This window comes from Mytilus edulis, chromosome 1 (assembly GCF_963676685.1).
Source record: "Mytilus edulis chromosome 1, xbMytEdul2.2, whole genome shotgun sequence".
Classification (NCBI taxonomy): domain Eukaryota; kingdom Metazoa; phylum Mollusca; class Bivalvia; order Mytilida; family Mytilidae; genus Mytilus; species Mytilus edulis.
The window spans coordinates 34,000,852-34,061,799 of record NC_092344.1 but is presented as its reverse complement, the minus strand read 5'-3'; the positions used below and the strand labels follow the sequence as shown (position 1 = coordinate 34,061,799).

General features: G+C 32.0%; 3 protein-coding genes across 4 annotated transcripts; 1 reads left to right on the top strand and 2 right to left on the bottom strand.

Moving 5' to 3' along the window:
* Window positions 1-5,408: 5,408 nt before the first annotated feature.
* Window positions 5,409-14,544, bottom strand: LOC139481541 (probable DNA double-strand break repair Rad50 ATPase). The gene is made up of 5 exons (XM_071264951.1): window positions 13,791-14,544; window positions 12,692-12,829; window positions 10,762-10,890; window positions 8,411-8,572; window positions 5,409-6,430 (listed from the first exon to the last, which is right to left on the bottom strand). Exons 1-5 carry the CDS (start codon window positions 14,501-14,503, stop codon window positions 6,331-6,333), a joined length of 1,242 nt encoding a protein of 413 aa, XP_071121052.1. The 5' UTR covers window positions 14,504-14,544; the 3' UTR covers window positions 5,409-6,330.
* A 1,477-nt stretch (window positions 14,545-16,021) lies between these two features.
* On the bottom strand, window positions 16,022-21,833 carry LOC139481524 (titin homolog). Its single transcript, XM_071264916.1, has 4 exons — window positions 21,697-21,833; window positions 21,260-21,321; window positions 19,745-19,814; window positions 16,022-19,095 (listed from the first exon to the last, which is right to left on the bottom strand). Exons 1-4 carry the CDS (start codon window positions 21,720-21,722, stop codon window positions 16,230-16,232), a joined length of 3,024 nt encoding a protein of 1,007 aa, XP_071121017.1. The 5' UTR covers window positions 21,723-21,833; the 3' UTR covers window positions 16,022-16,229.
* Window positions 21,834-32,013: 10,180 nt separating this feature from the next.
* LOC139481531 (DNA-directed RNA polymerase I subunit RPA49-like) lies at window positions 32,014-58,878 on the top strand. 2 transcript variants are annotated; one of them, XM_071264930.1, is made up of 12 exons: window positions 32,014-32,172; window positions 37,305-37,408; window positions 41,208-41,284; window positions 42,585-42,670; window positions 45,487-45,557; window positions 46,064-46,211; window positions 47,843-47,929; window positions 52,806-52,902; window positions 54,126-54,265; window positions 55,211-55,301; window positions 57,589-57,711; window positions 58,391-58,878. In XM_071264930.1, exons 1-12 carry the CDS (start codon window positions 32,118-32,120, stop codon window positions 58,542-58,544), a joined length of 1,233 nt encoding a protein of 410 aa, XP_071121031.1. In that variant the 5' UTR covers window positions 32,014-32,117; the 3' UTR covers window positions 58,545-58,878. The 2 variants fall into 2 exon arrangements, with proteins under 2 accessions (XP_071121031.1, XP_071121041.1); XM_071264940.1 differs by lacking the exon at window positions 37,305-37,408 and having other exon boundaries at window positions 32,041-32,172.
* The last annotated feature ends 2,070 nt before the right edge of the window (window positions 58,879-60,948 follow it).

Here is a 60,948-nt window from a genome sequence, read left to right as displayed (position 1 = left end):
AGCTATCCGGCAGCTGACAATGATGTGGAAAAATCAATGTTGTCAAAGTTTTGGAGATTTGTAAACCTACTCGGAGATTTTCTTATCAACTTGAATAGTCTTTTTGCCAAACCCAAATATAGCGGAAGTGGTATCACAACCAGTTAAAGCATGAACTGCAGGGAAAATGGTAGCTAGTAAAGGTGAAAGAGATTGACTTAACTCATGGATTGGTATGTACCTTCTACAGTCCCTAAGAGAATTAGTTGACTCCGTCAAAAACCACATTTGTTCAGTCGACACAAAAACCTTGAAATAATGAACACAGTGCACAAGAACATCTGTATCGGAACACTTCGTCCCCTTATATTCAACTGCTGAAAGATTTTTTTTCAGAGTGTATAACATGAAGCAAGATTCTTGTGTCTGCTTCTTCGTTCGAACAGAAAAGGTCTGTGAGATCGATTACATGCTCATTAGAGATTTGTCGAACTATTTCTTGATTGGAAAATCTACCGGCAAGATTTAAACATTTATTTTCCTCCTGGAACATTTTAGACAAATTGCTGCTCAGATACTCACCAAGGAAAGTAATCAGAGCTTGCTTGTTTTCATTGCTTAATAGAAATATTTTCCAGTCTGAAACAGTTCGGCCTTCAGCGATATGATAAACTTTTTGCGTAGTTGTTGTTGCCGATCGTCTATAGCTATGACGCTCTGCTGGTTTTATGAAATGTTCAGTGTCATAGCGATCGAAGATCGAAGACATCAACAACCTTGTCTGTGATTCGGAAGCATGATTGTACCTGCATAATGTAAGATTTGGCCAAGTCTCCAAATGTGGACATCCTTTTAACATCAAATGACTGAACTAAGCTCATGCCATCTCTTATTGGTACGGTAGCACTGTGGTCGAATGGAGGAATGTTAGGGACTGAACCTACTAAATTTTCCAATTCATGGGCAAGATCAGACTTATTTGTCTTCCTCATAGTTCCATCGTCATGAAATAATGCAATGGGAATGGGACAAATTGGATAGGACAAAACAGTTTCCACAGATACGTCATCTCTACATTTAGTTAGAGATAGTGCACGTCTATACACAAGCTCGGGATTCAAATGACCTTCAAAGGTCTTCAGTCCTGATCTTTGGATGGGGTGGTAAAAGCTACCTGCCTTGTCTGTTGATAGAGATGATTTAACAAATATCTTCATTTTAGTTCTTCCAGTTTTAACTGATTTTAACAGTGAATCTTCAATGTCGTGACTTACATGGAGACCAGTTGAAATGTTAATAAGCTGACGTCAACGTCAAATGGATTTGTCATATTTTCTGTTATATAAACAATTAGATCGTGTACTTGTTTTTCATCCCTTTTCATTGCAGTTGGTTTTGCTTCATCGTGACATTGGTCATCAACCTAGACAAGACACGCACGTGCTCTCATTGCCGATGTTATCTGCCTAGCACATGCCTTGTAAGATTCTATCTTATCAATGACGCCTTCGTCCTTGTTAAACCAAAAATGCCTCTAATGTATCAACCTCACTCAAAAACAACATAAACACATCATCTTGTATTTGCCTTACAGCATTCATTAAGGTTGTAAAACTTCTATCAGTTGTCATATTGAGAGTCTCTTGTGTAATATTTTGACATGCTATACAAAGTTGCCTATATATGGACATGCGACCGCGCTTCATTGGAGGTGATTTGGACACTCATCCATGATGAGCAATTATGATAATATTTAAGAATATACTATTCTACAAAATGCAGTCTGCTGCTTACATATCACATGCCAATATCGTTAGTAATGCTTAAAATGGTCTTTCGGTAACACATATACGAATATTTATTAAGTAATATGTTAAACACGACTTGTGTTTTGGCAACTCACATGTTACCTGTGCATATTAGATACTCGATTTATACAAATTTTGAGCGTCTGGGATAAACACGATACAGATCCGGAATACTGTTTAATGATGCAGATTTTAGAGAAGTCGTCAAACATTTATTATCCACCATTGAGCTTCGATGTGTGTCGCAATCTTTTCAAGGTATATGAAATTTATGAAAACAAAACATATGAGGGTTTTAATAAGTCATTGATACTGACAATCTTAAAAAATATGATATTTTTTTTTACATTTTAGGGTTGGTCTGACAGATGCCTCTGAATTAACTAATTTTTCATAAAATCTTCTTTTTTTGGATTCGATGTCTTTTTAGAATCTAAACGAAGCTATCTTAGATAAAAATGAATAATATATTTACAACAATACCGATATATTCAATGTTAAGTGTCACCGTATAATCCAAAGTATTTCGACGTGTCTGTGTTCTCGTGAGATTTGCAAGAAATGTGACCATAGGGAACTTTGACGACCACCTAAATCGTATGCTCTAGAAGTTTTTCCTTCAAATGATACCAAAATTAGCTGTGTGTTAGATAGGTGCATTAAAAACCTTAACGAGAGGCTTTTTCTCAAATCGGCGCTCGCCTATAACTAAGGATGTCAAACTGTAATAGCTCCACTTAAAATATCAACTTCAAATCGTGATTCAATAAATAAAAACATGAAAGTGTTGGAATTCATCATCAAAAACTAGATCGTATTAAATTTTTTTAGCACGATGAATCCTTGACAAAGATCCTTCATGCAGATTGTTAATTTACTTTGTAGTTCACGTGGGCGTGGAAACATGCACGTTTGAATAAAGTTTTGTTTGCTGGAATCAGATTGTTGTTTTTAATCAGGTCAAAATTAAAATACTTCTACCGAGATTAGTTACAAAAATCTCAAGCTTAGATGAAAATAATTAATACTGTCCAGAATTTTACAAGATTTTTGTTCCATCTAAATAAGCATGATTCTATATTTATGTAAGCATAAACACATTAGTGAATATTCTAATATAACTTCCAGGTTAGGGAAGAGTTGCGATCCCGCTAACATGTTTAACCCCGCCACAATATTTATGTATGTGTCTGTCCCAATTCAGGAGCCTGTAATTCAGTGGTTGTCGTTTGTTTATGTATTACATATTTGTTTTTCGTTCATTTTTTTTTTATATAAATAAGGCCGTTAGTTTTCTCGTTTGAATTGTTTTACATAGTCATATTGGGACCTTTTATAGCTGACTATGCGGTATGGGCTTTGCTCATTGTTGAAGGCCGTACGGTGACCTATAGTTGTTAATGTCTGTGTTATTTTGGTCTCTTGTGGAAAGTTGTCTCATTGGCAATCATACCATAGCTTCTTTTTTATATTTGGCCTATAAGGGTTTTCATACACAAATTGTGACTTGGATGGAGAGTTGTCTTATTAGCAAAATGAATATATCTATGGTATTTACACAATATTCAGTCTAACATAGAAGCTATTTAGAGGGTTAAGTTTACAGAATGATTAAAAAGGTACAATTTAAAATTTTGAATTGCTCCATTGAAAATTATTGCCGATAATTTCTTTTAAAAAAACTGTCTTGGGATAATATATGTTATACTGAACTCTATGAAGATGGCAAAGAAATAAGTCGAAGCTATATACTTATAATGAAATGTTTTATGATATTTTAGCAGATCAAACATATACAAGTCAATTGGTATCAAAATATGAAAAAGATTATATAATCACAAAAAAATACTTATACAATATATCGTAACCATTTTTTTTCTTTGAAATATTAAAATGAAAACATAAAAAAGGAGACGTGGTATGATTGTTAACGAGACAACTATCAACCAAAGTTCAAATGAAGTAGATGTACGCATTTACATGATCTTTTATTTGTATCTTTTATATGAGTTCAACTGAATGATGTAACCGTTTCTTTATGTATACAATTGCTTACGAATACATTGTTTGGAGATAGATAAATAGATTTGTTCAATCAAACATTAAAAAACTATATAAAACAATAGCATACATACTTAAATCACAAAATGTACAGACAATTATTGATACCTACTAAAGATTGTCCATGAAAGCCATACGGCTTATTTCCAATGGGTGTGTTACATTCTTAAAATATCAAAATATAATTATAAGAAATCATGACTTTTTCAGGTTTTATACTTATTATATTCAAATTATAATTTACAAAAACATTGACTAGAATATTCAAGCATTTAATATTCCTTTTTTGACTGAAAATTTTAAACATCATATTTGAAAGATTTAAAATTAGTGTTGCTCTTTAAATTCTCATATTTGATTTATAACAATGTAAAACATTTATCCAAACTATCAAGTCTAAAATAAACAGTTTACAGAGCATGGGGTAGATAATATATAGGTTCGTTTCGTGTGTATTTTAGTCCAGACGCCATCTAATTAACTATCGATTTGACCTCAGATGACCATATAAGCGATGTAAACATAAATAAAGATATGAATAGATTAAACCAACACGTGCAATTAGATTTTTATAGGTCTGTTTGATTTTATCTTATAGATTAAAAATAGATGTTTCTCAATGTTTTTAACCGTATAAGAATGATTTTATGTGCATCGAATTAGTAATCAAATGATTTACCGTAGTGTCACTTTCATTGTTGACATTCTTTTTCTTTAAATAACTAGTACACGTACAATGCATGCGTTGTCAATTTCTAGCTAGGGGTTAAATTGAAATTCACATGAATACGGATTTAAAGAGGTCGACTCATTCACTTGCAAGTGAATAACTAATTATCAATGTCTCTTAGCGTAATTTGACAAAATTAAACCTTTTTGGCTGCAAAAAGCGAATTGTTATTTCACTATTTCACTTTCATTATTGATTGAACAGAAAAAAATCAAACTTTAGATTTTTTATATATCTCGTAGCTAGTGCCCCTTTAAATTACTTGGCAACACGTTCAAATCATTTATAGTAATATAATAACATGTAAAAGGCTGTTGTCCTCATAAAGGTTGTAAACAACAAAATTGTTTTCACTAGATATTGTTGAATAATTATGGCAATCTTGGATCTTAGTTATATTGCTTTGCGTAAAAAGGCTTTTGTTAAAAAATATTTTATATACATGTTTGACTCTTTTCCTACATTAAAAAAAATAATAATAAATTTACAGCAGTTTCGTTTTCTATACATGAAATAAATCTACAAAACTTTTTTTTTTTTTTTTTAACTATTTACACAACAGGACCAGCTAATCAAAATGACTTTGTACAGCACCAGCTTATATAGTTTTCTAGAGTTATCTGATAGACATCGACCATGTCTTTAAGGTATCTTCTGTCTTGCATGCACTTTTTGTATAATATAACTGACATTGATTTTCGAAGTTTCCGTTTAAACCATGCAAAATATATTTAGTATTGTCCGAATAGAGTGATAATTTGTTATCATTAAGATAAATTGTTTTCAATTACAGAGCTTTACTAAAGAGTGAGTTCACTTTCATTTTTCCCCAGATATTTCTTCTGAATTCCTTTGCGACAATAAAACTGTTGTGTCATCAGCATGGAATACAAATGTATACTAGCACAACACAAATACCAATAGATACATCATTTACCTAATATAAGAACAAATAAGTGGAACCGAAATACTATAGCTTCAACAACTAGAACTCTACAAGTTACAGATTTAAATTATATTCTACGCCATTGACATTTACTTAATGCTTTCTCTCTGTCAAATATGATTTAAACCATTCTATGTATTTAACATCAATTGTTGATCGGTTTATAAAATAGAAGAAAGAATGATCAATTGTATCAAAAGCTTTTTGTAGATCTAGCATTATCATACTAGTGTAGAGTCCACAGATGACTTTGTTTGAATATTATAATCAAGTAAATGAATTTAATATGTCTCCGTAGAATACGAGGACCTGCAACCAGACTAGAAGCTATATACCACATCTTTTGTAACTAAATATTTTTTTAAATGATAATTAACCTATTTCTTGATGATTTGAGATACGATAACTAAACTGCTAACAGGCCTATAATTTCCAACATCTAGTCTCCTGTTCTTTTTGTATAAAGGGCAGACGCTATTTATTTTCATGTCATTTAAGACAATGCAAATGACGACAGACAGATTAATTATGTAACATTATGTAACATTTGGTCATCCGGTACAATTCAACTGAGGGTTGACGGATTAACTTAATAAATACATTTGTTTTACATAAATACTTCATCTTTTAAAACCTCGCTCTTTTCTGTTCTAAGTGCAAGAACTAGTTCTTCTTTTTCCTTAAACAAAATTATCTAAATCTTTTCCTTTGTTTCGGTATGTCGCTGGTGTCATTACTAATACAAACTATACACTTAAAGATGTTAAATTGCTCTTAAGTAAATTCATATTCCGTTTTAAGTACTATTATACATAAACTGAAGATTTTGCGTTTCCTTTTTTCAATTCAATGACTGAATTAACTACTGCCTTCAGACTCTTTAGTTCGTCTTGTTTTCTTGATAGCCTGAAAAATCAAAAGTTCCTACATAGAGACAGATATTCGTTGAAAAACTGAAATCTCAAAATACTGTCGGACTTTAAAAACTTGAGACTTGGTCATTTGCTTTGGATTAAGTGTGACGTCCATTTTCACTGAACTTGTGCAAAATTTTATTTGAGGTGAGGACCACCTCCGGATGCGGGATTTAGTCGCTGTGTTGAAGAATCATTGGTGCCCTTCGGCTGTTATTTACTCTTTGGTCGGGTTGTTGCTTCTCTGACATATTTCCCATTTCCATTCTGAATTTGAAATAACTTTTATTTATGATTCCTTCCCAAGTCGACTTTACAATTTGACCAGTTCTGTTGAATTCAAATATGAAGAAGTGTCAAGTGACAAATGTCATATACAACCATATCAAAACATTAGATATAAACAACAAATATGAAAATAATATAAAAAGGAACTGTGGTCTATTTATCGATGAGAAAGCTGTCTACAAGAGTCCAAATATCGTGGTTGTAACTAGCTACATGTCACTGTACGGGATTCACCAAAGAGAAAAACATATAATTTATTTAAGCAAGCTTTAAAAGTCTAACAAAGCAGTTCAAAAGGTATGAACACCATTTATTTCCTACTATGAGCATTAGTTTAATTGGCATTTTTCCAGAATATTTTGCAGAATTTACCCTTCTTTCAAATTAGAAATACTTGGCATGGATAAAGATTTATTCTGTCCAGTATTACAAAAACAATGACTTATTGTGAAGGGAAAAAGGTACCTCATCCTTCGAAAAGAAATCAATGGCTTGATATTTTGATTGATATAAGTAAATACAAAATAAATATGGAAAACTGCAACATATATCAACAACAGAAAAACATAATGCTGACATGGAATAGGCACACGAATGTGGTGGAGTTAAACTTGTTCATAGATCTAAATCATCCCTGTATAGTATATGCAATATCGCTGTACTGTGAGTATAGCATTAAAACATAGCTAATATAAGTTAGAAAGGGCATGGTTTATCAGATCAACACGAAGCACCAACACACAAAAATGATCCGAAGCTTATCCAAGTTTATTATTTTAACAATTATTTTCTGTTTGTGTTAATTACATTGTAGTGTTGTGTCGTTGTTCTCCTCTTATATTTATGCGTTTCCCTCAGTTTTAGTTTGTTAACCCGATTTTGTTTTTTTGTCCATTGATTTATGAGTTTGAACAGCGGTATACTACTGTTGCCTTTATTTATTGACACTACAGTTCTTTCATTATAAAAAAAACCAACATAATTTGCTATAGATTACTAATATCTGTACATATATAAATAAGGTGCAAACCCTGTGTGTCCAGTGTATCGGTGTGCATCATATTTGAAAATTAATGTATGTTTATCGATGTGTATTAAAAAAACATCATTATCAAATATACTCATCATAGATACCAGCATTCGTCTACAAAACTCATCAGTGATGATCGAATAAAAAAAAAGTCCAAAACAAAGTACGAAGTTGAAGAGCATTGAAGACCACCAAAAGTTATTTAATGTGTTGCCAAATATTGCTAGGTAATCTATTCCTGACGTAAAAAAGGCCTCAGTATTTAAAAAAAAACCAACCAAACATTGGTAGTCGAGTGGTGTCGTCGATCTGTTTGATATCAGTCATACATCCAAGGAGATGGTTCGATTTCCAGTAAGACGAATAAATTTTCAAAAGTTTAGGGTAAAAAGTTGTAAAATTAATGAAAGTGCGAACGTTCTATCAAAGGAGATGGTTCAATTTCCAGTAAAGACGAATAATAATTACAAAACTTTATGGTGAAAAGTTGTTAAATTAATGAAAGTGCGAACGTTCTATCGAAGCATGAACAAAGAACAGAAATGCTAAAGGATCAATCTTATTCATTCTTATTCAATCATTAATTTTGTAGATACGATATGCAAATAACATAAGAAATATTAGATTAAAAAGTCGTGTAAAAATATAAATAACCTGTGTTGTAAATCCTGATTTTGTTTTTGGAATGAGTCCACCTCATCTTTGTGGTTTCGTAACATGTTCGTCACTTTCTGATGTGACTCCTTTTTTAGTGAATCCAGCTCCTGAGCTATCGCACTGTTTTCGTCTTTTAATTGTTCGCATTTATAAATATTGCTATTATAAAAAAACAGTTCATGATATTAGTCCTCATAATTTCATTTTAAAGGAGATAATCTATAATACATTTTAAATCAAGACATCGGTAAATGCTAGGAGGAGTTATTTCATCACGAATATATGTGAAAATATGATTTTTATGAAAGTACCACTTAGATGGCAACAGAAAACCCATTTATATTATATTTATCAGAGTAAGTTTATGTATTTTTTGCATACATATCACATATAGAGTGAGGAACATAATGTTTGTTTTTTTCACCTCTTTATGTCACTTTACAGTTAACTTTTGAATAATAGTTTAACCTAAGTAACGTAGTGTCACAAAGAAAGGGTTGAAAAAAATAGCAATCAACAGTGTAAAGGGTAGCAAATTATACATAAAATAAACATCTTAAGATAACACAAGCACTCAATAAAGATCAGCTACACTCCCTGTAAGAAAAAAATCTAAATTTTAAAAGTTTCTATGAATTTTGGCGCTTGATTTTTAGCGGTTCAGTGTTTCTGTTATTCCGTTTTGTTTCCTCTTAAAATTGCGTTTCCCTCAGTTTTGGTTTGTGACCCGGATTGGTTTCAGTTAAATCGATGTATGTTATTGAACAGCGGTATACTTCTATTGTCTTTATTAATAAGTTTAGAACAACTTAAATTTGTCTTCCGAGGTATATATATGTTGTGTACAAGTTATCATTTTGTACAAATTATAATTTTAACAAAAAAATTGTACAAATTATAATTTGTATTTTGACTTTGTACAAATTATAATTTGTACAAACAGTGCTTGTACTGCTTGTACAAATTACAATTTGTACAAAATAAGGCTTAATTTCACTTATAACTTGTACAATAATAGTAAAAAAAAATGTACATGTATACCAAATCCTGGAATTTTAAGTGATTGATTGGTGGTTGCTTAACTTGCAATAGCAAATCTTTCATGCATGTTCATGACGATGTATCAAATTATACTATGCAGTATTACATACAGAAGATTGCTGTCACTATGGCCGCACATCAACCTAAAATCGTAACTATATGATCACAGTTAATAAGGGTTACCAGTATTATTTAAAGAACATTAGGTCACAAAACAGGAGACCATATGAACTTAACTGTTTCACAGATCATTAGCCGGAAAGCTATACGCATATTTACAACCAACTGTGAACAATGTATCTTGAATCGAAAACGTACTGACATATCAAAACTTATTGTTAAACCTATAATTTCTGCTGACTTCAACTGTAAAGGTTGACCTTGTAGACCTGCAATCTGCCAACGACCATGAATTTAAATGGATAATGCACTATCAAGATCAATTTATTAAAAGCGTCCTTAGAGCTCTGAAATCTAAAAGAGCTGCTAAAGTCGCTTATAAATTACTTGACATTTTTCTTCTCTTTGGTGTGGAAGTAGGAAATTTTTGCTATGGTGTAAGAACAATAGCTGGTAATTTATCAGGAGTCTTAAGCATGCAGAAACCAACTAGAATCAATCAGTGACTCTTCTTTGTCCGTGACACAAATTCCAGATTGAAACTTTCCCTAAGGGAAGCTATGAATTTTTGTTTAAAAACTGGTGGACAGGGTTATCTCTCTTGCAAATGTAAAGGCGTTTGTAACAATTCGAATTGTAAATGCAAAAAGCAGAATGTATTGTGTAAATCAAGGTGTCATGGTTCGCTCACCTGCTCCAACAAATAAGAGCATTGTATATTATTGTATAGTATTGTAAATAGAGTTATCAGTGTGTCTCGTATTGATTTGTAATTAAAATGAAAATGATTTATTATCAATTAATTTGAAACTTATTCTATGTAAAATATTGTACAAGTTATAAGTGAAATTAAGCCTTATTTTGTACAAATTATAATGTGTACAGGCACTTTTTGTACAAATTACAATTTGTACAAAGTCAAAATACAAATTATAATTTGTACAATGTTTTTGTACAAATTACAATTTGTACAAAATGATAACTTGTACACAACATATATATATATATATACACGATATCTCAGTAGCATGAGTTCGAATCCGGGCGACGGAAGAACCAAACATTTGCGAAATCAAATTTACAGATCTAACATTGTTGGGTTGATAATATTTAGACGAGTTATCATATCCGCACTCCTTATTCTAATCACCTTACGAGGTGACATTGTTTTTTATTAATCAACATACTCTTTTTCTTCCTTTATTTTTAATTGCGACAGAAATACTTTTTGTTGGTCCTTTTCTCTTGCATTCATGTAGTCTGTCCATTTTGCGTAACGACGTCTTCGTTCCTTCAGTCCATCCTGTAGTTCTATTCTAAAATTAGATATTTAGTAGTGTTTCCTTTTAAAAAATGCATAACCAGTGTTAATACATCATTTCAATGGAAGTATATAATTATAAATTCATAATATAACAATCTCAAAATGTCCTTGTCACAACCAATATCAAAGTGACAGTCCTTTGAACAATTTTCAACATCAGCTAAACGACACAGATAGGTTACTTTTATTGGACACGTGAAGTGGATTTAACTGTTACGTGTTGAACACAGTGATCAACAGACTACTTGTTCTGTAAAAAGACTGTCGTCACCAGCAAATTTAAAAATGAGAACTTGATTTATAACCTGTAATTGTGATAAAATATGATGCAAGAAGATCTGGGCATTCTTAACCTAATTGATTTTGCCTAAATTTCTCTATATATGATATTTTCAAGATTTTAGAAAATACTTAAATTTTATCCATACGTTCTATTTTCAGCTTTAATAAGAATTGTGTTTGACTGGAGGTGTCAACAAATAATTTTTAAAGCACGGATGGTTGTAGTTTCAATTGACAGAGCAGTTTCAAAGAAGATTAATTTTTAGTTAACGGACGATGTACAACAACGTCCCTTTGGTCAAGGTGTAGTAAATCATATCATCAGTTTTGTATGTTTAACTATCAGCTGATAACTTCATTAGATTGTAAGTCAATGTAAATAATCTATAATACTAAAATTACGAGGTCCAATTTGTCAGCCGTCATCGGGTAAAAACGACAAATCAAAGAATTCAACTCTATATATAACTAATATAGGACAATGGTGTAGATTAAAAATTACACCACTCCAGACCCTTTTGTTTTCCACATAATTAATATTGCCAATAATTAACAAGTTCCGGGTCTAATCCGATACCGATACCAATAGTATATTCACCTGTTAGCTATTACCTTATCTGTACGTTCCGCATTTGACAGGCGCACCACCAAACGGTGTATTTAGGATTTTGCTATATACACGGGTCATAATCAAAGGGCTGACACTACTAAATTCAATCATTGTCAAATTGTTCCCTATTGTAGCTTTATTTAGCAATCAGCAAGACTTTCTAAGATAACTAATATAGGACAATGCTGTTGATTAAAAAATACCCCATTCCTGGATAGCCTGGACCTTTTGTTTTCCAAATAATTAATATTTCCAATAATTGATAAGTTCCAGGTCGACGGGTTCAAACAGAAAGATTTGAAAGCAGAGAAAACTGTGTATCTTATAATCGACATGACTTTATCAGATGACAATACCAATTACTAAAATAAGGCTTAGGCATAGTTATATACTTTAATTCAGTCACGGACCCGCGATATCACGGGTGTGTACTTGTTGTATAAATAAAGGTAGTAAACAAATTTATTATTGTTTTGAAAATTGCAAGCTATTTCACAAAAAAGTGCATCCGGTCAAACGTTAAAAAATGGAAAACAACACGTTTAATAATTTCATGCGTCCGAAGCGATTTTCTGGATTTACCTTCATCAGGAACGTTCAAAGCCAAACATTTGAAATCCGAAGATGTTTAACATGTTTAAGTACCGAAAGAGTTGAAGAGTTATACGACAAAAAATACCTAAAATAAATAGCCAAATTCATCTAAAGTCAACTTTGCCTGAGGGATTTGAACATTGGTTTCTTAATAATTTCAAATTTATAAACGGATAATTTTAGAAAAGTTTGTTAATCATTTCAGTACTAAAGTACTGACTACTGAGCTGAAGATAACCTCGTTAAATTGGCGCATAACATATTAATCTTACATATATTATTAAATCATTCCAATAAAATAGTTTACCCTTTTTTCTTATATGCGGTTGCTTTCTGGGGACCTGTTTCTCCTTGGGATTCCTGTAAATGTAATGATAATTTCTCAACCTCTTCCTCATATGACTCTATGTCTTCTTTAAACTCAACCTTTTCATTATCTTGATTGCTGTGAAAAATAAAATTCATACATTTCATTTTACTACATATTAATTTATTTTTCGATTTATTCACTTGATTTATTATAAGGTCTTTCCGTTGAGTAGTAATGAATAAAGTTCCAAAAACATAACGTGGACAATAATAATAAAATGCAAGGATACGCAGATAAGGGTTCTAGTGAGACAACAATTTTCCAGTAATTTTGATACATTTTGAGTTTGCCAATATATTTATTTTTAATTTTTAAAAGAGATGATTACTGTTCGAGCGCAAAACGTGATTTAAAAGAAACCACATGAATATGAGATATGTGAACAGTAAAATCACAAAAATACTGAACTCCGGGGAAAATTCAAAACGGAAAGTCCCTAATCAAATGGCAAAATCAAAAGCTCAATCATATCAAAAGAGTGGATAACAACTGTCATATTCCTGACTTCGAAAAGGCATTTCCCTATGTAGAAAATGGTGGATTAAATCTGATTTTTTAGCTGTCTAAACCTCTCACTTATATGACAGTCGCATAAAATTTCATTACATTGACAGGAATGTGTAAACAAAACAAACGGACATAATAGGAAAATGTCAAGCATATGGCTACAGCAGTCAACATAGTGTTATAATCTTAATCACCATAAAATCCAAAAAAAAAATATGTTGACAAAGAAACATAAAAATGCATATTTTAAAGCAGACTGAGACAAAAAAAAAGTGCATTTTGTTTTAAACCCACGTAGGTCTATACATGCCCATCAGGTTTCTTTTTCTCTATCAATTAATTGTTTTAATTCATTTGTAGAAAAGTCTATTATTCACGTACAAATCTGACCTTTTCTATTGTTTACTAGTCGAGATATTCGTGTCATCACATATATATTACTATCAGAAGAATTTATCAATTGAACTACACATATAATCAGTGTACATGTAGTAATGTCCAATTGATATGAAATAAAGGCTAAGCTTACATGTCAACAGTGAGGTTGCCAAACAAACTGCTAACGTCAAACGAATCTTCGACTCCAGGACGAAATTTCAACTTTTGTAACAAATATGAACAAGGTTCCATACTTTCAAACTCTTCCTTTGTGTTTTTTATTTTCAACCATGACTTCAAAAATGTCCATACATCGCTATTTTCAAGGTTGCTGAAACACGCATTTGCTGTTGTTAGAAGCAGTTCCAACTCTTGGCAGTTGTCTTGTAGCTGGTCAATCTTACCCTCAACAATAGAAACCAAGTACTGTTTTTTTCTTAAGATATGATACATCCATTTATTTCCTTCGTATTCTATCTGTTGCTTGATTAAACTTAGTTCTTTTATCTTACTTGTACACAATTTATCGTAGCTGTTTAGTTTGCCACAAATAATATCAAAATCATCTTTTACCAGATGCAAGTCTCTTTTAATGTTGTTATGGACCACTTTTACAGGAAGGATCACATGTTTTGAATGATCTTCACACTCCACACAAGTCAGCTCAGAACATTCACTACAGTAACCACTTACAATAATATCATGTAATACACAATTACAGCTAGCAGAAGCAAACCAAATATCGGAACATGATTTATTTTGGTGGTTTGGTAGACAGGCACCACACAATTTGAGACCGCAATATTCACATAGATATACAACCCCATATAATTCACACAGAGCACAGGTGTCGTTATTCGACATTTTTGGTCTAATTTGTACGCTAACTTAGATTTATCTTCCAGTTTTACAGTGAAAACAAAGTTAAATTTATAATATATATATATATGTCAATTTATCTATATAAATTTATCTATGTTGATTTATCTATATAAATTTATCTATGTTGATTTATCTATATAAATTTATCTATGTTGATTTATCTATATAAATTTATCTATGTTGATTTATCTATATTTATTGATGACAATGTATCTATATAAATATATCTATATGAATTTAACGGAAAATAGGAAGTGCATGTTTGTAGTCAACTTGTAAGCGCGATTACAAATTACTTCTTATCGCTGCCTTGAAATGTATTGTTTTCACAACATGACAACTCTACTCTAAAGTTGTGAGAGACCGGCTAATTGATATCCAGGGGGCGAAGGAGGAATTTGAAAATGAATACCGTGGTTTTAATCGTTGTGCTAAGCCAACCCCACTCGCTCGTAATTCAAAGTAGATATCTGAGAAACCTGCCAAGTTACTGAAAAAATATAAAGCCATTCTGTTCAGTAGTACTACTGAAAAGTTATATTGAAAATTTTATAGAATCTGTTAAGAGAGTGTCTAACAGATATGAGAAGTGATTAAACGTTACAACTTATCATTGCAAATCTGCAGGTCAAATACAAAATTGATTTTGACTTTTGTTTAAAGACGGGTATATGGATAAACGAATTATTTAATTGATATTAGAATTGTGAATCGGTGGGGTTAGGCTATGCGTTGAAAGAGGAAGATACTTGAAAGAGTAATCAATTTGTGGAAACTATTGCATACAAATCTCTATGGGAAACTTTATTTAACCTATCGGTTTCATTTACTAAACTAAGGAGTTAAATTACAATGTCTTCCGTTTGGTTGAGAACTATCAAACATAGATATAAGAAAATGTGATATGAGTGCCAATGGGACAACTCTCCATCCAAGTTAAAATTTATAAAAAAAAAAGAAACAGTTATAGGTCAAATACAGTCTTCAACACGGAGCCTTGGCTCACACCGAACAGGGCCCAAAAAATAACTAGTGTAAAACCATTCAAACGGGAAAACCAACGGTCTAATCTATATAAAAAACGAGAAACACTTTTGAACCACAACAACAAACGACATTTACTAAACATGCTTTCATGATTTTTCCTCGTGTTACATTTCTAATGAAATATTAGATATTTAGGTTGTCTAATGGAGTGTGACACATATACAAAAATAAATTGTTTTTTTATCTATTTTATTTTCAAAACAAAATATGTACACATATGCAATATATTGTTGCTATTGATATTTTATATATATTCAAATTGCTGTTTTATACTGGATATTTCATAATTTCATTATATATATTCTCGCCACTTCAATGAATCTTGATACATGTTTCAGCCATCTTTTGCAATTGCTGCTTAACAACAGACTATGAACATTGTTCATTTACAGCGCAAGCCAAGTTAAACAAATGATTCACCTGAGTATATCAAACTGTTTTAACATACAAACTGTTTTAACAAACATGCTCTATTTAACAGATCTAAAGACAGTCTTTTGAAAATATGAATTGTGAATGTATCACGAAATCAGATTTTATTTTATATTTTTTCAACGCTTTTTCTGCAATATCTCTTACAACTGGCGGTATCCACTAAAGATCTTCTTTTGAAAATATGAAGCGTAAATGTATAAAACAATCTGAATATTATTGCTTTTTTTTAAGATTCTGGTGGATTGTTATTTTCATCCCCTTTTCGGCCATATCGTTTACGTCTGGCGTTTGATGTTTTTGGTTTGGGTGAATTGGGTGGCATAGGAATAAATTGTGTGGGTTGCATAGGAATATATTGTGTCTTTATATTCGTTTCAGGGAGGACTTTTATAATTTGCCAATTTGAAGAAAGAGTTTCTGTTGGTTGACATTGGCTACCGTTCGTTATGCAATCTGGAATAAGATTTTTAGCAAATGTTTTCATTGTTGATTTCAATGTACCACCATTTTCTCCAGCATCTTGAAAGTCATTTATTGTACTTCCAGAGCTCGAGCTTTGGGTGTCATCTACGGAATCGCTTAAACAATGAATGACTGCAATATGCTGATCATGCAGTTTCTTGAATACTTCTATCACTTTGCTGTCACTCATATTTTCGATGACAGGAAACAGATCTTTTTCTTGCACCTGATAAAACCCTATCAGTTCATTATCATCCAGCTTTTGAATGATGTCTTCAGTTGGATATTTATCATCCACTGCAAAATCCATCATACTATGATATTGGTCTTGTTCTATGTTGTTGACCGATTTTTCTCTTTCTTTCTGTTCTCTAATAATCCTGTTTTGATTTCTAGTGTTATCACTCCAAGTTGTTGTCCTATCAGCATGCTCTTGTGTTGATTTATACATTTTATTGGAAGCTGTTGTCTCAACAGTCTGCGGTTGTGCTGGTTCTGACATTTTATTGGAATCTGTTGTCATATCAACCTGCTGTTGAGCTGATTTCGACATTTTATGGGAAGCTGTTGTCTCATCAGTCTGCTTTGGTGCTGGTTTGGACTTTTTGTTGGAAGTTTTTGTCTCATCGGCATACTGTGGAGCTGATAAAGTCATTGATTTCACGACTTCACTTTTCTCTTTCTTTTCATTCCTCATGTTTTTTAAAATTAATATGTTTTTTAAATTTTGTGGCCAAGTATTAATTTGATCTGGAGCTGGGTAGCTGTCTGGTCTTTCCATTTCAGTTTGCTTTTTGACATTTCTTTTTTGTGTTCTTGTGGTACAATATTTTTCAGTAACGATTTTGCTTACTTTGTCACTTTTGCTTTTTGGTATAAAACAATTTTTAACAGATGACTTATGCAGCCTGGAAAATCGGTACTTTCTCTCAGAGATGTGGCAATCTTGACCAGATGCCTTTTGCAGCCTAAAAGTTGGAAACTTATTCTCCCATTTTACCCTTTTCAAAGCTAATTCTGAGTTCATATCTAAAGTTCCACCGTTTGCTGTTGTCTCAGCAGTTTTCTGTGGGGCTGATAAAGACGTTGATTGCGCTGAAACAACTTTACTTTTCTCTTTCTTTTCATCCCTGATCTTATTTAAAATATATATCTCTCTCATATTTCGTGGCAATGTATGAATTCGATCTTGTTCTGGGTATCTGTCTGGTTTTTCTCTGTCTGTTTGCTTTCCTACATTCCTGTTTTGTTTACTTTTGGTGCAGTATCTTTCGTAAACCATTTTGCTTACTTTATCCCTGTTGCTTTTAGGGATATAGCATTTTTTACCAGATGAAAGATGCAGCCTGGAAAATCGGTATTTTCTATTACTGGTGTAGTAATTTTTACCAGATGTCTTTTGCAGCTTAAAAGTTCTATACTGACTTTTCCATTTTGGCCTTTTAGAATCTAATTGTGGACTCATATCTAAAATTTCATTGGAAGCTGTTGCCTCGGCTGGTTGCTGTGGTGCTGGTTTAGACATTGATTCTGTTGACATAACTTCACTTTTATCTTTCTTTTCATACCTGATCTTGTTTACAATTAATGTCTTTTTGATGTTTTGTGGCAAGTTCTGTAATGGTGGTAGCAGTTTTGGAGTACCAGGACGATTAGTGAAGGGATTTTCTTGCATGCATGTTTTCTCTTTGTCAGGTAATAATGGTGGTAGTTTAACTGTAGTGTCAGAGATTTCTTTCGGGTATATTATCTTCTTGTTAGGTAGCTGGTGTTTTAGAGTCTCTTCCGCGTATTTCATCTTCTTGGTTGGAAGCAGTAGTGGTAGTTTTACTGGAGTAGAGGGTGACTTGTCCTCGTATTTCATTTTCTTGTTAGCTAGCAATTGTGGCAGTTTTACTGGAACAGGAATGTTCGATCTCTTAGCATGTTTTTTGGGCTCGTTCCTTTGTATGTCATCATTTCTAGAACAATTTTCAGTGTCATTGCTTTCCATAGATAGTTCAAACATATTATATTCAATTTCAAATTCATGATTCAGAAAACTAAGTTCTGATTCGGACCTACGCAATGTGCAGCAAGAGTCAACACACTCGCCGGTAATGCACTTGTCGGATTCTAGTATATTTTCATGAATTGGTGTCATCACGTTTGTTCTTCCAGTTCTCCCAATATATAACGTGGTGTCATCAATAATGACAGAGTTGGCTTCGATCATTTGTCTTTTATACTTGTTTAAGCTACCATTTGGTGAAATCAGAAGTTCCTTGTTGAACAGTTGGTAATGTTCGCGTTTGACGTCAAGAATGAATTGTGGAAAAGGATTTGGAATTCTTGAGCGGTTGCTCCTTTCAATTGTTTTGTAAACATTTTTCAGGGTTTTCTGTTTATCAAGAAAAAACTGTTTCTGTTTCCTTAAGTAATGAAGCCTATCTTTCATGGAAATTTGTAGATTGTGCAAGCATCGTTTCATGACATGTCTGTCAGCCTCTTTAAAATCGATCCATTGCTCTATTTCTTGTCTGAGCCTATTCTCGGAAAGTTTGCTTGGTTGCATGTTTTGAAGTTTTTTTGAGGTTGTTTGGATTGCTTCCTCTTTTTCTTGAATTGAGCACTTCCAGTTGGCAAGCAATCTGAAACAATGTTTTATTTTTGTTCTTAGTGCAATTAATACCGACTCACAGCATATAATAGCGTTTTTTAAACATGATAGTACATTACGTCATTTTTTTCACATAAATCAGTTGTATATGGAACTGGACTCTTATCACAACATCAACAAGAAGTGGTTACATTTACTAACCAATTAAAACATGAAGTATGGTCATTCCTAAATTTTGATTCTGAAGTGGTGGCAATACGAACACGAATGCCAAACCATATATAATTTTTAGAGGATAACCTAATGAGTTGCCCTGTGTAACCCAATGACTTCCAGCCGAATTACAATGTAGTATACCATTATTATCATGCATTCCTTATTTTCTTATATTTCTTTAAAGTTATAAGTCATTGTGTTCGTTTACCTGATTTTATCGTCTGTTCTGTGCTGGAGGTATGTATCAGTGTCTCTTGTTTAAGTTTTTGTAAATTTCATTTAGTTTGAAATTTCATATCCGGTCTGGAAGGCTTTTTTGTCGAAGATATACTATTGTCGTAAGTATGTGGCAATACGGTATATATTGCTGTACTTTATGTTTTTGGGACTTCTTTTTTCTTACAGATAATTAAATTTGATATTGTCTTATATTCCATATTTGTGTTAAGATAAACTAGACTTACTCATTCCCTGTCCTGTCTACGTATTCCACTGTATCATACTCTATCTGGAATGTCTGGCTTCTTGGTCCGACTAAAAAATACACAAAGCTTTGTATTAGTTAATGATCTACATTAGACAATCCATATATTGCATTCAGTCTGATTCATTGTCATCGTTTATTTCTGTTCAATTTGGCATTTGAAAAAAACGAGTTGGGAATATTGATTAATGAAATGATGAAATAGCAATAGCACCAAAATGAAAACTAAGAAGAAAGAAAAAGACATACAGCAGTCAATATACAGGTTAAAAATATCTGTACAATGTCAAGCTCCGATTTGAGAAAAGTTGTTCACAAAAAAGATACACTTAGAACTGTCATCAACACTTTAAATACCGAAAGGACAAAAAACTTGAAGTAAGGCTAATCATTACCTATGGCTTGGTTTTAGACATAGAACAGGCTTATCAGTGGTGGTTCGAAAAGAGGGGGAGGGTCCGGGGGTTGGAACGGCATTTGTCGTTAAATAAAAGGGGGTTACAACCCTGGACCCCTACTTTTTTGGATCTGCCACTGCAGGTTATAGGAATGGGGATGGCACCATGCTGTTTTATACTGTAATACTTGCCGCTGTATTTCGGTATCGATTTTATACATCAACGTTATGTACGATATTTGTTATGCCCCATTTATGGGCATAATGTTTGCTGGTCTGTGCGTCCGTTCGTCCGCCTGTTTGTTCGTTCGTCCGTCCGTTCGTCCATTCGTCTGTCCCGCCTAGGTTAAAGTTTTTGGTCGAGGTAGTTTTTGATGAAGTTGAATTCCAATCAACTTGAAACTTAGTACACATGTTCCTTATGACATGATCTTTATAATTTGAATACCAAATTAGAAATTTTACCCCAATTTCACGGTCCACTGAACATAGAGAATGATAGTGCGGATAGGGCATCCGTGTACTAGGGACACATTCTTGTTATGAGTATTTCAAATCATATTTACATTAGTCTTATAACAGCACGGAACTACATGTTAATAATTCGAAGACGATATTTGTAATTAATATGTACGAAATATGCTTTCGTTTTATTGTGCACCTTTATTGTAGAGTAATATTCCTAATCGAAGAAAAAAGCGAGAAAGTGAGATAATATGTTGCTCAGTATACTTCTGCTTGGAAACATGTGATTATGATCCTAACATTTTTTCAAACACAAAACTTTTTTGGGGGAAAAAGGGGAGGGAAGTAAGCATACTGATCGAAGCAAAGAGGTGATATTTTGACTAGTAACTGAATACTGAAAAGCATTGAGTAGAATCTGAACTACACGGAACGTCTGGTAGAGTCGCTCCATCGATCAATAATTACCTGATTTTCAACTCTATTTATCAAAGTCTCGAAAATCAAAATATATAAAAGCATCGGAATTCCGTTCTAATCAAGATCCCCCTAATTGTTTTCTTAAAAAACCAAGACAGTTTTTAATTAAATCAAATAGTCCGGGTGATCGATGAAGTGGCTCCTTAAACTTACTTCTTTCTATCGTCTTCTTGTGTACAGCCTGCTTTGTAGGTGCCATATTCTCGACTTTATCACTACAAAAGAGAAAAAAAAAATGTTTTCACATTTCTCAGCTAAAAAGTAAGGAATCACAACTTGAATAAGACCATATAAATGAAGGATGTCAACGTTTAAAGCGCTGTTTTTTGTTTGTTTTTTTTTTTGTTTGTTTTTTTTTATGTTGGAGGGGTATCCTTATGTTGCAATAATTTAATTTTTGTTCTAGCAAATAAGATAACTTTAATCCAACTATCCCTGTTAGGCTGCATATGGTTCTATTAATACAAATTATAATGGTAATAAAGTAATTTAAACCAAAAAATTCGAACATTTTCAGTACAGTTCTATATTTCTTTAACATACGTATAATATTATTAAAATCAGAATAAACTAATGTTAAATATGCTTACCGATCCTTCTTCGTTCTTTTTACCATAATTTTTCGTATTCACTGATTGAAATAATTCAATATAGGTTTGCTTCGTTTATAATCACTGCTTACTGCGACAGATGAAACTGTGTAGTAAAGACTATAGGAGGTGCCGTCACTTTGACAACGTTTCTTCTATTATGACGTTACGCTACCGCGACCTTTTACAATACATGCAATCTTTTATATTGTAACGCACATATTAGGTTTTACGTCTGTCAAGTTAAGTAAATCGTGTATATAACTGCAAAAGTTTTGTCTGATTTGCGGACAATTCACCTATCAGTAATATACAGAAGATACGAAAACCAGGCGTGGATTCAGACATTTAAGAAAGGAGAAATTCGTCCCCCGGACTCCCTAATTCATCCGCCAATAAAAATGAACACTCGCAAACCATAAGTCGATTATAACAGACAATACCATAAACAAAAAGAAACCCGACTAAAAATACAAATAAAAGTTGAAAACATTACAAAGAATGCTAAAGGAACAGTCCGAATTCCACAAAAAACTTAATTGGTGCTGTGGTGTTACTGTATTTGGTTCCGAAATTTTATAAAGACACATAACTGTTTTGATTTCACACAACTGTTTTGATTTCTTTTGATTTCTTTTAGGTCTACAGTGCTTTGATTTGATTAAATACTTTTGTTGGTTGGTTGTGGTTGGTTCGTTCGTTCGTTCGTTTTTTCGTTCGTTCGTTCGTTCGTTCTTTCGTTCGTTCGTTCGGTATAACCGATAACACAGACCAATGAATTTTGTGTAATTTTGGGATTGATTTGGGTGATAATGGTTCAAAGGAGTAGGTTCAGTAAGACCCTTTCAGTACTGTCGCTGTATTAGACTGGGGTTTCGTGCATTAAAATATTTAACCATCTCTCCCTACTCTTGGTAAAAATAGTGTATTTTCCCGATTCTTTTGATTCACCAAACAATATGTTAAACAAATATAGTAATGATAAGGAGCTGACTTGTTTTATAAATTGGACAGCAACACACACAAATAGACACTCCAACTGTATAACTAAATTGCTTGATTGTTCATTCATTGATTTATGGCCAGTGGCAACCATTTCATTAATATGAAGGACGGCTGGTGAAAGGAAGATACGCATCTAGTTAGAAGCTAATCAAGGCATGGGGTATATTTCTGAAAACTAAATTAGATTTAAGAGTTCGATCATCAATGTAACGACATTATCAATATAAACCGATATAAAAGACTTAATCTTGATTCCTATCACATTTTTTTTTAATTCCATTTTACAGGATCCTATTATCTTGTTGATTGATTGGAAACAGCACGATCAGATGACAATTAGATGATTATACATCGCCGTTTTTTGTAATTATCCATTATTCATAGAATGATATAACTTTGATTGTTCTATATGATAAGTGGTAAGTATAATACCATTAAATTTGTCCGGCTGTTCGAGATTACCTAGATTTATTGTATGGCATATTGCTCTTTCCCTTTTGTGTCATTCGCCGTTAAATTCACGTTTTATAATGTAAGTTGTCTAGACAAGATGATAAGGAAGGTTTCTTTTAGACATGAAGAAAATATATTTATATAATAGATGCTTTGAAAAATAAAGGAAAAATACATTAGTTAAATTCAATATCGTAGAAAAAATAGGACTACAGATTGTCACTGTAACGGTTAAACCTAACACACTGATAAACCTAGTAACTGCCTGAAATTGAAACCAGTACTAGAAGGTTATAAAAAAGTTGAACTGTCATTTAATTTGATTGTGCAGGTGAACGTAAAAAAACAGAAGTCTTTCAAAGTAATGATTTAAATGTTACAAATATTAACCCTTAGTGCAATAGCATTCATCCATTTATCTAGCAATCCTTTGTAAAAGCCATAAAAGGAAAAAAAAACACTCTAGGATAGTGTGTCAACGGGGGGATATATTTTTCATATGCAGCGGCCAGAACTTTGCTGCATAGAAAATAGAAAGTTTTTATTTGGGAAAGTTTATATCATCTTTTTGTTTGTTTGTAAATTAATGTCCTCAACCGACGTTCATTCTCAATTCATTAATATAAGACCAGACATGAGACAGACTAAATTGTATCAGAGTGAACAGTAAAACAAGAAAAGTTTGAGTTTGTTCAAAGACTGCATGTCGACGTTTTGAGACTGCAGGTTGTCATTTTGATGTTTTTGTTTGTTGATTTGTGTTCTTGTATTGTTTTTTGTTCATTGACGTACACAAGTCTTTTCATTCGATTCTCAACGAGTTTTACCGTGACGAACATACAAATCTTAAAGTATCTATTAACAAAAAATTAACCATGGCTGAACAAATTAGCTAACAAAAGGTTTCATAAGGATTGCAAGAATTACATTTTACAAAAGTAACAATTTTATCGCAGTTGTAGTCCTTATGTCATGAAAAAGAAAAATGAGAGAGAGAGAGAGAGAGACTTTGACATAGTATCTGACCGAGTTCTGACAAACCTTGCTTAGCTTTGCTGCACATTAAGAGCAACCACTGTCTGGATTTAACAGATATGTCAAAGTACATTTGCCAGGGGATCTTAACGCTTCGATGTAACGTAAGATTAACAACGTCACCATTGCCTACTGGGATGCAATTACCATTGTACTGGAACCTGTTATTTCCGATCATCTTCCATCATTACAATAAATTTCTACAAGACAATTCTTCGTCTCATCGGTAATCACAATGGATCGGAAGTCTCTTACTGTAGCTCAAACGACATTAATATATTGAGCCTGAATCCCTAGTCAATGAAATGAAAAGGTATCAAGGACAAACCGCTCAGATTTCTGTTCAATTTTGTCTAGAAATAAAATGAATCACATTGTTGAGTCTTTATGGCATTTTTTCGTCTAATTGATATAGTAATGATGACAAAAGTTACCATCCTACGTCAAAGTAATAAGTTAAACTGTGTTGAGGTCAGATATTTGACTTCTTTGTATGATATATGTATATTAGAATGTTCTATGAAGATTAGTAATAGTTCCAATCTGTGACCGTGGTTAATGTTTGTAAAATTTACATTTACATAAAAAAAAATGAAATATAAGAATTCTAATCTTGACATATATAATTGTAATTTACACCCACGAGTGTCAGCCATAAATGATAATTTAATGCTAGAAGTAATCACGAACAATGTAATTGAGTTCTCCATATAATCCAATACATGTTCCCAGCTTCTTTCAATTTACAGAATAAAAGAGGTTCATTTGCACCTATTAAAGTATATTGGCACTACGGAGAGTCTTCAGATTTGTTAAACGACGCATACCTAATACTTCAAGTTTTGCAATTGTTGAACAAAGTTCATAGAATATCGTTTATCTTACACAACAGTATGCTTCCTGAAATTATAAAATCTGAGGAATAAAGGCAACAGTAGTATTCCGCTGTTTAAAAGTCATTAGCCGATTGAGAGTAAACAAACCAGGAGGTCAAGGGAAACAATGAGTGTCAATAGCAAAGGGAACTATTGTGCGTGTGCCTTTTGTGCTTTTTTGTTACATATTTGTTTGCTTTTATAGTGATTGAGATTGTGGCACAATGTTTGCTGCTGTGCGCCTACTGTGTATGTTTGTTTTGTTCACAGTCGTTTTCGATATAGTGGAATTTGATGAAATTGTCATACAGGTTGGAAGTTAGAAAAGCTGTAGGGCCAGGTTTAATTTACCATTTTCTATATGGGAGAGTGTCTGTCCCGGTAGGGATTAAGATATTTGTTATTCATTCGTTTGGTGTGTTTGGGCTTTTGATTTTGCCGTTTGATTAGGGACCTTCCGTTTGAATTTCCTCGGAGTTGATAAGAACCCAATGGGATTATAATCAATTTCTTAATTTCAGGCTTTCATAAAAATGTAATTATGATATTTTAGCTAGGATTACACATTACAATGAAAGGGTATTTATTATAACTTATGTTAGCAAAATTTGTAAATTTCAGGAACATTGTTCTGCAACCATATATTTTAGGGCCATTTCTTTCTCCAATTACAACCTAAATTTCCGTTCATTCAGCTTCTCCAATCAATATCCCATAAATAAATCTATATTTGCGCAAAAAGACCTCCCTCCAAAATCAGACTTCTATTATAAAATTCCAGCTCTAGTAACGTAATTTGTATTATTCTATCCTTGTTTTACATCCCAAGGACTGAATTATTGACCCACAATAAAATAAGGTTCAGTAATGACAATTTAATGGGAGAATAAAAGTCATTTGTCAAAATAAGATTATTGGATACCTCATCAATTTCTTTCAAATTCAGATGTCCATTTTCTATAAATGAAAACCTAGCTAAAGTTCTATATAAAAATAAGACGATGTGGTATGAATGTCATTAGAGTTCAAATGAATGATGTAAAAGTAATTAAGCAACTATAGGTCACCATACGACCTTCAACATTCTAGCCAGCATTATAAAGTGTATGATGTTACATACCACCCTACATATCGGTTGGTTTTCCCTGAGAAAAAAAGAAGATTTCCATTATTTTGACTATTAGGGAAAATGTGCATTTAGTCTTAGATGCATGATTTTTTTTTTTAATTAGTTGTTAGTGGCTTTGAACTAGCTGTCAGTAACTGCAAGTACACTCAGAACTCTACAAAGTGTCTTTTTGTTGTTGGGATTAACAATACCCGGTCACGTCGACTTAGTGTTTTTGTTAGATGTGTTTCTATTTGTATCCATCTAATGAGTTCAGCCTTTTTCAAATGATTCTTATAGTTCGTTCTTATGTTGTACTGTTACACCACTTTCAAAGCGGGTTAGGGGAGGGTTAGGATCCCGCTAACATGTTTAACCCAGTTGTTGTCATGATACGATTTATGTTCCTGTCATATATTTTATAATGGTATGACACTAAACCACTAACGGGAGGGATTGTGCTTGATTTTCATAAGATGAAGACATAACCTTTCAATTAGTTTAATTGAGGTCTGGAGCTGGCATGTCAGTAACTGCTAGTACCGTGACTGTATGGTCCTTTGTTAATTTACGTATCATTGTTATTTTGTTTATTTTTTTCTTTTGTAACCTATCCTGACATCGGATTCGGACTTATTATAAACTTAGTTTTACTGTACGTGTTGCTGTGTGTTTCTTTCTTTAAGGAGGCTCGCGGGTATAAGATTTTCAGAAAAAAAATAAACATTTATTTTTCATTACACATTTTATTTATTACCTTTAGCAGTTGTTACTTTATCATATGGTACAAAAATTATTCCAAAAAATCAATTCGTGTGGCCCCAGGTGACTTTTAAAATGCAGATATCATTGAAAAATTAAGCTCCAAATTATCTGCCTTTGGTGCAAAAAAGCCATTTTTGGCATTAAAATTGAAATATCTTTTTTAACTCATTGGTGACCTATATTTTTTATTGTTGTTTTTGAATGCGCTGTACATAAACTAAATAATTGTAAAATTTAAGCGATTTCTGTTGTTTTTTTTTTTCGATATTACCGCTATTTCTCCTTTTAGTTCAACAGAAAAAAAAGGCAGATTGTGAGCGTAAATGAACGGTAACCCCATTTTTTTATTTCATTTTTCTATTAAGTATAAGAAAATTATGGCGAAATAAATAAACAAAAATTATTTAGACCCGCGAGCCCCCTTAACATTGGCTAGAGGCTAGAGGTATAGGGGGAGGGTCGAGTTCTGAAAAAAAAACATGATTGACCCCACCACATTTTTTTCGCCTGTCCCAAGTCAAGAGCATCTGGCCTTTGCTAGTCTTGTATGTTTGTTTTTTTTAATATTAGTTCATTCATATATTTTGGAGTTTAGTACGACGTCAATTTTCACCTAACTAGTACATATTTTATTTAGGGGCCAGCTGAGGCTGACATCCGGGTGAGTGATTTTCTCGCTGCGTTGACTACTATATGCTCCTTGTGAAATATTGAATTCTGTAGATTATCCATGATGTTTGTAACTAAATATTTAATTCATTAACGATTTTGTCCTATTATGCCGATCATTTACACTCATTTCATTAAATGCATCACTTAACTGCCACATTTTCAAGGAATGGGACTACTGACCTAGCTATGCAAATTACCTACGTTGACGTCACACCATCTATGGCGTAACGCTCACAACATTGAGCGCCAAATTTGACTCATTCCAGTTTCTCTGTCTCCGTATTAAAAACGTCTTATATTTGACTACCTGTAGGGTTCTACCAAAGGTAGTACCCTACACCCTGTAAAAAATATGTAAAATTTCCAAATTTCAATAAAACTTTTTTAGATAATGAAAAAAACGTTGTTTTAGCGTTACACTTTGTACCCGAATTTCCATAAAACTCGCTCGATTCGGACTAAGACCGGGGATAAATTCGTTATCTACGTTCATATCCGTAGATATGGATATTTTAACACCCTTCAGTACCCTGTACACCCTTCGGCTACGCCTCATGGTGTACTGGGGTACTTCAGGGTGTTAAAATATCCTTATCACATATTTTGTACTGATATGTACGTTTTTGCATGGCCAATAATAGCCGGAAGTCAAGGTTGGTTATCAGCCCTCGGGGCCGATATCGATATCAGCCCTCGAAATCCATATCAAGCCCCCGAGTTTAACTTCCGGTAAACTGTCAATCAAAGACTATTTGTAAACAAGTTGAACACAATGAAAAGAAATTTAGAAAGTTACGAATCTGCTGTAGAAGAAAAAAGTAGAAATCAACAGTGAAAATCACAAAAGTTCCCGTAAAATTTTGACGTCATAAAGAATTTATAAAATATATGACGCCACACTGGAATGAGTAGCGATATAGGATTCTTCTTAAGCATTTTTAACATTTGTAATGAAACATTTTAAAGTCGTTTAATATTTGCAATTCTTAGAATTAATATATTTATTGTTAATCATTTCTGAAACTTTTCACAAAACGTTGTTTACCTACTGTGATACGAACGTTTTTTATTTTATTTTCGTTAAATATCTTTTTGATTTTTGATGAAATATCAAACATAATTTGGTGTAAGCTATTTGTTTTCTCTTGTTTAAAAATATGTGATAAATAGATTATTACATGTCATTTTTCATATGGTCCCTGGTATCAGCCCACGACCCATATCAAGCCCTCGGGCTAAAGCCCTCTGGCTTGATATGGGAGTCTAGGGCTGATACCAGGGCAATATGAAAAATGCCATGTAATAATCTATAAATATCTACGGATATGAACGTAGATATACGCCTCATGGTGTACTGGGGTACTTCAGGGTGTTAAAATATCCATATCTACGGATATGAACGTAGATAACTTATATTATATGGTTCCTACTGACCTCCTACGAATCCATAGAGGGTTAGTAAAATCCATAGTGGGTGAGGCCGGAGGCCGAGTCCCCTATGGATTTTATTCACACTCTATGGATCCGTAGGGGGTCAGTAGTTATTATAACCGTACAGGCGCACCACCAAACGGTGTATTCAGGATTAATAACCTATATACACGAGTCATAACCACAGGATTGACACTACTAAATTGTCAAATGGTTACCTATTGTAGTATTTTAATCAGAAAGACTTTCTAAGATAACAATACGAATACTAAAAATCTGGACTAAAAATAAGGCGTATAGGTACAGTTTTCAATTTGTTAGCGGGCATGACATAAAACAGCGAATCAAAGAATTCAACTTTATTTATAACTAATATAGGACAATGCTGTTGATTAAAAAATACTCCATTCCAGGAGTTTTGTTTTCCAAATAATTAATATTACCAATAATTGATAAGTTCCAGTTCGACGGGTTCAAACAGAAAGATTTGAAAGCAGAGAAAACTGTGTATCTTATAATCGGCATGACTATATCAGATGACAATACTAATACTAAAATAAGGCTTGCGCATAGTTATATACTTTAATTCAGTCACGGACCCGCGATATCACGGGTGTGTTCTAGTATTTACTAAATAAACCTATACTACAGGACGTTTCAATAAATGAATTTCTCGGTACGAGACTCTTAGTATGTCTAACATGCAAACAAAGCAGTTCTTATAATACCGAACTCAGTTTAATAAAATCTCGTAAACACTGAACGTGTGTGGAAATCAAATAACAGAATCTTATCGACTGTTAATCGTCACGATCAACACTTTAAACCATTAATATGAATAATTTGCAAAATTTCTGAAATCATCTCTTTTTTCATAAAGTTTGATAGTTAACGAGTCAGGCTAATCTCGGTAAAGACCCGTCGAAATTGCATTTAATTGATAAATTCAACAACACTTATTACCGTTATCTTGATGATATTTTTTCGTTAAATAATCAAGAATTTTCTCAATATACTGCTGAAATTTACCCCAAGGAACTTACTTTAAATAAATCAAATTTATTCGGCAATAACTGTCCTTTCCTGGATTCAGATAGTTCGGTTTTAAACGGGAAACTCCACACTAAAATTTACGACAAAAGAGACAATTTTTCGTTCCCTATTGTTAATTTTCCATTTTTAGATGGTGATGTTCCCTCTAACATGTTTAACCCCGCCACATTATGTATGTGCCTGTCCCAAGTCAGGAGCCTGTTATTCAGTGGTTGTCGTTTGTTTATGTGTTACATATTTGTTTTTCGATCATTTTTTTTTACATAAATAAGGCCGTTAGTTTTCTCGTTTGAATTGTTTTACATTGTCTTATCGGGGCCTTTTATAGCTGACTATGCGGTATGAACTTTGCTCATTTTTGAAGGTCGTACGGTGACCTATAGTTGTTAATGTCTGTGTCATTTTGGTCTTTTGTGGATAGTTGTCTCATTGGCAATCACACCACATCTTCTTTTTTATATGGACACTTCAATTATACACTATAGATTTGCCCTAATGACTGTATATATATATTTAAAAAAACACTGTTATTTTTGTCTTGTCTCCAATCTGTTTTTTTCTTTAAATGGCTTTAGAAAGGACTACATATCCATTCCGTGGTTGCATAGCAAAATTACACAAAATCCCTTTTAAAATATACATCTCAGTACTGCTGAGTCAAGTGCTCCACTAAATCTTTTAAATGGCTTTTGTTAGATGTTTGTATATATTTTACACTGTTAAAAAATCATTGTTATTTTTTTTTTATGTACATGTATCAAGTTTTATCCATAAATGTGCATGGCGCTATTGCACTTTTATGTTTTGTGTAAATAACAAAACTTTGTTTTAATTCTTTTGTTTTATAATTGCATATAACATTCTCTCGTAGTTCTTTTAAGAATGACACATGCATTCTAAATTTTTATATTGTGTACTTGATATTATATTGTGTTTATACTTGTATGTATGTGGTGAGACTTTAATAAACTATTGAAATCTGAATCTAGATGAGTTTTTTTTTAGAAAACACGTCTTGATTTCTGATCGTGATATGTTTCTATCATATCAGCAGCATACGTGCGTACATTAAGTCTCTTGTTGAATCGCATAACTTAGGTACTGCATTAGTGTCATTGCATAAACTTAACTACGTGGACAAGGAGGTATGAAAACCAGATTGGTTTTATATTATTAAAGTATGATCGATTCAGATTGATTGATATTCTAATTTGAACTTACTATGCTCCTCAGTATTATTTCATATTTGTTCCATTACTGTTACCCGGGGCAATATCAGTTCACGAGAAGAGATCGAAACTCAAAAGAAAAGACAAATGTTGTCAACTTTTTTTGTGAACATTAAAACGATTTATATATGTAAATGTATGCTTGGAACAGTATATCTAACCGATATGTTCCCCACGTAAGGAAGAATGAGAAAAAAACACACTTAAAAACACATGATCATAGCACATGCATATTATTCATTTTACATTAATGTTTATATAACAGAAATTGAGCAAAACGTTAATTGAATATGAATTATGAAAGAAAACAAAAAACAAATTTTGAAAAAAAGGGGGAGGGCTAAAAAAAGTTGTCCTGTCCCCAGGTACCTCAGAAATCTTCAACATTTTGGAGTCAGTACAGGAGTTTCAATTAATTAAGTAAATAGATGTAGATTGAAATAAAAGAGATTTCTAAATATGCCCCGGGAAGATTATAATAAAATATCGCAATATTAAGAAGACGGTATCCCCTTTTTTACCCCAAAATAACTTCTCCTACAAGGTTACGCATTTTACACATGACCAAGAATGTGGACAAAATCATTTCTAGTCTTGGATCTTGTCCAATCATCCTCTTATATTAGCGCCAGTCTACTGTCGAGGATTGTCGAGCAGTTAGCCTGTATCTCCGGCTTATTATTCCGGAAAGAAATCGGATCCATTTCGTGTTTGAAAATTATAGAAGCATTCTCTCACATCCGGTCAAATTCAACACATGTTTCTGTCGTTTTTTTAACATCTAAGTCAGCTACTATGGCAGTCGTGACTGCCCATGTTGTCACAGGAGAATGTTATAAAAAGAATATAGGTATGTATTTCAAAGCATATATTCACACATTTCTTCTCAATTCATTGGTACGACAGACATCGCGAGAAAAAAAATCTCTCTTGACGTCTTGTAAACAGGTAAACAGTAGTACAGTTGACCAATCTGGAAGAAACCATGCATGCTCAAATGCAATTGAAGCTTTTACCGCTGCCCTCCAACAGTTGGACTTATTAACAAGCTCTCTCCTTGCTGTGTACAATTGTATCTGTGATCAGATCCTGCTTGACATACACCTCATTGCTAATCCCGGCTGACCTGACCGCTTGAACTTTTGACGCATACAACAATCACTTTTCCATTGTGGCGTCAGATATTTTGTTTTATGACGTCAAAATTTTAAGGGAACCTGTGATTTTCAGTAATGGTGGACAGATAGCGATAAGGTGTATAATTTGTGTATCATACAGATATACAGATACATTGTACATGTACTAGTCCAAATAATTATGACGTCTGGCAAGGCTATTTTAATTTCTTTTTGGGACGCCTTCCTAGCCTAGCCAGACGTCATAATTATTTGGACTAATACAGATACATAAGCATGGTAAGGATCATGCAAGACACCATTTATACCGGTACCTCGAATGACTGAATAACACTGTTAATATCCAAATAACACTTTTAATGACCAAATAACACTTGAAATTTTGATATTAGCACATATTTGTGACTTTTAAACATTGATTATTAAATAATAGTCATGATAGTATATTATCGATGTATTTTATAACTAAAAATTGATTTACAGAAAGCAGATAAGTTCATCAAGATCTTTTTAAATTTAGTATATGTGCATCCAACATTTGTCCAACATGGTGACCACGGAAATCAAAATGGCCGCCATGTTGGATGTACACACTAAATTTAAAAAGATCTTGATGAACTTATCTGCTTTCTGTATTAAATCATTTTTAGCTATAAAATACATCGATAATATAAATTATTTTATTATTTAATAATCAATGTTTAAAAGTCACCAATATGTGCTAATATTAAAATTTCAAGTGTTATTCGGTCATTCATGTTACCCCCATTTATACCCCTACCCCTGATAATTGGGCTAACGATACTGAAAAACTTGGGGTGGAGAAATGGACCTTCTTTTACTTTAAGGGTCCCTATACTTTAGAGTTAAGGTTCATTCATGGTTATGGTTAGGTTAGCTAGGGGATGTTTTAGGTTAGGGTTATGTTTTAGGGTTAGGGATAGTGTTAGGTTTAGATATGGGTTAGGGTAAGGTTTGGGGTTAAGAATAGTTTAGTATAGCCCTTTATGGGTTGGGATCCCTAAAGTAAAAGAATGCAGAGAAATGTCCAACAGCTTCATCAGAGAGGGTGTTTTTTTTATTTTCTGTTTAAACTGTTGGGCTATTTAATGGAATGGTTTGTCAAAAAGTAAATAGAAATTACATGAGTGAGGTTGTTATACTGTAACCACTGTTACCAGCCTATTGATTAATCTATTACATCCAGCAGCAAGTGTTACTTCCCTTCTTTGACCATGTTGACAATGTTTTCCTTTAAAAAAATGAGAATAAAAACAATTTGTTACATGAAAATAATCATCAGAGCATCTTTCAGTTTTGTTTTTACTCTCTGTTAACATAATTTTTTTTCAAAACAACTTTTTTATTTAATTTTTGTATGCTGACCCAGACTTTTAAAAACCTCTGTTACAAGACGAGATACATAATGGAAAATAATTTATACTCGATTAAAATAAAATACCGCTGGATTAACAACAATGCTTTAGTGAGCTGCAAGTTTATTATGCCGACTAGTTTCACCGATTAGATCGGCGTCTTCAGGACCAGGTCCAGCGGTATTTTATTAATTTTTTTATTAACAACCCTGCATACCATCGGGTATCATCTTTAGTGACTCTACCTTCACTTCACCACTAAGGCGTTGGTTCAGCAGTTTTTCATCGATTAAAATAAGAATAAGATTGCAGAATATTGCCTCATCTTTCGAAACCACTTTTCTGTTAAATAATAAAGCTATGAGATGTAACAACACATGTTTTTATGAACCGCTCTATTTATAGACTCAGCTGTCAATTTTGTCAGTATCCGTTTTTTTTATTTTAAATGAAAAAGGATTTTCGTTTTGTCGACCTACATACTGCAGTACAGCCTTTCAATGAAAAGAAATAAAACCCGTAGCACTACAGACTCCTAAGAGCGTCCTAAAACGATGATAAAAGACTCTGATTCAATGGTAATGAAAGGTTGACTGTCAAACGGCAGCAAGAAATAATAATTTACAGTCGTGCACCTGATGACGACAATCAAAGTCTTGATTTCAGGTTATTTTAGAAATATCCTTCACACAACTCCAAAATATAAGTACATACATTACTTTTGTACAAGTTAAACGACTTTCATGACTGCAGGTTAAGTTTTCTTAATGTTTCAACTCGAAATGAAACTCCTGACCCCGATTGTTTATGATTCCACCATTTTGTTTTTCACAAGGTATTTTTTTCTCAAAAATCTTTGAAAAAACATAATTTGACAGCGTTTTTACGCCCGATACTAAAATGTCCAATGCATTTGATGTTTATCATAACAACTATTGAGCAACTGGGCCAAGAAACATGTCTAAACGTTATTTTTACTGTTTGCACTGTGACCGTCTAAAAATAGAAATCTATGTATTCTTAAGGATACATTCGGCATCTACACCGGTGTGCAAATAGGATACATTCGTCATGCGCACGGAGGTGCCAAAAGGATACATGTACATTCGGCAAGTAAGGGTTAAGGCCATTAAGATCAAGCATTTTTATTTACCAGTTCTGCACACGAGTCAATTAAATTATTTGGCAGTACATGCAGCTGGTTTTTGTCACATTTAATTTGTGTTTACTAGTTTTTTAATGCTTTGAAATTTAAATTTTCATCAATTTATTTTTTATTTATTTTTGTCTAAATTATTAATTTCTTTTTTATGGTTCACATCAAATGAATAAAAAGGTCTTTTCACAACATCAATATTTATAATGAAGCTACAAATCAAACAATCAGAGAAGTCGAAAGATGTGTATTTCAGTCTGATAGTTACAATGCAGATTGCAATCTCTTAGTTTCGCCCCCTTTATTTCAATTAATAGTATGATTCACCCACATATATTTTTTACTTAACATTTTTTTGATTCTAAAGAATTTGTATATTAAATCTTATATTGACCACATACAATGTTTAAATAGTAAGAAATGCTTAAAAGCTGTTTTTTCGCAGATGGCGGTATTTTGGCCAACTGTACGAGTTGTTATGTTTTGCTGTTAGATTAGAAGTAAGCATAATTTTAGGAAATTTATGATGTCAAAATCTTCTTTATAGTTATTACAGGGTTTTACTTAGTTTGAAGTGATAAGCAGTTCCATCAAAAGAAAACTTTTGGTTTTCACACATTTTGTTAACTTTTACTCGAATTTCAGGAAACATGTTGTGCTGTCTATTACAGTGACTTGACTGTTAGTGTTGCTCTCCACCAATTGCAACTCATTCAAAATTTTGCCAAAAGAATAAAATACCAACAATCAATTCTAATGTATAAAATTGTAAATGGGCTAACACCTGATTACTTAGCAATACTAAATATTGATGATGTGCAACGCCACAACTTACGATCTGTCTCTAATAATGATCTTTTTGTTCCAAGACCAAATACAAATTTTTATAAAAAATCTTTTCATTATTCTGCAACCAAAGTATGGAATAATTTACCACTCGAAATAAAAAAATGTCCTAATGTGGAATTATTCAAGAAACATAGTTATAATCATTTTCTTGAAAATTATATGCAAGTCAACTAATTTGTTTTCCTCTAACAAAACTATATCAAATATTGTCATTTATTACCCTTTGTATATTTCAATGATTGAATTGTGTATATACTAGTAATATATATTGTAAAGTAATGTATGAATGTATGAATGTTAACTGTATGCATGTATTTTGTTTGAGGGCCTCAATGAAAATTAGACTATTTCTAATTGAGTTACCCTCTTTAAATAAAGAATTTATTATTATTATTATTATTATTATTATCGTTATTGGAAAACGAAGTGTGTTAAAACGTCGGTCAAATCTGAAATCGATTTTGTCAAGTCATTGGGCATTTATTTTCACACAAGATCGTATGTAACATTATGCACATAGGAAAAATAATAGACCCCCGGCGCAATCTCTTTGAAAATTGTATTTTCCTTTTTTAAACAAGACGAAACAAGCCTACAGATTATGTTTGCTTACATCCCGTTGGAAACAAATACAATGTTTAGACCTAGTATTTCGTATATCCGGCTGTAAGGGCGTGATCACTGTGCCGGTGACGATTATCTATAAATTAGTCAGCGTTATGCACTTCGGACGCGAAAAGTAACGCAAGAAACGACACACAAATACGGTCGTATAATGTTTGAAATTTGTTAATTTCAATTTTTTTTCTAGGGAAGAGTAGCATACACTTGTATGTTGATAAAAATAATGGCATCTTTAGATGTAGTTACAACTTTTCTTACAGTAATACACATTTTATCACTTTTCTATAGTTATAGGAAACGGAGCCCAATAGCAAATTATGGTCCATATGCATGATATGTGAATTTAGTATATAAAAGTCATATTATGCAATCAAGCTGAAATCTTAGAAAACTTGCACTTATTCGTCCTTGACCTTTGATCTTGATTTGACGGATATTGCACCATACAATTTTTTTACAACCGGGTAAAAAAGATAGTACAGATGTGTAGCTTTCAAATGATATATAATTTAGCCGTGTGTTAGGTGGGTGCATTAAAAATTTAATTTTATTGTTAAAGTCACTCGCCTAAGAAGTACAATGTATGTCATTCAGTATTCCGTAAGCCATATAAAGCAATACAATTTTTACTGGAACCTCAATTTTTCATGTTTTTGCTCTAAGAAATAGATTAATGGAAAAAATCAAGCAATCAGAAAGCATGTAAATGTTACAAGATTACTGTGCTTTAGGTTTTATCTAATGTATAATATGTCCATAAAAGAAATGGATTAATGTTTCAAATGACAACAGGAAAATGAAGAACTCATTTTTAAATCTAATATTGTTTTATTATTGACAGCTCATTTTACAAATGGAGAGATTAAAGAAAATCATACTGATGGTTTGTCAGTTGGACAGTTTATCAAGGCGGGAGACAACAGAAAAAGAAAACACACAATTTTGGTTTGTGGTACTTTCAACATTTTATATAAGGCCAACTGAAATGATATTTGTGTTTCCTATTACATCTTTGAAATAAATAGGGTAGGTTATAGGGATTTTTATATTTTTTATTTTACAATTTTATATTTCTTTTACATTGAGTAGGGCCTCGGTGGCCGGGGTCTAAGTAGTTAATATTGAAATCACTAGCCAGTCAACACTAACGTTGTGAGTTTGAATCCCGCTCATGCGGGTGCACTGGATTCCAATCTTAATTGACTAGGATTGTTAGTTTTCCTATCAAAGGTCAGCAGTTTTCTCCGGGGACTCTGGCTTCCGCCAACAATAAAAACTGGTCGCCACAAAAGAGCCTAAAAGCGGATCTTGAAAGTGATGTTAAAACACCAAAATGAATAATAAAAATACATTGAGTCTAAGGGAGAGAAATTCTGACTTGAACAATGCTTATTGAGTAAATGACCAATAAAACTTTATGGTAGGCTATTTCTAAACTTAAAATATAGGGTAGGTAAAGAAATAGGAAACACACATAGTTTTTTTAAATGGCCTAATTTTTTTTTTTTTTTTTAAATAATCCATTTATTGAGATCATGTTTTTAATCACCATTATTAATGGTTTATGATACATTAGCTTTCCAGGATGACTTTATTCTTGATTTCAGTCATGTCAGTTGTTTATTATCTCTTTCGTGACCTGATTACTCAATTAGTTATATTTTACTTTAGCTAGAGAAACTTGGAGGAATTCATTTAAACTTTCTTTAAGACATCAGGGTAGAAGATTATACTAAACTCAAGTCAGTATCAGCATCATGAACATCAAAGTGTAAAACTTGTCGACTTTCCTTTTATTTTCTCTCCATCCATTTTTTTTTGTTTCCTTTCAGTATCTTGAATTACGCCTTAACAATTCAATTTAATTATCATGAATATAGCTTATAAAAAAGGTCATATTAGAGGTTTGTCCCAATATTACAATTTAGCCTCAATGGAATTAATGAAAATTTGTCAGCTTTTCTTCAGGACTATAAAACTAAGATATAGTTATAAGTTTTGACTTTTTTTAGCACTGAATATCCTAGGTTGTGTCCCTTGATTATACAGAATGTAAGAAAGTAGCCACATTTTAGGGATTTTTACTCCCTTCCAGCTTTGTAATATATTCAAGTAAATGTTTTAAATTCTGTGTCATGGTCCATTTCAGCATGGCTTAGTTTTGTTTATTTTCGTTTGTTCTTCATATGAATTTGTTTACCAAACCAGGTTATATTTTTCTCAGCTGTGCATCCATTTCCATCGAATATATTTTCCAATAGAATTCATGATTTATTCGAAACTCGAAAAAACTAGCAGGACTAAAAATAACCTTTAAAAGAAACATACACATAAACAATTATTAATGTTCTGGAAGAGTAAGCATATCATTCACTGTTGCCATTTATCATTGTAAAAATCCAATGAAATATCATCGATATGTAAGGGTAGAAAGATAATAAAATTAGACAGCCATATACATGTGATATATATGATACATCAGGAATTCTGCAGTCTCAGATAAACCAAATAAAATCAAAGTCACATTTATATATATATTTATTGCATAGCAATATAATATTTCCCACAGAAAGTAACCAAAAATTAGCGTGCAATAAATCTTCAAAATTCATGACGTCATCAACGACAAAATCTCAGTTTAAACCAATTTTTACTTTCAAATATTATATTGCTATACAATAAAAGGATTATTGCATGAATATTGGGGAATATTGTCCCTCGTAGAACATATATTGCACTCGCAAGCTCGTACAATATAAAATTCTACTCGGGACAATATTCCCCAATATTCATGCAATAACCCTATAATATTATATAAGAATCATACAATCAGAAAGCATGTAAATGATACAAGATTACTGTGCTTCATGTTTTATCTGATGTACAATTTGTTCATAAAAGGACAACAGTTAACTTACTTTCATTTTTATTTATAGAGTAATGCTCATTTTATTCATGTGATATATATGATACATCAGGAATAATAAGTCAGATAAACCAAATAAAATCAAAGTCACATTTTTCTATAGAAAGATAGTGGGTTACTTTTGCGTTTTCTAGAGTAATGCTCATTTTATTCATAAAAAAATGCTTTTATTATACCAAGGATTCTTACTATACATATCCTTGATTATACTTAATAGAGGTCGGTCATTTAAAGACGTATCAACCGTATCATATATGTTGACGTATCCGCATCTGCAGATATACCAAAAAACAGTATATGATCCCGAGCTTTAATTTTATGTACTTTCAATAATGCAAATGGGCGACTGATTAATTTCTAATGCAGAAATTTACAAAACAATAAGGAAATATCGAGTTTTTGTGGAATATGTAACCCTACTTTTAAAGATATTCCGGATAGTTGGAACAGTTTACAGGCATGATAGGAGTGAATACGGTAAAATCGTTTGTTTGTGTATAAACTTGTGTTCACGTAGAACCAAATTGTTAATTGACAAATAGAGTGATACTCAGTACTTTCTATTACCTTTTATGATAAAATCACAAATGAACAATATTCAAAGTTCCTTACATGTATATAAGTAGTACATTTGATTTTTTTTGTGTTTATTCATATAAGATCTTGAAATATTTTTTAACTAGATTATTAGGATTGTGTACGATATTCGTGTACCTGCCCTACATTGGCTCCTTTTTAAGGGCATATAAAAGTAGTTGATAGAACCCCTTATTTTTGTTTTACAAAACACCACTATCACAAATATTGAAAGTGTATGTTTGATTGTTTCGAAGAGATTCCAAGTAGTTTTTTTTTAAATGAAGTATGGTCTTATTAATAATTTAGCTCAGGATCACATAATAGTTTTTGATATATCTGCAGATGCGGATACGTCAACGTATACGATACGGTTTGTAAATGACCGACCTCTAATAGTAACAATTTTACTTTTAGTGTTTCAATGACTTTGTTACCAATTTTTCTAATGCAATTATGTAGACAAGACATGTAATGCTTATTTTGAGAGTGTTGCATTAGATAAGGAATAACAGTAACAGTACTGTATTTAAAGACTTTTTTTGATTTAATAGTCACCAGGTCACAAATATCTGTAAAACAGGCTCTGTTTCACCAATTAAAACTGCATTTGTAACTTTCAAATCCCCAATTGACGCTGGTAACTCTTAAAATACAGTACTGTCATGCCTAAAGTGTTTATTCTTTAAGGATAACAAATAAATGTTAATGCCCGTGATAACTGGAGGAAATTCTGTTTTTTGTTCTGTGTATGTCCGTGAGTGCATCTGCCCTTTCTGTATCAGACTGAAGCCATTAAAGTTGAGTTCACATTAACTTAATTTTGCTGCTTACCAGACATGAAAATTTAGCAGGTTATTTTTTTTGTTTATGGTAGTTCATTGTGAGCATGGATTTTTGATAGTGTGAAAAGGGAATAGTGTCATTAGGACACATATTTTTGTCAAGGGTTGGTTGTTTATAAAATCCAAACAAATTTATTTAAACAAAAAAACATAGGACAAGTATAGCTTGTTCAACAATAATGACAATGGCTGAATTTGAACATGATAAAATTAACTCTTCATTTTCACATTTTTTATTTTATTTTAAATTTAAACTAAATTTTCAGATCATTTGTATTGCATGAGCTCTATATCTACATTTTATTATTTTCCCACAGCAACAACCAACTGCATGTATATATACAGTATGAGATATGAAATTTTATCATTCAGTATATATATCTTATTTAACTTAAAGGTTGGAGAAACTGAAACTATGTCATATGTCGGGAAGAACTTTGGACCAGATGCCAGTAAAGCACAGAGTTATTGCAGGTATTTTTTATGTAACATTAATCTTCAGTTTCCTTTTTATTGTCGAGCCTGCAACTTTTGTTGCAGAAAGCTCGACATAGGGATAGTGATCAGGCGGCGGCTACGGCGGCGGCGTTAGCTAACTTCTTAAAAGGTTTATATTTTAGAAGGTGAAAGACCTGGATGCTTCATACTTTGTATATAGATGCCTCATGTTACGAAGTTTCCGTCAGTCACATGTCCAATGTCCTTGACCTCATTTTCATGGTTCAGTGACCACTTGAAAAAAAAGTTCAAAATTTTTGTAATGTTGAATTCTCTCTTATTATAAGTAATAGGATAACTATATTTGGTATGTGCGTACCTTGCCAGGTCTTCATGCCCGTCAGACAGTTTTCACTTGAACTCGACCTCATTTCATGGATCAGTGAACAAGGTTAAGTTTTGGTGGTCAAGTCCATATCTCAGATACTATAAGTAATAGGGCTAGTATATTTGGTGTATGGAAGGACTGGAAGGTGTACATGTGCAACTGGCAGGTGTCATCTGACCTTGACCTCATTTTCATGGTTCAGTGGTTATAGTTAAGTTTTTGTGTTTTGGTCTGTTTTTCTCATACTTTATGCAATAGGTCTACTATATTTGTTGTATGGAATGGTTGTAAGGTGTACATGTCTAGCGGGCAGGTGTCATCTGACCTTGACCTCATTTTCATGGGTCAGTGGTCAAAATTAAGTTTTTAAGTTTTGGTCTTTTTATCTAATATTATATGCCAAAGGTCAACTATATTTGGTGTATGGAAATATATTATGATCTACCGGTATATGTCAGTCCCGCAGGTTTTATTTGACCATGACCTCAATTGCACGGTTCATTGCACAGTGTTAAGTTTTTGTGTTTTGGTCTATTTTTCTTAAACTATAAGTAATAGGTCAACTATATTTGTTGTATGGAAGCTTTGTTAGCTATACATGTCTGCCTGGCATGGTTCATCTGACCTTGACCTACTTTTCATGGTTCATTGGTCTTTGTTTAGCTATCTTGGTTAATGTTAAGTTTATGTGACAGTTGTAATCAAGCTTTATACTTAGGACTATCAACATAAAATCAATGATTAGTAAAGAAGGCGAGACATTTCAGTGTGTGCACTCTTGTAATGATTTTATGTGTATTATAATTAGTGTTAAGCATTTAACTTAAATCTTCTTTTATTTCATGAAAATAATGATGAAAGATGAAGTATGGTCAAGGTACAGATGTTTATTTATGTTTTGATATCTGGTTGCATGATAATTAAAATTATGAAATGTCTTCATTTTAGATATTATATTGGTGTAGTAGACAGAAAACGAGGAAAAATGAAAGTATTTGATTCAGAAATAATTCAAATGGTCCCAAAACAACCAGGTAGGTACTTATCATCTATCTCAATTTTAGTGTCATCTGAATCACACTAATAGCCACGGTGTAAGGAGATTTGGATGAAACCCTCTGAAAGCCAAAAAATAACTATTTAAGCATGTTAAGACTATTGAATCCGAGATTCCAGAAGAAATTTGCCCTTTAGCAGTCAGAGAATCTTGACATCAAATACCTGAAATTAGAGTGCCCTGGCTTAGGGTCTGTAAACCATTGATACATATATCAATTTTAGCTCACCAGGTCATAACACTTCTTCAGTTTCTTGGCGTACTTTCTTGTCCATTATTATCAGTCATTGAATATTTTTTTAAAGATCACCCCTTCAAAACTAGTAAAATCATTTCCCAAAAAATTTAGGTCAAATTATCCTAATGGTATCTAGTATTTAATTTGTCTAATAATGATAAATGCATTGAATTTGAAAACATAATAGATAATTAAACTTAAAACTTCACAATTACATACATGGCAAAGTGTATATGAAGTAAAAAGGCTTTTATTTTTAGCTAAAATTTTAAGTTAGGATCTATTGACTAATATTGCAATTACTCTTTGGGAAATCTACCTTTTTGTTGGAAATTTACAAACATTGACATATAACATGTATAAGTGTTCTTTTCTTGAAATCACAAAATTAGAGATGTTAGAGCACACATCTTGATTTTCCACAAAGTTTCAAGAAAACATAAATTTTCTTTGATTTATTGGACTAGAACCATAGAGCCAATGCGTCGAAAAAGATATTTTAAGCTAAAATCTGATGTATAAATTTAACATGTATATCTGACTTGAATATTTTGTTTGTTGAAGCCTGCACTGTGTTTCCTAGGCAAAACTTTGGTAGAAATTCGGGGAAGTTTGTCAAATTTCATCAAATCTTTTTTGCCTTTATAGATTGTGAATATTATTAACTCCTTATAAAAAAAAGCTTAACAAAAATAGTTATATTTTAATTTTTTCAGTGTTTTTTCATCAACTTTAAAATATTTGTTATGTTCAAACTATGGACTTAATATTCAAGGACACATTTGGCCCTTCCCAAAATTACTCCTTTTTGAGTAAAAACATATCATAAAAATTGTTTTGATATAAAATTGAGAAACTGAAAGGAAATGGGGAATGTGTCGAAGCGACAACAACCCGACCATAGAGCAGACAACAGCCGAAGGCCACCAATGGGTCTTCAATGTAGCGAGAAACTCCATTTAAAAGAATAAGAAAGGTCTATTAAGTTCTTCAAACCTTTGAAAATAATACATTATCCATATTCAAGACTAGTTTTTTTCATTCATCTTATATCTAGCACAGTTAAAGGTTAGACAATGTAAAGTGTCTTTTTTCTTTGAAAAGGATAAAAAAAAAGTTCACAAACTAGATTATCAAAACCTTCCATAATTAAATTTTTATACTGTAAATTCAGAAATTATTGCATGCGTTTATTGTTGCGAATTTGTCATTTTAGACTTATACACGATTTTAATTTTTATGATTTTGAGAAAAATCCTGTTAAATTCATACAAAATATTTCAAAATGCGAGATTTAATTATTGTGTTTACAACTTGGTCGCGTTTTTCGCCATAATAAAAACATTGCAACAATTTTTTCTAAATTTACAGTATTCATTTTTATCTTTGAGTAACAACAGCCGATGTTATTAACCACTGGTTCAATCACTTCATCATTTAGTAAATATTGAATGAAGATCCATTCATAATCAATTTTATAGCATATTAGATTGATTCTAATTATAAAGAATTTAACTGTCATTCATCATGTTCATATTTACTTGTAAAAAGTAAAATTACAAAATTACTAAACTCTGAGGAAAATTCAAAACGGAAAGTCCCTAATCAAATGGTAAAATCAAACGATAAAACACATCAAAGGAATGGACAACAACTGGCATATTCCTGACTTGGTACAGGCATTTTCAAATGTAGAAAATGGTGGATTAAACCTGGTTTTAAAGCGCTAAATGTAGTGAATAAATTGGAATTAAAATAGAAACTTTAGAATTGAAATTGTTCCTCTTATAGTTAGAATATTTGATTTTACAGAGTTGTACTTTAACTAGTTGATACATCATGGATGACATCTTTAATTTTAAACCCACACATCTACAGATTCTTTTGTAGTTTAGACCTATCTGTACCTGCGAACTAGACAAGATGTTATATACCAGACTCTAATGTTTTAAACAGATTATCTAGGTTATTTAATGCCCCAACATACGCTTCCTTTTAAAGATTTATAAACTGTCATATTTTCAGTTAAGTATTTCTTTGTGAATTATTGCTTTAGACAATATCCCTTTCTTTTGTGAGTTAGTAATGGTGTTATGTCAAATCATAAAATTGAGAACGGAAATGGGGAATGTGTCAAAGAGACAATGACCTGATCAAAGAGCAGAAAACAGCCAGAGGCCACCATAGTTAAAACATAGTTTAAACTTACATTTTCTTTGTTGGAGCTAAGGCAAGGATGTTAAACATTATTAATATCAAAGATATAAATATCAAAAGATAAGAAATATGGTAACCCATTGCCATTGGCAATAGATAGAGAATATGTTAATCTTGTGTTTTTTTTCTCAGTTTTTTTTATTGTAAAAACTTCATATTAGACAGGACAAAAATGTAACCGTTTCCAACATATAGTCACCAATATGACATAATTTTACCATAATTGAAACCAATCAAAGATAGGCATTTATTTGAATTTTGTATAATCATTCTTTGATAATTAAAATTCTAATATTACATACTTATTTTACATATATCTGTATATATATTTGTTGTAGATTTCCAAGAAGAAGCTGAGAGAAGTCAAATCGCCTTACCTGCTAATGGTGATAAAACATACAAACAAAGGGTGAGGAAACACTTAGTTTAAAGGTTTCAAATTCTTAAACATAATAATCTTTCACCTTTCCATACGATTAATAAAAAAATCCTAACAGCAATTTTGAATTTCTTATGAGATATAAACTGTTTTGTGCATGAAACATAAAAATTGTTGCATCCTTCAAATTTGTTTGTTTTATTCTTGTCAACTTCAAATAGTCCAAATAGTCTGGGGTGAATAAGTCATATAAATATAGAAAGGAAATGAAAGTACAAGTAATATAAGTCTGACAGTTTCAATGTATTGAATTGATATATTTATTTCATAGATTTGTGGAAGTGGTAAAATATTAGATCCATCAAATATGGCATATTTCAATATATTCAATCTGCATGAAATGTCAATTTCTTCAAGTGTTCGTATGACATATCTTTTTTTTTTTAATATATTACTTGAGGTCTGTCAACTAGAAAACATTGGAGTAGAATTGCATCATTGAAAAGTTGATTAAAATTGTGTTAATGTTATTACAGATTGACGATTTGACAGCTAACTTTGGTAGTAAGAAGAAAAAGCAAGCCATGGGATCGCGATTACGAAATGAAATCCATGGAGAAGCCTTAGAAAAATCTCTTAACTCTGTTGCCACAGTTGCTGCATCTCAAAATAAACACAAGCCAGGTATTTATGTCATCATTTCTTAATAAAGTTTTATTGATTCATTGTTGAAGAGTTTTTTGTTGTTAGGGTATTTTCGGGTTTCATTGCTAATTATTTTTTGTATAAATAATGGTTTCTTAATAAAGTTTTATTTATAGAACGTAAAGACTGTTTCTTGAGGTTTCACTTACTTGGAAGAGCCTTTTTGTTGTGACTGTCTTTTCAGGTTTCATTGCTAATTAGTTTTATTTTAAAATTAATGTTTCATCCAGATAAATGCAGTTTTTGGTTATCAAGAGGAATGGTGATAAACAATAAGTGCCACCTCAAGCTCATAATTTGGATCAAAATAAATTAGGTTTTATTTTTGTCTTTTCAAATAGTTTTTATCTATGGATTTGAGATTTCATTGAGGGTCATACTTTTCTGTAAAAAGAATAAAATAGTGTAAAATAGATAATGGAGATACAACAATATGTGTCAACGCTTACACCATATTGAAATAAATTGTTTTTTAATTCTGTGTTCTGGGTATACTAATCTTTTAATAACAAGTTTGTCCATCCCGTATGACCAATTAGTATTCTCTTTACGTAAAATAGGAAAATAACACTTGTGTAACAGTTCTCTAATTGACGAATATAAATCAATTAAGCTCACAGAATAAGATTGATTTGGATATTATTGCTTCCAATAAATCAATTTACAATGCAAATTGACAGGATTATTTTTTATTGCGTGAAGTTAAAAATGAATTTAAAGTGTTTACTTGTTAATTTCGTAGATCTAGTCATTACTACTATGATTACAACATCGAATGTACTATAAAGTTGTTTTTCTATGAGAATTTTTTTGTTATTGTTAAAATACCGGTAATTTAGTAAAATCCATATATATTTGATGGATTGTCTTACCTTAAAATTACAAAAAAAAAATATATATAATCTAGAAAAATGTAAATGTTATAGAACAAACGAAATAATATTCTGATTAGATATATACTGTACACCAAAATACCTTAAAAACTTGTTAATTAAAATCCTGTTAAGGTCAACAGCATCTGAAAAATTTACCTAAAAATATATAGAGAAAGGCATATAAGAATTGTTTTATATTTATACCCCCGCTTTAAAAAAGGGGGGGTATACTGTTTTATTATACCCCCGCTTTAAAAAAGGGGGGGTATACTGTTTTACCTCTGTCTGTCAGTCCGTCCGTCAGTCCGTCCCATGAAACTTTCGTCACATTTTTCTCAGGGAACTACACATCCACCCTTTCTGTAATTTGGTATCAACATTTATATATGTCAGCCATACCGTGTGATGCGTTTTCAGATTCATCACTTGACAACTTCCTGTTTACCGAACACTTGTCTGATTTTACACATGATAGCCAAGTTGAAAATTTTCGTCACATTTTTCTCAGGAACTACAATACACGTACAAGGATTTCTGAAATTTGGTTTCAGGATTTTTATAAGTCAGCTATACCGTGTGATGCGTTTTCAGATTCATGACTCGACAACTTCCTGTTTACCGAACACTTGCATATTTTTACACTATTAATATTATCCACTTGCGGCGGGGGTATCATCAGTGAGCAGTAGCTCGCAGTTTCACTTGTTATTTATGTTTTTAAATTTTATTATTCAGTGAATAAGGATGAACAGCAGTCAACATTACTTCCTGTATATTACAAAGATGGTGAAACACCAAAAGATGTGTACCCATTAGAAAGTGGTAAGAAAGACAATTAAGTTTTCTATTTTGACAAGCACTGGCTACATTTGTTGTTTCTCAAAGTAATATTCATGTAAAAAAAGTTCTGAAAAGGTGTGTTTTATTTCTGTATTTTAAAGGAGATCAGAAAGAATTACATTGCCCTGTTTTAGAATTTATCATGATTGAATAATTACATTAGATGTATGTTTCATTGTAATACGTTATTCTGATTGGCTAACTAGCAATCTCATGATATTCCTTAATCAATTGCATTACACAATGCAACTTTTCATTCATGATGACACGAGGTCCCACAATAAAGTGCACAGGTAAATGAAATAAAAACTTGATAAAAGGCGTGTTTTCATGATCCCATAGGCAAAAATGTAATTATAAGTATTGAATGCCTTTTTTTGTAACTTTATAGGGTTGTAAAAGTGTTGACCGTGCGCACATTTTTAGTATGAAGCCCTTCCGCGCTTCATACAAAATGTACTTCGGTCAACGCTTTTACACCCCAATAAATTTACAAAAAAGAGCATTCAATTCTTAAATAAAGCCATAAATTTAAGGACGTCAATTTAACAATTGGTAGTGTGAAGTTGTACACATAAAGTTCTGTAGGTATCATATTACTGTAAATTCAGAAATTATTGGGATGTTTTTATTATTGCAAAAAATGCGACAGGGTTATAATCGCAAAAATTTAAACTCCCATTTTGAAATTTTTTATATGAATCAATTAAAAAGGATTTTTCTCAATATTGCAAAAAATAAATGACAAAATTGCAATAATAAATGCAGGCATTAATTTCTGAATTTACAGTATTGATTTTAAAATGATGAATATAAAGGTGTTCTCTTTCAGTTACATTAGATAATAGTATGTATTTCAAAATTTTTGGGGTTCAGTTTTTTATTTGATGGTAAGAAATATGTGTATACTGGTGTCAATTATGGACCACTATCAAAATGGATTTTCATCCATCTATTACCATGCCTACGAAATCTTCTAATGCAAACAGTTATCTCATATATATTTAAGGGAAATATTAAAACATACCATAGTGACAAAAATAGCAAATGAATACAATGATTTATGAAATTTTAGCTTTGGGTACACCTCAGTTAACACCTATCTCTTATTACACATAAAGTTTAATGTCTTGTGAACTTCTAATAAATGATGTTAGTCATGATTGGGATTTTCAATCAGAAGAACCAAGAATTGAAACCTTTTTGCAATAAAAATATTGATTTCAATGAAATTTAACGAACAATAATTAAATAAGTGATTACTGGAATGAGCCTGGATAAATGAATTGTGAATCTGACATAAATATGGATAACCTTAGGTACTGTCAGTTTCATGTGAACACCAAAGCCGAGTAATGATGGTTTAACACAGCAGGAAAAGGATAGATATGATTTTATGTCATACATCAAAGTAAACTTTCCGTTAGATCTAATAAAGATTGATTTAGTCGTGGAGCAAATGTCAACGAGATGTTAAATCAACAATCAACAACCCTAACTGATAAATGTCCAATATTGTTATAAGTGACTTTCCAATATTTTCATGATTAAGTTTAATATCATATTCAGAATAGCAAAGATCTACTGTACCATAAATAAATGTAAGCTATTTTTAGAATGACATCATTGATGAAAATGTTCGTATGTCATGCAAGCGGAAATCGTTTTCGTTGTAAACAATAACGTGCATGAGGTTATAAATATTGTATTTTAAAACAAAACCATGGATAGTTCAACAGAAAAAAGAAAATTATGGAAGGCAGTAAACATTGTGTTTATGTCACATGTAACATTGATTTAAAATATATCGTTAGCGTAAGGAGATGGAAGGCGTTTTTTTTTATACCACGTTAATAAAATGTCACATTTCAGTTATATTGTTTTAACTTGTTGTCTTTTCTGTATTTATTCTCTATTCATATGAATTGTTTGAATTTATTGAAATAAGTTTAATGTCACAGTGAGTTCATTACAAAGTTCTAAATACAAATGTGTTATGCAATAATATTAGGCCGCATTTCAGAAAAATGTTGACGTTTCGTGAGAGGGGTGTATAATCGACATGAACAAGGAACGGCTGCTGACAGTGTCACAAACTCTCAAATCGACTTCCCTTCTAAAAATCGAGTGGCATTAATGACTTTAATATTCATATACACTATAATTAGGTGTTCAAATAATTAAGTGACGATAGCCTGGACTATTATACTATAACAGTCCCAGCTGGTCCTTGTAATCAAAATATTTCTCCAAAAAATCAGCATACTTGCAAACAGCTTTCATATGCGGATACAGGTGGGCCGGGGCCCCCTATTGTGGGAAATTTTTTGGATTAGATAGGGAATCACTTAAGCATGTATAGAGGCCCCCCCCCCTTGTATAAAAAGTTCTGAATCCCCCACTGTCTTTTCATTGTTTACAAGATGATTTAGTCTAAGTATGTGGTATTTGAGATATTTTTTGGTAACCCTTTAAATCTTTTATATGTTTAAATAAGAGTATGTTATGGTTTCTCCAGAGAGAAAAAAATATTTGAGCGCACTGTATAGCTTGCAGTTCAATGTGACCTATATATATGTGTTAGAGATCTAGAGTTGTCTCATTGGCAGGCTGTATCTGGTAAAATAGTAGTTATCTTCCTTATATTCACAGATTTTATATTAGATGAATGAATATTTCTTGTACTTTACCTATCGAGATGTTTAAGTAAACACCCCACACGTGCATAAATCATGTAAAGAAAGAATTGTGTGTAAAATTGCACTTAATTTCCATAATTGTCACTGTGTCAATGAAAAAGGTGTGTCATAGCATGTCAACTTCCAATCAAAGCCTGGTGACAAAGTTCACCTTCCAATATTTGAAGGATCGACAATTAGAAAAGAAATAGGCGTATCGTAACGAGGTCACTTGCTTTGTAGAAGTTCTGATAGTTTTCCAAAGTTTTAACACCACGGCACTAATTCCATCTCTTCAGTTGGATATTTCTACAGTTTCAAATCATTAAAATATATTTTTGCTCGATTAATATCTTCATCAGTTTAATTTATTTACATAAAATCTTGAATGGATGCCATTGTTATTACCTATTTGTTTGCATGAGGTACGGTCATGTGACTGATTAATAAATATTCACTACTAATTAGTGACGTATCTACCGATCTTTGCTATTGATTCACAGTTACGTAATAGTACAAAGCTAATTGCAAAAATTACAGACAACTTATTGAACAAATTTATAAGTTGTGTTACCAATACTTGTAGCATTTTTACATATTATTATATTTTACCTGTCATTTTGGCTGTCAGCTTAAGGAAAAGTGATCTGGATGTTGCAGTCTAGACATCTTTTGGTTATTGTTTTATACCCAATGCTACAAATTAATGGGAATGTAGTTTTTGACCTGTCTGCAATTCACTCAATCAATCAATTTAGTTTCTTGATGTGAACTCAAGCACTCTATATCAGATTGCAATTTTATTTGGTGTCAGATGATAAGATCATTTATAATGAAGGAAAGATAATTATTGATTTAGGAGGTCAGTAGGTCAAGATCATGGTCAAATTTACCAAAAAAATAGACAGAAGTGAGTGCTGGAAAGTGAATCATATACCATATGTGTTAGTGCAACTTTCTCAGAATATATGGTCACATTTAATGAGAAAAGATTATTTATATTGAAGTCACATGGTTCAAGGTTAAGGTCATTTCAAATTAATGGGAATGTAGTTTTTGACCTGTCTGTAATTCACTCAATCAGTCAATTTAGTTTCTTGATGGAACTCAAGCACTCTATATCAGATTGAAATCTTATTTGGTGTCAGATGATAAGATCATTTATAATGAAGGAAAGATAATTATTGATTTAGGAGGTCAGTAGGTCAAGATCATGGTCAAATTTACCAAAAAAATAGACAGAAGTTTGTGCTGGAAAGTGAATCATATACTATATGTCTTAGTGCAACTTTCTCAGAATATAGGGTCACATTTAATGAGAAAAGATTCATATTTATATTGAAGTCACATGGTTCAAGGTTAAGGTCATTTCAAATTAATGGGAATGTAGTTTTTGACCTGTCTGCAATTCACTCAATCAGTCAATTTAGTTTCTTGATGTGAACTCAAGCACCCTATATCAGATTGCAATTTTATTTGGTGTCAGATGATAAGATCATTTATAATGAAGGAAAGATAATAATGGATTTAGGAGGTCAGTAGGTCAAGATCATGGTCAAATTTACCAACAAAATAGACAGAAGTTTGTGCTGGAAAGTGAATCATATACCATATGTCTTAGTGCAACTTTCTCAGAATATATGGTCACATTTAATGAGAAAAGATTCATATTTATATTGAAGTTACATGGTTCAAGGTTAAGGTCATACTAACTAGAAATTAATTAGCAAGTGTGAAGAGAAGTTGTTCTAGATGCTGTACATGTACCAGATACATATATAGTCACTTATAAAGACAAGATGACCTCTAGATATTGAGGTTACTACATTCAAAGTCAAGGTCATAGTTACTAAAATTACATTTTCTTTAGACATTATGACCATAACTACATCTTGATGTCAGAATCATAGTTACTAAAAGTATATTTTTGTTTAACACTATTACTGTCTGAAATTATAACAGAAAGGAATGATACATAAAAGAATGCCTGCAGGCTACTTCTAGTTCTCCCGTTGATGTTCTTTTATTTCTTTTAGTTGCTGTCTCACATCACTTTTCATCCATACAGTTCACATATTATGCTAACTACTAAGAGATATTGAATAATTTTTTTCAGACTTACTTAGACATTTAACAAATCTATAATTAGACAAATGAAATCCGATATAAATTTATTTCAGTGTTAAATCAAGAGGCAATGGATTCAATGATGACTCCAGCTCAACTATTCTATGATTCCAATAAAAAGCAGATCAAAGAATGGAATGTAAAAGAGGAGTAAGTAATTTGCACAACAGCTTTAGGTTTTACATAAAACAAAAATGAAATATGTAGAAAAATTTGACTGTTTATTCAGAAATTATTGAATGCATTTATTATTGCAGTTTTGTTATAAAAGATTGCACAAAAATGAAGGTTTATAAGAATACCTGTTTTAATTGTACCTATTGTCAGAAATATTCTGATGAATCTTATTTTTGTAAAGTTGTTTTGGACTTTCATTGTTTATTTTTAGTAATGGCAAATAGATAACTCTTCTAAAATAAATTCATTAAGTTCCTGTGGATATTAATTAATTGCAGAGAAAAATATTTATTGCTAAAAATAAGTCCTTTAGAAATTCAACCACCCACCAGAGAAATCCAGCCGATACTATTCTGAACATTATACTGTATAAGAATCCTGCAATTGAAAATATATATGATGCAGAGCAACAATCATTAATTTTTTCTCAAGTTTTATGGTTTATGTTCGTGTTGATTTAGACTTATATGTTATATGAACTGTTTTTTCAAGGCAGGATATTGACATTAATGTCTTGAAATATATGGTGCAATTGTTCTTTTATTCAAAGATGTGTCTTTTTATTTTTATCTTCAATAAACAATACTGAATCGGGAAATCTTTTATAATCATTTGGTGTTGTTCCAGTATTAAACTCATTGGTAGCATGGGGAAGGAAATTTTAAAATAAAAAAATGTAACTTCCACTATATTTTCCCCATACTGCCCATCACAGACATTACTGTGAAAATTTGTTGTTTAAAGAAAAAGTCTAACCCTTCAATGCAAAAGTGATTGATGCATGATGTCAAATGAACCAAAATCTCTGGTCAAGTGTTGCAATTTCTGAAATACCAATAAGGTCTAACGCATGATAATGATATCTAGCATTACTAAGTAGATAAAAGTGATAAGTGATTATTACTGTTAATTACTGAAATACTGTTTTTCTTAAATTATTGCATACATGTAAAAATTTGATTTTGGAAGAATGGACAAAAATGCAAGATTGATTATTGAATTTAAGGAAAAGATGCATTCAGGTATATAATTTGGATATCATAATGCAAGTTATATTTATTGTGATGCACACCCCCCCCCCCCCCCCCCCCCCCACATTATTTGTCTAAATAAAAACCTTGCAATGATATTGAATTTACAGTATTCAATGCAAGTCTTAAATTTTTTTATAATAATTTGTATATTTTTATTATTAGATATCCAAAATACATACTGAACCACTTGTCAGTGTTGCCTTCATCGACAGACCAGAGATGGTACAAGTCTAAGATACTTATGTATCTACATTATCTTATGAATGTCTTCATGAAACCAGCCAAAGATTTCAAAACAAAAAGTATGTACATGATGTACAAGCATTGTCTTTTGTAAATTTCAATTTTTTCATGTTTGACAGTTTATGTGACAGACAAATGTACTTATGTATGAATAAAAGGAGGTACACATCAGTGAAATAATTACCCAACAACAAATATCTGAAAGACAACCAAAGGAATGAAAAAAATATCTTATTTATTAAGATGTGGTATGAGTATCAATGAGACTTCCTCCATCCAAGTCAAAATGTATAAAAAGTAAACGATTATGTATTTCCAAGTAGGTCCTTCTACACAGAGCCTTAGCTCACACCAAACAGTGAACTATAAAGGGCCCCAAAAGGAATAATGTAAAACAAGAAAACAAATGATCTTATCTACATAAAAAACAAGAAACACTTATGAACCACACCAACAAAAGACAACCACCTAACATCAGGCTCCTGACTTAGGACTCAGGTACAGCAAATTTAAATGTTTGAACAGACACCTATCTTAACCCTAACCTGAGACAGTAGTGTAACATTACATTAAAGTATCAATTGCAATGGCTTAACTCAATCAAAAAGACATTTGGTTAATAATCAAAAAGTTTAATAGGTGATATAAATGAGATTTAGAATTTATGTTAAGATTTTGAAATATATCAATCAGAAGTCAATAGGTGACACCTACATGTCTAAAATAACCTTAAATAGGCAACAATATGTGGTAGAAACAAAACATTTTGCATGATTTTTTATGTTGTTTTTTTTACACATGTAATGTTAATATTTGAATTATACGCTAGAAAAATCAGTGAACACATTTTTAATTAGGGAAAAAGGTTTTTAATTAAGCAAATAAGTATAGTTACAAAAAGAAGACGGGTGGAAACTGGTACTAAATACTTTTGAAACGTTGTAGTTTAAGAAATGTTATTTTTCCATCTGCATTCAAAGGGAGGTAATTTAATTATTTTACAGATCCTCTGCCAAAAGAATGGCCAGACAAAGTAAAAAAACAGATATATGATGACTTTACGTTACTAGCAGACTCAGGAAAAAGAGAAGTAAGGTAAATGACAGAGCGTAAATACAAAATTTAATCTTGGTATCTATGATGAGTTTATTTACAACCACTGGGTCGATGCCTCTGCTGGTGGAGTTTTAATTCCCCGAGGGTATCACCAGCCCAGTAGTCCTCTGTGCTGACATGAATTATTATTGATATGGTCATATTTATATATTAACTGTTTACAAAACTTTTGAATTTTTGAAATACTAAGGCTTTTCTACCTCAGCAATAGATTACCTTAGCTGTATTTGGCAAAACTTTTATGAATTTTGGTCCTCAATGCTCTTCAACTTCGTGCTTTATTTGGCCTTTTCAACTTTTTTGGATTTGAGCATCACTGATGAGTCTTTTGTAGACAAAACGTGTGTCTGGCTTAAATACAAAATTTTATCCTGGTATCTATGTTAAACTGAATGAGAAATCAGTCTAATGTTCAACTTTTCTCTTCCCTTAGCCAATGGTATATGTATTGCAACACTTTGAATCAGTTGGTATTACAACTTGAATATCATCCCTCAAAATTGATTAGAAAAATTGAACTCTGAGGCCAAATAAGAGAATATGTTTCACGTAATAGACCCTACCCAAATGTCCAATATTTGGCAGTAACTACGAACAATTGTCTTTTGAAAAAAAAAACTGGCAATGAAAAAGTTTGGTGGTAACATCTGTTTGTTTGTCACTGAACAATAATTCTAGTAAGCAGTACTGTATAGTAATTACTCTGTCCGTTCATAATAACTTCTAGAATATACCATAAATTATGATTGCTTTAGACAACCTCTGTTTATTTTTAAGCACAGTGTTTATTAATACACAATGTATATAAAAAAAAGAGTTTGTTGTGATTATTGCGAAAAACTTGACAAAAATATCTATACTATAATTGTTTACTTTTTACAAATTGTGACATGGATGGAGATTGGTCATATTAGCACTCATACCACATCTTCCAATTTCTAGTAAAAAGTTAGTTTTGAAAAACATCTCTTTTCACCTGGATTTCAGATAAAATAATATAAAATATGATCTACTATTTCAAATTGATTCCCAGTGTCAAATTAGTGGTAAGTGGAAATTTTAAAAAGAAAAAGAAATGGGTAAACATAGTTTTGTTTATAAAAAGTAAATCACAAATATCTTGAACACTATTGGTTCTAAGATTTTTAAGAAAATTTTTATATTTACCAGTATGTAAAATATATTGCAAATTTTTAGTCCCTGCAAACCAAGAAATCCACAAAAATTAGCATTCAATGAATAATTATGAATCCACAGTATGCTGTTCCAAATAGATACCCAGTGCAGATTTTTAAAAAGTATGCCATAAAAAGTCAAATCTGATGAGAAATATATTTTTTCCTAGCTTTTCAATGAAATTTGATATTTAGATGCTATAAATTCAAATTTATTGATGAAATTAGTATTCTCTGCTTCTCTATGAAACACATGGCATGTTGGAGTAAAAGGAAATACTGTCCTGATTATACTCGGAATAATACAAAAAGTAAAGAGATGTTACAGATATAGGAAGATGTGGTGTGCGTGCCAATAAGACAACTCTCCATCCAAATAGCAATTTATAAAAGTAAACCATTATAGGGGAATGTATGGCCCTCAACAGGGAGCCTTGGCTCACACCGAACAACAAGCTATAAAGGGCCCCAAAATTACTTGTGTAAAACCATTCAAACAGGAAAATCAAAAGTCTAATCTATATAAAAAGCAAGAAACGAGAAACCCGTATAATTTACATAAACAAACAACAACTACTGTACATCAGATTTCTGACTTTGGACAGGTGCAAACATTTGCAGCGGGATTAAACGTTTTAATGGTACCAAACCTTCTCCCTTTTTCTGAAACAATAGTATAACATAACAACATAGAAAAACACACAATAAAATATCAATTGGAAGGCTTAACTCAATCAAAAGACGTAAATTAACACACTATGAACGAATAAATTTGATCTGCAATACCTGATATATGATGACCAACTATCCACCAAAATTCTGATGAAGTGGGAGTAATCAATTATAGGCAACCTTATGGCCTTCAACAATGAGAAAAACCCATACTGCATGGTCGGCTTTAGACATAATATTTTTTTTTTTTACTAAAAGTATAAATGTCAAGAACCGACATATCAGCCTGAAAAGAAAAGGCTTTGTCATGAAGTTGCTAGTGAAATTTTGTAAAATTTGACACAGATATATGCTGTCAAATACATATACATACTATAATGTTATTGTTAGCCTCAAGAATTGTGTTTTTATCATTTTAGATGTCTTCCATCCCGTCTAAAAGACAAGTTGGCATTACATATTTTGGTGCTTTGTCTTATCCTAGATGAGTTTGATTTACCATTGAATGATTTACAAAGAGACCTCAAATTAGGTGCTAAAAGGTAATATATATGTAAAAATAAAGTTGTTAACCATTGCAATGATAATAGAATTTCCCTTTCAATGCATAAACTGAGTGAGTTCTTTTTTTCAATCACTCTGTCTGTCTGTCTCTTCTTCAAAGAAAAAGTTCAGTCACATATTTCTCAGCTACTATTATTGAACAGTGTTACTTCATACTTTGTGAACAGTTTGAATTTGCTGAACATGACACATGTACATTCTTGTTTCTTCTCTTCTAAAAAACATTATTGTATTACAAATACAAGATGTAGATTTAAATGTAAAAAAAATGCAATTATTGTCAGTTCAAATACTGTAAAGCAACTAATTTTCACAGCAATTTATTTTTGCGAAAAAATTGTCGCAAATTTGTAAAACTTGAAATTTTCCTTATACATCGATGTGAAGTAAATTTGAAAGTCCTAAAGTTAAATTGCAATGAAATCAGATAGGAAGTGCTAAAAGCAAAATAAAGTATCTGCGAAAATAAGTTGGTTCACAAAAATTGCTTGGTGGCCACTTTATGTTAATAGTGCATTGGTCAAAGGTATTTCCTATTATCCAAAATGCATTTGTAGTTAGTTCACAAACCCAAGGATGTATTATATGGCCATTTAAATTCTGTGTATGTACATTAACAAAATTGTATATTATATTCTGTGTTATATTATTTTGCAGTTTGGACTCTTATGTTAGAGCTATTGGGTGTAAAATGAACATCAAGAAGATAACAGCAGAACTGGGAGAGAAACTAGAAATCAAAAGTGCAATTTTGCAATTACCTTTAAGATTCCCAGAAGCAATGCCAAGGAAAGCCAAAGCTAGAAGATAGTGATTGAATTAAAAAGATTAGTGGCTTCATTTCAGTATCAGTAATGGATGGAACCTTTTCAATAAGTCACTGTGTAGAATCATTATGAGCATCTTTATAAAATAGCTGATGAAAAAATCTCAGAATAGTGTACAAGATTTATATTACGCTCAGAATGTTATAAATTACTGTGTGCATGATCTACCAATAATTCATTTGTCTAGTCAGTAATTATATAAAACAGTCTTAGTGATGTGAACACCACACCAAAACTGTTATGGCAAATAGAAAATATCATCCCTCTTACAAATTTATAATAAATGAAGTGGGATGTTTGTCCTGCTCTGCAGACAGATCTAGTTTATATTTTTACCCTCCCCTTTAAACATGTTAAAAACAAAGAAAAAAAGAATAAAATGAAAAAAAATCTAAGGATAATGAAAAAGATCTGTAGGAATAAAAGGGAGAAGAGAAATATAGAGAACAAGACACACATCAGCTCACAAAAACCTACACACAAACCTTGACAGAAATATGACTCATGCCAAAACTTGGAGGCCTTGAAGAGTAAGCAATTTCTATTCCACTAGCCATAACCATTTTATTGATCATGACAAAAAAAATCCTATGACAACACACAAAAAGGAAGAAAAGAAGGTCGATACAACAAATGGCATATATTACTATCAGAGCTGTTTACTTGTATGGATATTATATATATTGGAATTTCGAATTTATAGATTGATTGATTGTTGGTTGCTTCATGTCCAGTGGCATATAATTCTTGCATATTCAAGACAAGAACAAGTTACGAATAAAAGAGATCATCCGGGATGATGGTTTGGGAAATTTGGACTGCCACTGGAAAATGAGGGTATATAAGACAGGGACCGAAACTTTGCCTTGCAACAGGCCACCTACAGGCCAATCAAAGAGTTACTTCAAGGGTTTTTAACCTGCAACTAGCATGACACTCTCTTTACACGAGGCATGTTTGGCAAATGAAAAACTATGGCCCACTTCTGATCGTAGTTTTTTTTTAAAAATCAATTGAAATCAATTATTTCAAGGGTTTTAATCTGTGCTTTATCTGCAAAATATCAATCAAACAGTTATCAGAATGCAATTTTTCTATTTTTTAACTTTTAATTATTTTTTTTTTGGGGGGGGGGGGGGGGGGGGGGAGAATTATTCCACAATATCACCTAGCATGTTCATATCGCTTTGCCAAGCTTACATGTACCAGTGACACTACTGATACATACTTTAAAAAATGACAGAAATAATGCTGTCTACTGATTATGTAGTAAATGAATTAACAGCTCCCTGTTAAAAAACTACCATAAAAACAAGTTTGGATTAATTTGGCCCAGTAGTTTCAGAGGAGAAGATTTTTGTAATCTGGGCCAAATTCATCCAAACTTGGCCACAATCATCTTTGGGGTATCTAGTTTAAAAAATGTGTCCGGTGACCCGGCAAACCAACAAAGATGGCCGCCATTGCTAAAAATAGAACATAGGGGTAAAATGCAGTTTTTGGCTTATAACTGAAAAACCAAAGCATTCAGAGCAAATCTGACAATGGGGTAATATTGTTTATCAGGTCAAGATCTATCTGCCCTGAAACTTTCAGATGAATCGGACAACCCCTTGTTGGGTTGCTGCCCCTAAATTGATAATTTTAAGGAAATTTTACTGTTTTTTGGTTATTATCTTGAATACTATTATAGATAGAGATAAACTGTAAACAGCAATAATGTTGAGCAAAGTAAGATTAACAAATAAGTCAACATGACCAAAATGGTCAATTGACCCCCTAAGGAGTTATTGCCCTTTATAGTAAATTTTTAACAATTTTCATAAAATTAGTGAATTTTTACTAACATTTTCCACTGTAAATACTGGGCCAAGTTCCTTATAGATAGAGATAATTGTAAGCAGCAAGAATTTTCAGTAAAGTAGGATCTACAAACACATCACCATCACCAAAACACAATTTTGTCATGAATCCATCTGTGTCCTTTGTTTAATATTCACATAGACCAAGTTGAGCGACACAGGCTCTTTAGAGCCTCTAGTTTATTGTTTCATTCATCTAAACTTTGCAGAATAATTGATCAGGATGTGAAAACTTTGTTTTTGTTCTGTAAAGTTCATCCTGAATTACTATCTTCTTTCCACTTAGAAATGTTTAACCCTTTCCAAAACTGACATTGTTATCTCAGTTAATTGTCATTTCACGATGAACGAATAATTTTAATTTTTTTTTGAAAGTTGATCTCTTTATCAGGTCGGGACCACTACCTAATATGGAAATGCATAAATTAGCATACTTATGTTCTCGCACATGTAATTGTTTATTCACATGTGACGCAATTTATTTTTACCTAGGTTTTTGGCCAATCCAGTAAATGAGTCACAATGC

What these genes read in the sequence shown, in the direction of transcription:
- LOC139481541 (XM_071264951.1), bottom strand. Translation starts at nt 14,503, where the DNA reads ATGTCGAATAACGACACCTGTGCTCTGTGTGAATTATATGGGGTTGTA. An exon ending in ACCGCATATAAGAAAAAAGG is followed by an intron (nt 10,891 to 12,691) that starts GTAAACTATTTT and finishes ATCTAATTTTAG; the next exon opens with AATAGAACTACAGGATGGAC. An exon ending in AAAATAAAGGAAGAAAAAGA is followed by an intron (nt 8,573 to 10,761) that starts GTATGTTGATTA and finishes TTTTTATAATAG; the next exon opens with CAATATTTATAAATGCGAAC.
- LOC139481524 (XM_071264916.1), bottom strand. Translation starts at nt 21,722, where the DNA reads ATGGTAAAAAGAACGAAGAAGGATCG. An exon ending in CAAGAAGACGATAGAAAGAA is followed by an intron (nt 19,815 to 21,259) that starts GTAAGTTTAAGG and finishes TGTATTTTTTAG; the next exon opens with TCGGACCAAGAAGCCAGACA. An exon ending in GTAGACAGGACAGGGAATGA is followed by an intron (nt 19,096 to 19,744) that starts GTAAGTCTAGTT and finishes ACATTGTTTCAG; the next exon opens with ATTGCTTGCCAACTGGAAGT.
- LOC139481531 (XM_071264930.1), top strand. Translation starts at nt 32,118, where the DNA reads ATGGCAGTCGTGACTGCCCATGTTGTCACAGGAGAATGTTATAAAAAG. An exon ending in GAATGGAATGTAAAAGAGGA is followed by an intron (nt 52,903 to 54,125) that starts GTAAGTAATTTG and finishes TTTTATTATTAG; the next exon opens with ATATCCAAAATACATACTGA. An exon ending in CAAAGATTTCAAAACAAAAA is followed by an intron (nt 54,266 to 55,210) that starts GTATGTACATGA and finishes ATTATTTTACAG; the next exon opens with ATCCTCTGCCAAAAGAATGG.